Below are 72,089 nucleotides of genomic sequence, written 5' to 3'. Positions count from 1 at the left end.
ACAGGTTTCATTTAACCTCCTTTTTTAGACAACTTTATAGTAGCTTGCCAATGGTTTGTGACTTTTAGATTGCTTTGAGCTACACATTGACTATTGTATTCAGGTATTGATTCATAACTAATTAGATTTTTCGAATTTGTAACTTTGCTAATCCGTTAATGCACCTTAATGGTTTGAAATGTAACCTCTCTGTCTTCAGGGTACAGTACAGTGTGCTTCATGCTATTGAAATATATTGAATTTTGATGTTACTCCTCAGTTGGAACTAAAGATTCATCAGAAAGGGCTTCAGGGGCTCTGAATTTGCATCAGAATTTGCACTCGAAAGCGCTCCAACATGTGTAACCATGCCATGGCCTGCCCTTGAAGACGCTTCTTCATGAGTGGACCCCCACTAGTGGGAACTGGAGCGAAAAAGGTGACACCTGCCATGTGTCAGCTTGCTAATGGGGTCCTGGCAAACACCTCCCTCTTTGTGCACTGGAGCTCCTTGAGTGTCCGAGCACCGCACTGACCCAAAATGCTGAAGGATCCTGGGCTGACTCAATATGTGTCTTGAAACAAATAGAGTTGGGACAATGACCTTAGTGAACAAAGAGACAAGTCAATTGTCATCTGTGCCCAGTAGGTGGCCTAGGTTCTTGTTATGCATGCAGCCAGCATTATAGTCTAATACAAGACATATTTTTGTATAACACACTTACCTGTACTCACATATTTCAAGACACTCTCTTCTGTAAGTAAAGGAAAAAAGGCATGGCGAAATAAAATATTTGCCTAATATCACACAATTTGTTCCAGAATGGGAGATGCGATAAATCCCCGGTTCTCTGGCCACCAGATGGGTATCTCCCATTGCCTTGTGTCTTACATCAATGGTTAATGTTTGCACATAAATCTTGGCAATTGATGCAAGTGCGTGCGTTGTAGGCATAAGCCAGCTCAGCTGAAAGATCAGCTCATTTTGGGCTTGAAGGACTAAGAGGACCTCGAGCTGGGCCAGAGAAAGGCACCTAGCTTGAGCCTTCACTGGCTCGCCTTTCTCTTGGTAATTGTTTACATGTACTGCATCAAGTGCCTCCTCATTCTCTCCTGGTATAGCACCAAGATCTAATAATATGAGGTTAATGTGACTCCAAATATTCCTGTGTATGCACAGTAGTTCAGTCACAGTGATTTTAGAAAGTACATCATCATTGTTCCTATTTTGTAAGCATTCATCAATCACTCATTTGTCCTATTTTGTAAGCACACATCATTGGTCCTATTTTGTAAGCACTCATCATACATTTGTCCTATTTTGTAAGCACTTATCATTGGTCCTATTTTGTAACCACACATCATTGGTCCTATTTTGTAAGCCTGCATCATCGGTCCGATTTTGTAAGCACAAATCATTGGTCCTAATTCGTACCCACACATCATTGCTCCTATTTTGTAAGCATACATCATTCATTTGTCCTATTTTGTAAGCATACATCATTGGTCCTATTTTGTAAGCACAATTCATTGGTCCTATTTTGTAAGCACAAATCATTGGTCCGATTTTGTAAGTACTCATCTCTGGTCCTATTTTGTAAGCACTCATCATTGCTCCTATTTTGTAAGCCTGCATCATTGGTCCTATTTTGTAAGCACACATCATTGGTCCTATTTTGTAAGCACTCATCTCTAGTCCTATTTTGTAAGCACAAATCATTAGGTCTGTTTTATAAGTACTCATCATTGGTCCTATTTTGTAAGCACTCATCATTGGTTCTATTTTGTAAGCAAGCATCCTTGGTCCTATTTTCTAAGCACGCATCATTGGTCCTATTTTGTAAGCCTGCATCATTGGTCCTGTTTTGTAAGCACTCATCATTGGTCCTATTTGGAAGCGTACATCATTGGTCCTATTTTGTAAACACACATCATTGGTCCTATTTTGTAAGCACTCATCTCTGGTCCTATTTTGTAAGCACACATCATTAGGTCTGTTTTGTAAGTACTCATCATTGGTCCTATTTTGTAAGCACTCATCATTGCTTCTATTTTGTAAGCAAGCATCCTTGGTCCTATTTTGTAAGCACACATCATTGGTCCTATTTTGTAAGCCTGCATCATTGGTCCTGTTTTGTAAGCACTCATCATTGGTCCTATTTGGAAGCGTACATCATTGGTCCTATTTTGTAAGCACACATCATTGGTCCTATTTTGTAAGCACACATCATTGGTCCTATTTTGTAAGCACTCATCAATGGTCCTATTTTGTAAGCACTCATTTGTCCTATTTTGTAAGCACTTATCATTGGTCCTATTTTGTAAAGCCTGCATCATTGGTCCTATTTTGTAAGCACACATCATTGGTCCTATTTTGTAAACACTCGTCATTGGTCCTATTTTGTAAGCACACATCATTGGTTCTATTTTGTAAGCACTCATCATTGGTCCTATTTTGTAAGCACTCATCATTGGTCCTATTTTGTAAGCACACATATTTGGTCCTATTTTGTAAGCACTCGTCATTGGTCCTATTTTGTAAGCACACATCATTGGTTCTATTTTGTAAGCACTAATCATTGGTCCTATTTTGTAAAGCCTGCATCATTGATCCTATTTTGTAAGCACGCATCATTGGTCCTATTTTGTAAGCAATTATCATTGGTCCTATTTTGTAAAGCCTACATCATTGGTCCTATTTTGTAAGCACTCATCATTGGTCCTATTTTGTAAAACCTGCATCATTGGTCCTATTTTGTAAGCACGCATCATTGGTCCTACTTTGTAAGCAATTAGCATTGGTCCTATTTTGTAAAGCCTGCATCATTGGTCCTATTTTGTAAGCACACATCATTGGTCGTATTTTGTAAGCACTCGTCATTGGTCCTATTTTGTAAGCACACATCATTGGTTCTATTTTGTAAGCACTCCTCATTGGTCCTATTTTGTAAGCACTCATCATTGGTCCTATTTTGTAAGCACACATCATTGGTCCTATTTTGTAAGCACTCATCATTGGTCCTATTTTGTAAGCACACATCATTGGTTCTATTTTGTAAGCACTCATCATTGGTCCTATTTTGTAAACACTCATTTGTCTTATTTTGTAAGCACACATCATTGCTCCTATTTTGTAAGCACTCATCATTGGTCCTATTTGGAAGCATGCATCATTGGTCCTGCTTTATAGGCACATTGTCATATTAACATGAGATTTTGGCCAGGTTGTTTATTTACCATGAGAAGCACTGTAAAAAAAAAGAGATACAATTTTACAACGCATTAGTGCTCAAGTTCTAACTTCTGAAGGATGGATGGCTGAGGTGGCCTTGCAAGCAGGACGAGGCTGTTAAGGCAATATGGCTCGTAAGCGGGAGGAGAAGAATGCTTACAATAACTCAAATCTTTACACACAAAGGCTTAAAATAACGTGTTACCAAATACTCACTTCCTAGTTATGTTCTTATGAAGAGGCGGGGTGAACTGCGTGGGCCCGAGCAGTTCTAGATCTGGGTGTGGTAGCTCGAATCTATTAAAAGTTCTCACAGAGAAGAAAGAGAGGTGACTAGTGAATGGAGATGTATGTGTCATTATCACCTAAGGCATCATTAGTCTGTATTTAAAGTGCGTATTGTAAGGAGCAGGGGAGAGTCTTTAAAGGCTTATTTACAAGCCCTTCCGCCTGAAGTATGTCACATTTTCCCATATTAACAGTGACTCACCGGGCTTGTAAATTGGCCCCTTGGTCTTTGAGATAGGCTTAGCAGGGCCTGATCCTTGCCTGTGGAGTCATTAGGATATTATAGATCAATGAACCTGTAAAAATTTGGAAATCCAAAGTCACTGCAAGGAATGAGATTTATGGCCCTTTTTTCATGGCTTTCTTTATACTAACACAGTTTTGTAAGACCATTATTTTAATTTTGTATGTATGTGGGCTAATTTATGAGGCTTTGACGTAAAGCAGCGCCGCAAGAAATCATGCGGCACTGCACTACATCGAAAGAAAAGGAAAGGAATGCACCGTATTTATGTGATACGCTGCATTCCTGTCCTTTTCTCCAGCACCGGCGCACAATGGGCTGCATGTGTCAACGCAGGCACCCTTGCACAATGGTGCAAGGGTGCCTGCGTTGAGGGGCTGATTGATTTTGAGCAGGAAGGGACACCTTCCTGCACAAATCAATCACAAGAGTCAATGTCCCTTTTCTATGTGTGCTGCAGAAAAAGGAAAAAGGAAAGCAGGAGAACTGAAAACATTTTATCCTCGTTGCGCCTCCCAAATGCCACCCCCCCTGGGGTGGCGTAGGTTCTGATACTTTCCCAAGTTTACAATTTCTCATACATCTGGGAATTTGTCAGGTTCCATGGGTGTTGCGTGGGAACACCCACAGCAACGCCCATGGAACGCCCCTTTCAAGCAGTTTTCTGCGTGAAAGGGGCACATATGTATAAGGCTATGAAAAGCCCCATAAAGTGGCTTTACATGGCCTTATGAATGTGCTGTGGCACATTGAGCCACTAGAACGTCAAAAAAGTGATGTTCCGGCGCGGCAAAAGTGCTTGTGTGAGAGAGCAAGAACGAGAAAGAGAAATACAAAAGAGGTGAGAAACTGACAGACAAGCAAGATGGAATGTTGCCCAGAGAAAGCGAATAAGAGAACGAACATTAGAGAGAGGCAGATGATATATATAGAAAGAGGTAATAGAGGAAGATACCTTGGAGAGTGAGGGAGATAGGTGTTGAAGTTATAGAAATACGAGTAAGAAGCAGCATGGACACAGGTAGAGAGATTGATGAAGCAGAGAAGGAAGAGAAGAAAGATGACCAGAGGTATGATACAGACAGAGGAGAGAAAGTTGCAATAGAGGAAATAGATATTACCTGGACTTTAAAAGTCTGCCCTTGTGAGTGTAGTCACCAGTATTCATCAGCTAGTCATGCTTTTAATAGGTAGATATGCATACAGTACTGGAAGAAAGTCACATTGGTTTTGAAGTGAAAAGACATACTCAGTTCAGGGTGAGTCATCAACTGTTCATGAAGTCTGAATGTGAGTTCTGCATCTGTAACTTGGGATTCACCTGTGTCGTAGCCCTATAGTACAGTACTCTAAATCCAAAACCTAAAGCTCAAAAGCCCACATGCATCAAGCATTTTTGGAGTCGCAAAAGGTGCGATTCCTTAAAATCGGCCGTTTGCGATTCCAAAAGTGCTGTTTGGGATGCATCATGCTATTTTAGAAATCGCAACTTTTTTGCGATTTCTAAAATTGCGATAGCATATAAGAATCGCAATTTTGCGATTTCTTAAATGCTATGCATCATTTCCAAAAAATGTGCAACTTTTCAAATTGGAAGTGCAAATTACCACGAAGTTCAACCTTGTGGTAATTTGCGAAATTGTTTAAAAATGCACAAAAATGCATTTTTTAAACTGTTAAGTTACAGACACACATGTCCTTAGGACATGTGTGTATGTAACTTCTACTGAAAAGTACATTTCATGGGTGCAGGGGGGGGCCATTTGGACCCCCCTCTCCACCCTTGAAATGGATTGATGAATTGCGATTTCAAATTGCGAATTCGCAATTCCCATTCATTCCTATGGGCATTTTGGCCCATAGGAATGAATGGGAATTGCGAATTCGCAATTTGAAAATCGCATTTTTTATGCGATTCGGTAAAAGTAGCGATTTTTACCGAATTGCATAATAAATGAAAAAATAATCATGCATAGGCTTTTGCGATTTCTAAATTGCGAATCGCTATTTTTCGCAATTTAGACATCGCAAAAGCCGATATTGATGCATGTGGGCCTATGTGACTTGTGGGATAGCCTGGCTTTCTGAGGCCTTCTGAAGGTAGGGAGTAAGGGACAAGAAAAATTGGATATGGTGGGGGCCACCCTCATCGTGCCTTGCAGGGCTCTGAGGTTTTGCTACACCACTGCTTGATGTCACATGCCCTGGGTGTGTGAATGTGTGCATGTGTGTGTTCATGTACGTGTGAGTGTGTGTGGAGAGGTGGCAGATTACTCTGAGCAGTTAGTACCTATAATAAATTACTTGCCTTTGATGATAAAATGTCAGGCAACATAGTGTAGACGATGTAGTGCTTTTGTGTTGTAGTGGAGGCGATGTTGAGGGAATGCCAGCTGAGAAGCTATTTGATGAGAAATGAGAGTGTGTACTGCAATAATGGCTGGACTGGGGGTTAGGTGAGGCTGATGAAGATGAGTAAGTGAGTTTATGACCAGTGACACCAGTGAGCAGAATGTTTTTTTTTTTTAATACGGGATTGTTGGGAAAGACAGGGTACAGTCTTTCCCAAGTGGCGATTGTGAGACAATTGTTTGCTGTCAGCGTTCTTTTGTAGGATGTGATTGTGTGTCCGTCCCTGGATTTCCCTGTATATTTGATAGAGCAGGAGGTTTATATGTCAATCTTCGAGTGTAGTCTAACCCCAGACATTGGTCGATTTTTTGTTTGTATACGAAGAGAGTTTCAAAAGAGTGATCATTTAAATCAACCTCTTCTGATCCAGCAATTCATTTGACATTTGTAAAGAGAATAAAGAGAATTTTTGAAAGAGGGTTTTAATAATTTAGTAACTCCAATCTATTTTATTTAAAAATTATTATTCTTCAGTCATTGTTATTACAAATTCAGATAATACATTAGTTGATTTTTCAAAACAAGATAAAATACAATATTAGTGGAAATTTTAGTCAAAATAGTAATAATGCAACAAGAGTGTTCCTTAAAGGAATATCCCTAATCTAAATAAAATTGAGAATGGAATAAGGTGTCAGTTCAGAAACCCATAAAGAGTTCTGATGAGAGAAGAAACGCATAATCATAAAGCCACAGCACTTCAAGTGATAAGGAAATTATTAAGCTGGTAAGTATTCACAGATATAAATCAGCAGACATTTTCTGCAAAGGAATATAGTTCAAAGGAAAGTCTTTCATGAAGAGAGATATGGTCACAAGAAACCCAGGGAAGTATCTCCAGAATGCGACCACCTACTCTAGGAACCCACACTAATATAAACACAGTGAATTATTAATTGAAATAAGTATCACATTCTCTGTCCACACCATCCAATAGGATTTCAGTAAACTCCTAGGAGTAGGTGAACTCCCCAGTTTCTCATGTCTTCACAATAGGCCACAGATACAAGTCCTTGAAAAGATACTTCGTCCATTTTGTAGTTCAAACAGTTCTTCTCATGAATCATCCTTCCTGTTGCCTCTCCTCCCAGTGAGAATCTTACTATTGGTTGTCTAATACAGAACAAATGCCTATTTGCAAACTAACCAAGGCTTCTGGAAAGTTACAGCATCTATAGTGGAAAGCAAAACATATTGTGCAAAACAACATCTCAACATGAAAAATTGGCCTTTCACTGTTAGCATATAAATCTCTGTTAACATGACATAGACAGTTAGGCTAACTTAAGTCAGAACATTACACTACTTCACTTATATGCTTGCAACATGCAACATCTAGGTATGACTTCCCACTACAAAATTGGCATCTATTATATGCATTTTATTCAGCATCAGCTTTTTCACTTTTTAGTTAAATGCATTTTTGCGTGCAAAATCAATACATTTTCTTAGTGATATTTAATGTCTTTCTGAAAGATAGGTGGTCTGAAAGAGAGGGAGAGGGTTCCATAGGTCATCAATAAAGACAAGGAACCCTTGCCGTTCTGTTTTTACTTGAAACTGATATGGCCGGGTTTCTCTCTACAAATTTACCATGGAACCCTTGGTCGATGGACCTTTATTACTTGCTGAGAAGTGTAGAGGGGAGAAATAACTCATTAGGGCAAACTAACAATTTTCAAGAACCATGACTCAAAAAATCACAGACCCCGAATTCTAAGTCAGTGGGTTTATTACAAGGCCAAAAATAACTGAATGTACAAGCACCTCAAGATAAGTTTGTAGAAATACATGGGAACTAATACAAATCCATAGCTACAGGCGAGATTTAGAAGCTGGAGCATAAACAGAATGACAACTCCAGAAACAGAACACAGGCAATGATTGCCCCTACGTCAAGATCAGTCTTCATCTGGGATTGATGAGTAAAAAGCATTAGTCTGTCCCTACACTACCACTACCGTGACATTCCTACTTAACATTCCCTAGGCGAGTTCAGGAAAAGGTGTCAGTGCATAAAGACTTCCTAAGAAGTGCACTCACGCTGTGTGGGCCAAGTAGCCAAAGCTACAGTGCTCGTTCTAAGATGCTCCCTCCCTCTCCTCCGATATTCTCTCCTCTTCTTCCGACTCGGGGCACTGTCCCTAATTCAAAAGAGAAAAAGGTAGAATATGCCCACAGATCACCTCATCTCGCTGTGCACTTCTCATAGGTAATTTTCCATTTAGTTTCGATACTCCCAGCTCCTGGATCGATGACCTTGATTCCCAGGCGTCCTTCAGTGAGAAAGAACACTGTGTCCCAATTATCAACATTCTCTGCAGAAAAGTATCCTCTCCTCTTTGAGCCTAACTCCTAAAACAAAAGGCATTATGCAAACTAACAAAGACGACGTTCTCCACCTGCAACAGAAATGTGAGAACAGAACAAATCCAACATGCACATGAAATTCACTAACAAGCCTAATGCGAGAGCCTCCAGGGAAATTACAATTCAGGCCTAGAGAAATCGGCCAACATAAGAGTGAAGCACATAGGTCCTTCGATTAGACACATAAGATTTCATTTGGGCCTTTCTAATCCATCATATTACATAAACAAATCAAGTACAGATTTCATTCCAAGCAATCTATGAAATCCTACACATTAAGCGCAATTAGTCACATCTACGTGCAGACTTTAATATAGTGCATGCTTGAATCGAATGCATTACATTATAAATGAGTAAACTTCACTATGCAATTGCAAACAACTACTAAAGGTTACATAATTTCAAAACATAAATGCCACATTGTTTCTTTTCATGGTATGAAAAATGTCTCTGTCACGTGTTATTACTGATTACATTCTAATAACCAAATGTTAACACAACAAAGGACTATATGCGGGTGTAGACTACCCATGATTATGATGTAACCCTACAAATGAAAGAGCACCATCACGTTCTATCATATGAGTTTCTTCACAACAAGTGCGGTTTCTTGATGAAGTGTGTACTCTTGTGCATGGGGAGCTAATATTCGAGCACTCAATCAATCAATCATTTATTTGTATCAGGTAATTTACACCATTAAAAGGAGATAAACGCTTTAAAAACAGCAAGCTAACAATTCCCAATGTGTAGACACAGTTTGTCCCGAAGTGAGCTTTCCGCATGAAACCACTTTAACAAATACATATACAATTTAATTTGACAGTAATAAATTGTGTGGATTATAATTGCCTTTCAAACCAGAGTACGGGCAGTATAAAGTGCTAGTGCAGCACAGCACAGCAGCGAACTTCGCAGTGCCTAGGTACAAACGGGCTAGAATGGGCGGGAGATCCTTCTCATATCTGGGTCCAACTCTCTGGAACACACTGCCCGTCCATATACGCAAGGAAGAAAACCATATGAGATTCAGGAAAAGCGTAAAAACTTGGTTGTTCGACAAATAATTGCCTGCTGATTGCTTTCTCTCTAGTTGTGTCATGTGCTTTGCTATTCCGGCACCGGGAAACCCTTTGTGGGTAGCTGCGCGCCTTATAAGTGCTATAAAATAAATAAATCAACAAAAAAAAAGTGCGAAAAATGTAAATAATGATTTCAGGAACCTTTTTTGAGGTTTTTTTGGGGGGACAATAGGTCTTAGAAATTAGTTTAAGATGCGTTGAAAGTAACTACATTTTTGAGATCTTAAAATTGATGATAGTTGCTATGCTTAAAAGATAGGTCAGTATGCCTAAGAAGGGCCTACCGTTAGATTAACAGGAAGTGCAGCCAACAAGTTTGTACATGGGCATGACTGGTGTTCTTGACTGGTTTGATCCTTTTCCTGAAGTAGCGGGCACAATGAGCGAGGATGTTTAGTTCCCGTTTTCTTTGTGTAGTAATCTGCTATAAATAACTTGACTTTGTGCTTGCATTGCACGGGTACAGGACAGGAGTGTATGGTGTCTCTAAGTCTTTTTACAAATCTCCAGCAACGTGCCAGAATGGTAATGACAGATTGTGAAAAACATACTACTGATGCCTCTATGCAGGTGCAAACTCCCTGTCTCAGAAATATTGGCCTGAGTAGAGCTCTCCTTTCTTCGATCATGACAGGACAACAGCACAAGAGTTGTAACCATGATTCTTGTTTATAGTTGCATAACCTGCAGGCACCTCCATTGTCCTGGTTGGCCCATCCCGAATTGAAATCTTTTATTGGTAAGCCAGGCAGACACATGTACATAATATCTCTGAGTGTTCTGCGATTAAGGGCAACTAATAAGGAAGGCTGGGCTCTTGAAGCCAAGTACAAAGAGTTTAAAAAGAGCAATGACTCTGAGGATTTTAGAGAGGCTTGATCTTGCTTAAATTAGGTCAGTCATACTTGTCTATTGATGGTCTTTTTCCATGTTGTGTAGGAAATGGACTCCAGTGCGAGTGCTGTTCGGTTTATTGCGGAGGTTGCTACTGCTCTCTGTAGTTGTTTGTTCCAAGGTGATCCTGGGTTCTCAAAAATAGCTCTGAGACAGGCCTTAGGGAGCTCTCTGGTGCTTTTTTTTCGTATATGAATATAGAATTTCAGGAAGTCTGCCTCACTGATTAAAGATTGTTTCACCAAGTCGAGTTCCAGTCTAAGTCTTGATCTCCAGAGAGATTTCAGCAGTTGGAAGATTTTTTTGTCTCCAACGCACTGGGCATATTCCAGGCATTCCGAACTGTCTCCAGGGAATGCTTGGTGTCTGCAGAATGCTATTTAATTTATTGTTAAACCCGTCTAGACCATACATGATTGCTAATGATTTCTTTTTTAGTGTGTTTTTATGGGCGAATGGTTGAATGGATTCAGTAAAACACCCCTCTAGATAGTTGTATTTGGATGCTGAGGTGATGGTATGAGGTCCCAAAGCACATGACAATGAATTCTTGTTCTTGTAGCAGCCAAATACTAATATTTTGGACTTATCTGGGTTATGGTGAGAGATCATTTTTTTCATTGTACGCATGGATGCTGGTCCGTGCTCGCTGGAGACCCACTTTTGTGTTGTCCATAATAACAATATCGGCCACATACTAAAGAATGTGGAGCGGTCTATGGCCCAAGCGGCGGTGAGCAAGGCTCCTATTTGCTAAAGCCTTTCCCAAATCTGCAGTGCATAAATTGAAAAGTTGGGGCGCTAGCACACAGCCTTGCTTCAAACCCCCAAAAGTGGTAATTTTGGGGGTGAGTGTGTTTGGGCCAGTTCTCACCTGAACCCACGTTGCATAATACAGAGAGGATATGGCCCTTAGGAGGGTAGGTGGAATACCCCAGTGCTAGATTCCTTCACAGAGTAGGTCTAACAACTTTATTGAAGGCCACAGCATAACCTATGAAGCAGTAGAAGAGTGGAAGTTGTTTATGTTGAGCAGCTTGCTGACTGTTGATAGCTAGTGCAATTGTGTTGTCAGTGGTGGCTGCTCCACCATGAAATCCTGTTTGGAAGAAAGCAAGCAGCTCATTTTCTGTTACCGAGGTTTCCAGCTTTTTTTGTAAAATTTGAGCGAATGCTTTTGCCTCTAGGTTTAGAAAAGTTATTAAACGATAATAAGATGGCTTTGATGGATCACCTTTCTTGAACATCAAGCGAAGAGTAGAGCCTCTCCAAGCTTTTGGGATTTGGCCAGAACTAAAGGCTGAGTTGTAAAGCTGAGTTAAAAGAGAAGCCGCTGGAGCCTGGCACTCCGTCACCTTTGTTACCCTTGATGAGTTTTACGATTTGAGATGGTGAGGTTAACTCCTGTTTGCCCCATTAGTGCCTGCCCAGTGGTCCCTTGTTTGTCCAATAGGGTATAGTTTTGTGATGAGTAAAGAATAGGCTAGATACATGCCTCTCCCATCTGGTTTCAGAAACTCCGTTCTCCCTCGTTGAATAAGGTGCTTTAAGTTTGTTCACATAGCTCCACAAACGGGCAAGTGATCTGTCCTTGAGCAGCCCGTGTATCATTAGCCATTCCTTTTCTTGCAGAGCTGACTTGGCTTCCCATACAGTTTTTTTTTGCATGCGTAACGCGAATCTTTAACTGATGTTACGTTTTTACTTGTGGGTTTGATTTCATATAGGTGGAGGCTTCTCCTTAAGTTCTTCCATTGTGAGTTGATACCTTGGTTATATAATGGTTCATAGCAAGTGGATCAGGTTCGCTTTGGTGGGTGCTGACAGCTCCTGGTGCCCACGATGGTATCTAATAGTTAATTGTTTATTGTGTTCCAGTGATTTAAAATTGCCTCCCGAGTTAAATTGTTGATTAGGCTGCTTTGCCATTTGAGCACCTGTGCGGAGTGGGACTGGCGCCATTTGATTCTCCTGACTAGAGTCTTTGATTCTGCTCAATTCTACGTGAAATTTGTTTGCAGGAGAGTTCCTAGATCCAATGTTAAGGCTAGGGACTTGTGATCACTTTTGTCTCTATTTGTTATTTCAAAATTGTGCAGGTGGTCTGCCAGGGGTGAGGTCATGAAAATATAATTGATTGTTGAAATACCTTTAAATGTGGGACAGGACATGATTTCAACGTCAGGCGTGAAATAACTTGATCCGCCGACATTAAGTTGAAAGAGACAAGTAGACCATTGAGTTGTTCCTTGCTAATTTGTACCTTCTTGGGATCTTTGCTGAGGGATTTTGTGTTAAAATCCCCTGCTTTCACTACTTCGTGGAAGGGATGGATACAGGAATTTCTTCTAAGCTAGTGCAAAGAAGATCGATTGTGCAAGGTTTCAGTGTTTTTGGGTCTAAAATAGCAATTAATAAGAAGCAGTGTAAGGGCCTTCTGCCCGAACGTTAGCCCTATTATTGATACTACTTGCAGCCCCGGGTAATTTTGATTGAATGGAATTGCTTCAATTTAGGCTGATTGCTTTATGAAAATTTAGAGGCCACTTGATGGCGGGCATAAAGATTAGTGCCCAAATTTCCTGTAAGCAGATGATGTCACTGTTTTGGAGGCATGCTCATCGAGATTTCGATCAGGGTAGATTTCAGGCCTGCTACATTTCATGAGGTGATTATGATCTCTTTCTTCTTTAGGTAATGTATGGGCCTGGAGACAAGGTAATCGGAGGTAGAGCACTTCAGTGACGCTAGGAGTAGGTTTGTCGGGGGCCACTCAGAAAGTTGGGCAGCTGGTTCCAACCTTCGAGGTTCTGAGCTCTTGACTGGCATCTAACATTTCTTTGGCTATTGACATAGGATATAACCTGTGAATTTGACACTTTTTAAGTAATTGGTCGCCAGTCGTGAGTTGCGCCCCATCCACCCTTACTACGCTTCTGCGTTCGACGGTTGGTTCCTCTAAGAGTAATACTTGCGGATACTTTGGCGGCTGTAGTTTTTGCAGCTCAATGCCCCATTCCTCAAAAATATTAGAGAAATCTGGCCCCTTTTTATCCTTAAAATGATAAATAGGGTTTGAAATGGGACTCTTTCAGTAGGTGAAAGCAAGGGTCGAGACCTTTGGATAGGGGAGATGTTTTTGCAGAGGTTTATTGGTCTATAGTTTAATAGCATGGATGGTGTATTTTGGACCATATGGAGTCTTCCTGTGAGATGTGTGAGAAGGTCCAATTGTGTATTTCTAGGAGGTCCTGTAAATCTTGGAGGAAGGATACCTAAGCATAATACATGAGGGCTTTGAGAGTATGCCAGTAAGGAGAATATGCAGCAGAGGGTGTGGATTTGGACTACTTTTTGGACCTGGAGCTCTAGAGAGAGTTCTGAGAGTATGATTACCACTAAGTGTTTCATTGTCTTGAAGGGAGTGGGAGAAAGCACTATTCTGGGTGTCCAGAGCAAGGGGATGAGGCTCTGGCTGGCTTTTTGCAGACTATTTTTCATAGCTTACATTGGTAACCGTTTTTTCAAAATGAATCTATTATCATGATGACAAGTCAGGAGGCACCAATTTAAGATAAAAATAAGTATTATGCAAAATGTATTGCTCAAGTTCTCAAGAAAACCTTGGCAAAGCCTTTCCATTACTAAGTACTTGTTAGAGTCTCATTTACATATATTATATAATCGTAATTGCATATGTTGAATTAGAGCCAAATTGTGACTCATACAATATTGGCTTTTTCTTACAGTTTCAGTGACTCATTGCTGTTCCCAGTAAAACAAGGAAGGTGAATGAGTATCACTCTTCTCTGCACGTTTGAATATAAACCGCATCACCTTATACCCTAATCACGCAATGCCATACATTTCCAACCCTGATCTCTTACAAACTTGACTTTTAGACTTACATTACATCTGATATCAAATAAAACAGTGTACTAAACCTCATTCTTTGACACTGAGTAGCGCTGGCCTTTGAATTGCTTCTAGCCTTAAGCTTGGATTGTGTCTTCCTTGTGGACACTGTGGTCTCTTTATGAAGTTGCTGGTAATTCTGATGTGCCGAGTAATGGGAGTTACTGGAAATATGAGATCCAAGTTAACTCTGCAGATCCACTGCATTTCAGCCAGTGATTTCAAGCTTCTGGAATCACTTGGTGAAACTCTGGGGGGAATGAAGAATAACCAGGGGAACTGGACACATAGTTTCTATTCCCCCAAGTAATTCCCCATTAATGTCGGTGAAAGTAATTTAAATATGCTTTCTTGTCCTTTCTGTGACAAGTTGGCTTGGTATATGCTGACCACTAATTATAGTGGGCACCTTGTACCATTCCAAACAACCCTTTTTGATTATTAGGTTAAAGACAACCTTTATTGAAAGCTATCCTAGTGGTAGCTATGGAGAGCAGGCTTCTGCATAAGTCTCCAAGGAATATAAAGCAACTTGTTTTACCAGATCTGAATCTCCAGAATGACCAAATAAAAAGTGAACCACCCAAGGAATATATAAAATATATTTATTTATTACTAAACACTTTCTACTAACCTCTTTATGAGATTAGAGAACAAAGCACACAATAGTAAACCACTAGAACGACAGTAAATAGCACAATACACAGTGGGCTCCAGGGGGAGACCAAACCATATACTAAGAAATGGGTATTACAACCACGACTTGACTAGACACAGTGCCTAGAGCACGTAGAATCAATAGGACCCCAAGGAACCACAAAAGGTAGTGACACAGGGAACCAATGGAGGATGGGTGCAGTGTGAGAACACAGGCGCGAGCTCTGTACAACTCTATGGGAGAGTAGCGGTTGGAATTTTAAGGATTAAGGACACTTCAGAGAGGACTTTGATCAAACCCTTTTAAACATAGAAGGTTCTAAGGCCAGCACCCCTGTGAGCACCGGAGTACTCATGTTACCTAACCCAGGGAAGCCGGGTGCATCGGTGTCAAGTGATGTCAGGAATCTTCATCGTTTTCAATGGCGTGATGCTGAAAAGTGCTGCTGCCGTGAAGAGGAAAAGTGTCAGGTGTGATCCAAGACTGGATCGGAGATGAGAAGAACCTGAAAGCAGAGGGGACAGAGTCTGGGTCACTTCAGGGTGACCAGGGCCAGTGGCAGTTTCTTTTCAAGGGCTACGGGGCTCCGCCCCTTTACTTTCATGGTCAAAATTAAAGCAATGCTAAACACAAGCTATTTTGCTGGGGGGCTGCTGCTGCTTGCTGCCACTCACAGTGATTGTTGCTGGGGAGGGCCCAAAGTCTAAAGTATTTTTTCCAGGCTGACGATCTCACAGATCTGAGGACTGTGAGGTCATTAGCTCTACAAATACATAGCCTTGTAGATCAGTCTCCACCCCCTGATGACGTTGTGGTAAAATTCACCCCAGGAGTTTTAAACTGAAGCCCTATAGTCCGGGGGCTTCACGTCAGTCAGGGAGTGAAGAGTATGGTCTCCCCACCCTTTCCCAACTCATCACAGGGTGGTGGGTGGGTCCCATCCTATTACGAGTTGGGAAAGGGGTGGGTTGAGACAGCAGGCAGGAAGCCAAGATATAGATTCTGCGCAGTTTGTCATCAGGAATTTTGAATACACACTGCCCAGACTCGAGGTGTCTGCTTCCCGCGTTGCCGTTAATGTAGGACATCATTTGCGCTCAGGTGTGTGTTAAGTTACAGTGCCAGCCAGAAGACTCATGGCAATGGTGTTGCACACTGCAGGTTCGTGTATCTCATTGAAGTTATTATCTTTTTTTATGCTGCCTGAAGGCTTTGAAAAATGTCGGCTCATCTATATATTCTTTAAATACTTTTCAGGCACTCTGCACCACTCTTTATCGGGCCTAGTTCTCTTTCACTGTGCTTCGTGTATTTGCTATGCACCCTCTCCCAGATGTAGCAATGTTCCCTCTCTCTATATTGTTAACGTATGCTTTTCTTCAGAATTTGTATCATTTTTTAAACATTGAATTAACTTAATGTATGTTTTAAAAAAGTCGAAAGAAATTAATTTATCTTAACATGATTTTATATGGGCCTCTATTTTAATCTGTGTTGCCTTTATTTTCCATGGGAGTGTAAAGGAGGACCAATGGTTACCCTGGTGTGGTCCTGGACTTACTCCAGGTTTGAGCTGGAGTAAATTTACTACCGTTTGGGTTCCTTTTTGGCTATAGTAACTTTAGAAGTGCTGTGTGTGAAAATTGTTGGATTTACTCTTTTGTGAGTGTTTATCTATCACTTGCTAAACGCATCCTTATTCCTTAATTCCTTCCAAAACCCCTTCTTAACCTTGCCTAAACCCCTCTCATTTGTGCAGGAAGATGTCAATTCCCAGGGCCGTTTCTAGGTGTTTTACCGCCTAGGCGAGAATTGAAAAATGCCGCCCCCTCCCTTGCTCTCATTAGTTGCACCTTACTCTCCCCACTGCCCAAACCTGCCCCCTGTTTATCCACCTTTTTACACTTCACTGCTTTCTCGCCTCTTCTCCCTCCGGCTTTCTGCTTTCTGTCAGTTTGGATATTTTCACACATCTCTTACCGCAGGTAACTGGTTTACTTTAGTTCTTAAGTCCTGGCACTTCAAATTCTGCTGTTCTGTAAGAGCACGGACACCTTAGCTGGATTAAGTTGTGCTATAAATGTGAAATAAATGCCATTTCAGTCACAGCTGCCTCCACCAGGCCTCAGATCAGGTTTTTCTCACTTCATGTGCTCCTTGCTGGCACCTTTTATCATTCAAAGTCCCAGCTTTACTATTCTAGATGATTTCAATTCTCACCTGGAAAACTCCCAGGACCCAGAAGCAACTAATCTTGTAGACTCCAACAAGCTTCCCACAACTTTTTAAAGATGCCACAGATCAGCTGCACACACTCTCAAACCCATCGCTACCAAGCATAATTTGATTAGTGTCGAAATGCCTTTTCCTCTTGTTTGGTCACATCACACAGTTATCTCTGTCATTTAACATCCTTATCACTCAAAATACATTTAAAAATTGTCAAATTAAAAAATATATATATATACTATTCCTCCCTCTCTAACCTGCTCATGGGCTAAAGTGAATCAAGAGAGCTTTACTGGGGTGTCGGACCTAGGTATCTTGTTTCCCTCTGTTAATGTTATCGTTAAAAACAAAGGAATTTAATAATTGGATATCGAATACCCATGACATCATAGCTCCCTCTCTGCACTCTTGTTTACTGAAAAACTCAGAATCACCAAAAAAATCTTTTGGTGGTTCTGATTTTTTCAGTAAACAACATTAATGTAGCGCCTCTGAGGTGATTATGAGTTGATGCACTGGATTCTGAGTAGCAGAGAGCGCCTCCTGAAGCAATAAAACGAGCTTTGCTGAATATCACATTAAAATATACATTAAGCACGAAGAAGCAGCTCAATGTAGTATGGGCGATACAAAAGGGGTAAGTAATATTAAAGGGAACACTGACTAGAACCTGTGTTTAAATAACATGATTTTGTAAAAAATCTAGAATTTCTAATATAGCGAGAAATCATTCCGGACTTGTCACGGACATCCGACGGAACTGTTTCCAAAATCTCGACAACTTTTTGGTCATATCTCAAAATTACTTTATTCTTTATAAAACTATCTTTTGAAATCTTTCAGTTAGGAATGATTGATTCCAAAACGATATTGTTATTTCATGGCTCCAATCCCCAGTGCATATCAGGCCTAAAAAAAAGCCCTTTGTCAGGGTGTATTTTATCTCTTTTACATGGATATCATTATCTCCCTCTTTGGTTCCTGACTCCACACAAATGCGGGGACACAGGCGAGACTCATGGAAGTGGGCAAGATTGAATACTCTAATAAACAGTCATGGAAGGATGAGGGTGAATTACCTCTACGTCCCTCGTCCTCGACCCAGTCATCACTCATGAGGTATTCCACAGACAGGAAACAAAACAGGAAATGCTTTTAGGCTCCACCCCCCTCCTGCCAGGTGCTATATTACACACAGCCACTAGAAGCACATCCTGTTGTGTTTCCTGTCGGTGGATTACTTGATGGGAGACGCTGGGGTGCCGGGCACTTACCTGCATCTTTGTCCTGTGGATCCTCCTCTGCTGGGCTCTGGGGGGCTCCCATGGACCGTTGTGGGATACCTTGGAGTGGGGCTGCTGGGCTTCCCTGTCTTCTCCTGGGCTCAGGAGACCTGGGCTGCTTGGCTTCTCGGGTCTTCCTGGTTTGCTGCTGCCCTGATGTTCCTGCTGCTGTTGCCCTGCAGTTCTCCTGCTGTGCAAGGAGTTCCTTGATGGGGTTGGCCTGCTTCTTGCTGTCGGCATGCAGGTAGGGGCTGTGTGCTCTGGTTACTGTGGCGCCCTACTCCCTGTTTGGTGCCCCGTCTCGCGCCTGGCCCCCTCTGTGAGTGGGGGCCCGGGTGTCTCCTCCGGTGTTCCTCTCTCGTTGAGGGAGGGGCAAGGGGGTTTGCAGTGCTCCTGCCCCCTCTCCGGGGGTCCCGGGTCGATTCTGGTCCTGTAGCCGGGCTTCCTCTACTGCTCCGTGGGACGCCCGGCTGCTCTCTGTGTCCGCGCATGCGCGAGGATGTTCGCGCATGCGCGGGTCTTCTCTTCCTTGCCGTGCGATTGTCAGGCCGGACGCCCGGGTGGGCTCCGGGTGCTCCGGTCCTGGGTGGCCGCTTCTGTTGGTCCGGGACGACTGAGGGGTTGGACGGCCTACGCATAAATTGCCGGCAGCCTGGGTGAGTGCCTCTCTTCCTATGGTGGATTTACCTTCTGTCTGCCGCGCCGGTTGTTTGTCCACGGTTTCGTTTGCCCGCCCCCCCCCCTTTCTCCTCGGGCCTGTTTGTGGTTGGCTGAGGGGTCGGGGGGCTTGCCTCCCTGGTTGTTTTTCGCCAGTACTGGTTCATTCTGGCCGTTTCTGGCCTATACCTGTCCTCCCTAGGGGGGGTTAATTGGGGTGTGCCCTACTTGTATATATGTGACTTTTAGGAGGTTGTGTTTCTCTTTGTAGTGCTCATTCCTTGCTACTACTTTGTGTGTTGGGTGTGTTACTATGGGCAAGCACCATCATAAAAGGAAGCATTCATCCCCTGTGCCTCCCTCTTCCCCTGATTCCAGTGGGGTCTCCTCCTCCCCTCCTGTGAAGCACGCAAGGAAGGTTGATGATGAACGGATAAAGCGCCTTATCTTGGAGACTCTCTCCGATTTGAAGGCGGACAAGAAGAGTGCTGCTGGTCATTCTGGTTCTGCTGCTCTTTATTCTGACATTTTGTCCTCTGCTGATTCTGATGACTCCTCTCTGTCTGCTGTTGAGCTTCAGGGGAAGTACATTTCCAGGAATCTCTTGCCTGTCGTCCTTTCCCATGTGCGGGCTAACATGGGATTTCCTGATGTTTCTGTACCGAGTTCCTCTCGGGATTCACTCTTGCCTCAGTTTCGGAAGCCTGTTGCCTCTTCCTTGCCGGTCCATCCCTTTGTCTCTGATGTCCTGCTGAAGGAGTGGAAGGACCCTGATCATATTTCCATGCCCAGGTTTATGTCCAAGCTTTGCCCCTTGCAGGATATGGCGGAGAATTTGCCTGATTCCGTTCCTGTGGACTCTTGTTGTGGCTAGTCTTGTGGGTCGTCCTTCTATGGCGGATGATAACATTCTGAAGGACGGCATGGACAAAAAGGTGGATTCTGCCCTGAAGAAATCTTATACCGCCTCGCACCTGGCATTCGTTCTGGCGTTTATGGGGCGTATGTTGCCCAGTCACTGCTGACCGATTTCAAGTCCCTGTTTTCATCAATGCAGGAGGGGGCCAGTTGTCCGGAGATGCTGGAGTCTATGGAGCACCAGGCGGAATTCGCCTTTGACTCTGTGAGGGCTTCTGCTATGTCCAGTGGTTCCTCTGTGGCTGCCTGTCGTAACCTGTTGCTGCAAGATTGGAAGACGGACGCAGCCCAACGTTCTATGGCTTTGAGGCTGCCTTTCACTGGTGCCTGTCTGTTTGGTGACTCGCTGGAGGAGAAACTGCACAAGGACTTAAAGGAGCGCAAGCATTCTTTGTCCTTTCGTGATCTTCCGCCCCTTAGGGGTTCCTCCTTCTCTGGTGCCAGGTCTTTCCGCCAGCCTTCCAGATTTCAGCAGTCCTCGTTTCGGAGTCAGCATGGCGTTGGCCGGTCTTTTCCCCGGAAGTTTCAGAAGAAGTCCCAGAGGGGTGCCGGGTCTGGTCCGCAGCGTTCCTGACTATGCCAGCCTAGGGGACGTTCTTGCTGGTGGTCCGCCTCTGGTTGGTGGGAGGCTTCGCCAGTTCCTTCCTGCTTGGCGCCTGACGACCTCCGACAGATGGGTGCTGGATGTCTTGTCGAGGGGCTACCGGATCGAGTTCCTGTCCCCCCTCCCCCCTCCGGGGTGGTGGTGACCCTTTCTCCTCGAGATGCCTCCCGCCGTCTGGCCTTGTCGGACGGGGTTTGTTCTTTGGTCAGCAAGCTTGCGGTTGTCCCTGTTCCGTTGGTGGAGAGGGGGTTACGCGTCTACTCCCTCATCTTTGTGGTGCCGAAAATCACTGGGGGCTTCCGGGTGGTCATCAACCTTCGGGGTCTGAACTTGTTCGTGAGGAAGATCCCGTTCACAATGGAGACTCTCCAGAAGATTATTCCGCTGATCCAGTCTGGTTGGGTATTCTCCACTCTGGCCCTCCAGGATGCGTTTCTACGTGTCCCAGTGGCTGTGAGGGATCAGAGTTTCCTGCGCTTCTGCCTGGAGGGCCAGCACTGGCAGTTCTGCGTCCTTCCCTTTGGTCTTCGTTCCGCCCCCAGGGTGTTCACCAAGGTGGTGGCTCCCTTGGTGGCCCATCTCCATCTCCTGGGGGTGTCGGTGTTCCCGTATCTCGAAGACTGGATGGTTCAGGGTCCGTCCCTGGAGGTCATGTCTCGCCACCTTCTCTTGACCATGACTACCCTCAGGGAACACGGGTTCTTGATCAACTTGCCAAAGTGCCACCTGGAGCCTGCCACTCGGAGGACCTTCATCGGAGCTGTGTTCGATTCTGTGTTGGGCAGGGTGTTCCTGCCGGAGGCACGGATTCGTCGCCTTCAGTCTTTGCTGAGGAAGTTGTTGTCGCAAGCCTCGGCTCCCCTCCTTCAGTGGCTGGAGGTTCAGGGCCACATGGCTGCTTCTGCCTTCGCCGTGCCCTGGGCCAGGGTTCATCTGCGCCCTCTGCTGTGGCATGTGCAGTGGTGGGTCCCCTTTCCTGTCCTGGATTATGCAGTTCCTGTGCCCGTGTCTCTGGACATTGTGTCTGCTCTTCAATGGTGTCTGGATCCTTTCCACCTTTCCGTGGGGATGTTGTTCCGTCTGCCTCCTCCTCTGGTTGTGACCACGGATGCCAGCGCTTCCGGCTGGGGGGCGACTCTGGACCATTGGGCTGTGCAGGCTCGTTGGCTTCCGTTGGAGTCCCGCAGGTCGTCCAACTGGAGGGAGTTGTCTGCGGTGGAGAGGGCGCTCCGCTTTTTCCATCTTCATCTGCGGGGTTGCCATGTCCTGGTGAGATCGGACAACACCGTGTTTGTGGCCTATATCAATCACCAGGGGGGGACCCGCAGTTCTTCCCTGAATCTGGTGGCCTCCTCCATTTCAGACTGGGCGCAGGAAAATCTTCTGGCCCTGTCTGCTCAGTACATTCAAGGTGTGGACAACGTGGTGGCGGATTCGTTGAGCCGGAGGTTTCCTTCTTCTCTGTCCCTGTGCCTGGCTCCCCATACTTTTCGCTTGCTTTGCCTGAGGTTCGGGACTCCGGGTCTGGACCTGTTCGCCTCCCGGTCCAATGCCCTGGTTCCCCTGTTCTGCTCCGGGTCTCGGGAGGTGGGCGCCTGGGGAGTGGATGCCTTGTCTTTCCGGTGGCCTCCTTGGCTTCTTTATGCCTTTTCTGCCTTTCCTCTGATTCCTGCCTTCTTGCTGAAGGTTTAGCGGGAGGAGGCTCAGGTGGTGGCTGTTCTTCCACACTGGCCGCGGAGTTCCTTGTTTCCCCTGCTGCTGGGCCTAGCGGTGGGCCCTCCTTGGCTTCTTCCCCGCTACCCCTCTCTTCTGAGGTCCCCGTCCCCTCTTCTGGTTCCTCTCTCCTTGGCGGTCTGGAGGTTGAACGGTTGTCTCTTGGGGTCCGTGGTCTGCCCGACCACATCATTTCTGTGATGCAGGCCTCTCGTAGGCCGTCTACTTTGTCTTCCTACTCGAGGCACTGGTGTTCTTCCTCGAGGTGGTGTTCCTCTTCTGGTTTGTCTCCTACCTCTTGCCCTGTGTCTTCTGTCCTTCAGTTTTTTCTGGATGGCTTTCAGAAGCGCTTTGCTGTGTCTACCTTGAGGGGCCAGTGGGCTGCTATCCGGGCCTTCCGGGACCCGGATTCTTTTCTTTCTTCAGATGGCCTGTTGGTTTCTCGTCTGTTTCGTAGTTTTTCTCTTTCTTCCCCTTCTGTTCGTTCTCTGGTGCCCCCTTGGGATCTCGCCTTGGTGTTGGGTGTTTTACAGTCTTCCCCCTTTGAACCCTTGGAGTCTGTGGACCTTAAGTTTCTGTCATACAAGGTGGCTTTTCTGGTGGCCATTACTTCTGCGAGGCGGTTGGGGGAGCTTACGGCCTTGCGTTGTTCCCCCCCGTTTTTGCGTTTTCTGGATGACGCTGTTGTGCTCTCTTTGGATCCTGGTTTTGTCCCCAAGGTCCGCTCCCGTTTCCGTTCCTCTCAGGAGCTGGTTCTTCCTTCTTTGTGTCCATCTCCTTCTTCTCCTTCTGAGCTGTTGCTTCATTCTTTGGACCTGAAGCGTGCCTTGTCCATTTATGTGGCTCGTTCTGGGGTGTTTCGCTCTTCAGACTCTCTCTTTGTCACCTTTGGTTTGGCTGGTAAGGGTAAGGCTGCGTCCAGGCTCACCTTGGGTTGCTGGATTAAGGCTGTCATCACTCTTGCCTATCGTGGTGCTGGTTTGCCTTGTTCGGCGGGTGTTCAGGCGCGTTCCACTAGGGGCGTGTCTGCCTCCTGGGCTGCTTACCATGGTGTGTCTCTTGATGAGATTTGTCGTGCTGGGACCTGGGCCTCCGAGTCCACATTCGTGAGGCACTACAGGTTGAATTGTGCCCTGTCTGACCGGACCAATTTTGGTTGTGGGGTGTTGCAAGCTGTGGGGGTTCCCCCTCCGCTCTGAGTTCTGTTTGTGTATTAAACTTTGTTCACTTGCTGCCCCCCTTTGTGTCTGGTCTGTGTTTTGCTGTATTTGGGTTGCCAAAGGCCTGTTTGTGCGTTGCTTTGGTATGCCTCATGAGTGATGACTGGGTCGAGGACGAGGGACGTAGAGGTAATGCTATGATTACGTACGGTAATCCCCATTACTCTTAGTCCTACTCGTCCTCAACCCAGTCATATTTCCCGCCCTCCCTCCCTGTCCAGGCCTTTGCTGCTTGGTGTGTCAGGATGTGCTTCTAGTGGTTCTGTGTAATATAGCACCTGGCAGGAGGGGGGGTGGAGCCTAAAAGCGTTTCCTGTTTTGTTTCCTGTCTGTGGAATACCTCATGAGTGATGACTGGGTCGAGGACGAGTAGGACTAAGAGTAATGGGGATTACCGTACGTAATCATAGCATTATGCAGCATAACATGGCAGTTTTTGATATTATTACTTCATTATTTTGTCGTTTTTACGCATAGTAATACTGAATACCTAATTAGTACCAGTTTAACAACCAAATACATTAAAAAGCAACCGACAAATTGCCAGGTAACCTTTGCAAAGGACCTTTCACTGCACACACATCCACGTGGTCACATGTTTTGTAACTTTTGATCCGTTTCAGCTAGAAACAATTTTTTTGATAAAATCTGCAGAATATGCAACAGATAATCGATTATGTGGCAAATACGGCAAATCCATAATTATGCCCCAAAAAAAGCCACAGAATTGCATAATTCTAGTGGCCCTGATGGAGGGTGGGGACGAATGCCTGTGATGAATTTCAGGTGAGGGTGTGAAGGAGAGGCAAGAGGTAGAGCTGCGATGAATGGAGGGCCATAGTAACATTTAAAAGTGCGTATGCTACCGCGTAGAGATGCCATATGGAAAAAATGTATTTATGTTAGCAGGACAGACACGCTAAGTAGTGCCGTACAATTGGCATCCCATTCTCTAGCTCCCCGGATGCAGCATTTAAAATCGGATTCCATTCCCAAAATGCAAACTCAGGAGGTTTGAACCTGATTCCTATAGCTTTTTTGAATGAGTAGGTGTAGCTTACACCTGAGCATGAAAAAAAACCTGCAGGAGACCTACCCTTCACTGCCTGTGATGTAACTGCAAAAAGACTCGTTATAGTTCTTTCACAGTCTCATCATTTCAGAACTGAAGCATTTTCAATGTTCTATAAAATAAAGCAATAGCTGTTGTTTAGTTATCTGCTGCAGTTACCTTTTTTATTCATCCTGAGAGTGAAGGCAAAAAGGGAGAGCCTGATAGGGACCCCTCCCAGCACCTGACTTTTAGAACTGCCAGTGCTGAGAACCGGGAGGACCCGGCCCACTTAAAGCCCTAAGGACCTACGGCCCTGCAAATGTCTGTTTGACCCGAGGAAGCCTGTCTGAGGAAATACTTTTCTCCTTGGTTATTTTTATCCTCAAACACCCTGGGATTCGTGAGTAAGTCTGAAGAAAGTGTATGTGGTTCTTTAAATATGTGAGTGAATAATATAAACGTATGAATAATTCATAACCTGCTCTTTGGGACCAAATGTCATGGCCGCTCTATATTTTAATTGTAAATATTTTATGCATTCAATGGGAAGCCCTTCTGCGTGATGGGAAGAAAACACGTAAACAAACCGCATGAAAGTAATGTAAATCTATTGCAGCCTTTTAACCAATTCAAGCGTCCTAACGCAGCCCCCACAGAAACGCGTGCGAAAGAACAGCGGTTACGTAGAAACGTTACGTGTGGCGTGTTTACTAATTCATTAGTGGAAATTCCTCTCAAGGTGTTTTTTCCCTGACAACATAGCCCCAGTGATTTCGAATGAAATGCACAGTTACCTGGCCCTAAAAACAACGCCTTCAGACATCAACATGCATTTTTTGATGGGACGAGCGTTTCTCTTATGACAAGTTTAATTTGTGGAAGAAAAGCAAGCAGAAACACAGAACCTTCTGACCTACTCTACGCTGATATTTCCCCCAGCAGCCATTTTGCCACGCCGATGGAGATAATCCGATTAGAGCAGGCCTGATTTGTCTAATGACTGTGGAGCTGGATGCTGACGTGGCTTTCGGTTGTTGGACCTCGGGCACACCTGGCAATTAACATCTGGCACCCCAGTGGGCCTAGAGTTTCTCCACTGTTTGCAGATAGTACGGTTTCTGCTTAATTGCTTGATTATGTAATAGGCATTGTTTGCAACAGAAATTATAATTGAATAGCAATATGAGAAATAATCAGCACTTATGAGCTAAATTACTAAAACAAGCATTGGCAAAGCCGATAGATCTGGTTTTGAGTCCAGGCTAAAACAATGAAAAAAGCCATGCTGCAGTGAACACACAAACCAAGATTGCTATCTGTATACTATACATCTGAGCTGATTAATAAAATGTGCGATGTTTCAGTGCATTTTTGAGCTATAAAATAGTCCCTCATCCATTGCTATGCAAACACTCCATAGTATAATCAGTCATTGACCAAGTAGCCAATAGTATGACGTGAGAAAGAATCTGAACACAGCCTGTTGGACTTGGCCCTTAAGGCAGGTTCACCCCTAATCTTTTTGCTTTAGATCTGTGATCTGTATGGATGATTTTCTGGTCTGTGCGCACTTTTTCCCTGTATCCCAGAGTAAAGTGCGTGCATGTAGTTAGGCTGGCCTGCTCTCCCATAGGGATGCATGGGGAATGTCTGTGTCCCTAGTAGTTCCTGATGCGTGGGGAGTGCATGCTCGAATTTGGTATGTGCGAGCTTGTGGGAATGAATGCTTTGCAATGGTGTATGTGGCATGTGTGTGTCATGTGTAGAAATGCCATTTCTAGGACTTGGCATATTAATGTAAAATATGCCTGCAGTGTGATTGGCTGGAGCTGGCTGGTGAGCCTGGCTCCAGGAAGGCTGGATGGGTCTGCCCGGTGGTGAGTGTGAGATTAGCATGTTGATGGCTGGGGAGGAGTGCACTTGGTCCCTGATGGGCCTGGACTTTCCCCACACAATGCTGGCTCCACCCCCTGTAGTGCGACTGATGTCCCTAGCCCTGCCAGTGAATAGAGAGGGTGGTTGAGGTAAACAGAGTACTTCAAAACCATCTGCGACTGGTTTTTCCCCCACCCTGCTCCCTGAGACAAAGGGATTTGACTGTATAAGAAGGGGCTGTGTCCCCATACAATTTGTTTTTGGTTCTCTTCCAGGATCCTGCCAGAGGGGGCTGTTGCTGCTGCTGGGGCCAAGAGGACCGCCACTTGGCTGTCTCCCTGCCTGGAGACCCAGTGTGCTAGCTCTGGCCCTGCCTTGCCCCCCTGCATGCCTCCAGACCCTGCTGGAGCTTGACTTTGTGCTTGGGGAGCGCTCTCCCTTGTCCCCAGCGCTGGGAGCGCTTTGTGTCTGCCTCTTAGCGCTGTGAGCGCTTTTCCCTGCCTGAGAGCGCTTTATTTTGGTTATAGCGCTAGGAGCGCTTTATTTTAGCCCAGCTCTGTCTTCTGGCGCCTCAGAGCGCCGAAATTGACTTAGCGCTTGAGAGCGCTTTATTTTCATTGCCAAGCGGCTGCCACGCCGCACTTGCCCATTTTATTTAATTATCTTGAAGGCCGGTGCCCACCCGGCATTGCCCCGTTTTTGTTGGATATTGTAAGTATCACGAGGGAGCCCACTCCTCGGATACTGTGAGCCCGCCTGCCTGTCTAAAACGGGCCGCCCCGCTGCCCGCGACGACCCGGAAGCGCTAGGACCGTCAGCCAATCGCTGCACGGCCCGGGAGAGGCAAACCGGAAGTCCCGCCCCCGGAGCCGAGCAGCGAGGAGAAGAGCAGCCGGCCATGTCCCGAGGCGCCTGGAGAGGGAGAGGAGCCCCGCCGCGGCACCGGAGCAACCCGCAGGAGAGCCGGTGAGTGCAGGAGGGCTGGGGGCCTCCCACTTGAGAGCAGAGCGGCCCAGGTTGACAGCGGGCCGCTCCACCGAGTGAGGCAGAAGGGAGGGGCGCCGGGACACATTGTCGGTGTCCGCCCCCCCCCCGTACCACGAGCTGAGGCTCCGTGTCATTGTGAAGCCCGAGGGCTTCAGGGGGCATAATTGAGTTAGAGCCTGCGAGGCTCTTGGCGGCCATTGTTCCTTAAGTCCCATGAGAGGGACTCCACCGATCTACAGCGCCTTAGGGGTGGTAGAGCGGCCCCACTTGGCAGCGGGTTGCTCCCCCTGGTGTTGGCGCAGTTCCTAGAGTCCGGCGAGGCTCCAACGACGGCCGCATTTGTTGACGAGCCCCGAGGCTCGAGGGGGCAGCTGTTCTACGAGCCCTGAGAGGCTCCTTGGCCACATCGATTCAGAGCCCTTAGAGAGGCTCTAGGGGCATTTCATTTGTGTAGAGCGCTGAAGCTCTTAGGTGCCAGTCACCTGTGTTCTTGAGCCCACCTGGCTCCAACGTTTGCCCAGTTCTGATTTACAACTGTCCAGCACTTAGTGGACAGTTGCTACGTTTAGGCTTGGTGTTTGTGCTGCCTGCACAGACCCCCTGACATTGAGACTCAGGGCATTCCGCCCCTTTCGAGGCCAGTTGGCCTGAGGGACAAGTTCGAGTGTTGTGCTATGTGCACCCTGCGCATTGTGATTTCTTTGCTATGTGATTCTTGCGCAAAAGTTCTAACCTGCACCTCTGAATGTGTTTAATACCTCATGTGCAATTGTTGATGTCCCACTTTATGTTTATCCCCTTTGCTAGAGGTGTCCTGCTTAGAGGATTGTTGATGTCCCATTTTATGTTTAGGTTTCCTTCCCTTTGCTAAGAGTGACATGCTTAGGTGATGGTATTCCTTCCTTAGGTCCTGCTGATAAGGTCCTAGTTCCCTGCGTGATTTTCCTACAGTGTTTTAGGGTTGCGTAGGAGGTATTTACTCTTTTCCAGTGATTACTGGTTGTGTGCTACATGTACTATTTTGGTGCTAATCATTATATGTTTATGTGCTAAGTGTATACCTACAAGTATTATTTCTAACAAGTGCTTACCCCTGACAGTGGTCCATGTGGCCCTGTCCTGTACATAATCCCTTGTAAATTCTGCCCATGCATCTGGCACATTGTAAAGTTTGTGTGTTATCTAATGTGTTTTTACTATAATACAAAGGCTATTTTTTATATAACCTTGTGTGGAGTTTCCTTTGTGGTGGGCCTTGGGTGTTGTTGCTGGAGTGCGTGCGCAAATACTTAACTCATACCGCCTCCAAGTTTAGCCTTGCTGCTCGCGCCACGTTACCTAGAGGGTGAGCAGGGGTTATCTTGGCGTGTAACTCCCTTGCCCTGACCTTAGGAATGGTGATCCCTGACTGACTTTGGCCAGCCAGGGTCCCGTTTCTAACATTGGTGGCAGCGGTGGGATAAGGATTTGTGTTTGCGCTGTACCACAGTGGCGACATGCCACACTTCAAAGCTCTACATTTTTAGATAACCACATTTTGGGGATTATTGTTTTTTAGGTGAAGATCAGTATTGCTTCTCCTGAAAGGTGTCATTTTGTATTTTGTCCAGTACCTTGTTCCCCGCCCTGCTCCCAGAGTTTGGTACCTGTGTCGCTTGTGGTCAGGTTGAGAAAATCAGGGGTGGTAGAAACTGCCTTACCAGTCCGAGGGGAGGGTTGTGTGTGAATGAGTGTGTGTTACGCTGGACAGTGGAGTGCAAGTTCTCTGATAGGAATCTTGCTGAATTTTGTTGATTGTATTCTCCTGTTTAGCTCAGACCCCCAGGTTCCCTGTGTCAAACTTTTCTTGAGAACGTCCGCCAAAATGGAGTCAGTTTTTGATCTCTGTAGTCTTTTTAGATACAGTAGGTTAGAGCTGGTCAGATTCTGTGAAAAGGGAGGCATAGAGGTGAGTGAGTTGGATACTCAGTCCCAGCTTAGGGACAGCCTGATCCTGTGGCAAAAGGGTCAGTGGGATCTTGAGCACAGTGAGAGAGATAGGGCCCGGGCCGCACGCCATGAGGGTGGTGAGTCTGTGGGGAGCCCTGAAGATTCTGATGAAGAATGTGAGTTGGATGGTGATGACAGTGGATGGATGTCAGCAGAGAGTGAGGACCCCATAGATAGGGAGTCCCTTGCTGGGTCCAGTGTCAGTACCAGCGCCCCATCCCTTTCGCTGTCCCCAGAGGAGTGGTTGGATAGGAAGGAAGAGAGGGAGTATCAGCTAGCGATGGAACAGCTCAGGTTGGAGCATGCCAAGCTAGAGGCTGAGAGGGCCTTGTTCAGGGAGAAGGTAGCCCAAGAGAGTAGGTTACCCCCTGAGTGCATTTGTAATTGTCTGGATTCCCCAGGGAGGGTGGAGTCCAGTGGTGGCAGCTTTTTAAATGTCAGTGTAGACAGTCCCACTCCCAGTTCCCCGAGTATGGTTCCTGTTTCTCCAGAGGAGGAGAATAGGTTGAGGTTTAGGAACCTTAGGAAACTGTCTCACCAGTCCTGGGAGGACTTTGTGGATGAATGTCAAGGTGCACTGTCTGATTGGTTAGAGGTTCACATGGGAACTGAGTTTGCCAAACTTTTTGATCTGGTTTTAAGGGAGCAGGTGCTCCATAGTTGTTTGCCAGAGTTGCGCCAACACCTGTTGGAATTTGGGTTGACTGATCCAGACACCCTGGCAGAGGAAGCAGACCGATGGGAAGGTGCAAGAGGTTCCTTAGAGCCGCTAGTGAGTGATTCCAACAATAGTGGGTCAGGTTTTCTCCAACCCAGCGTGGTGGAGGAGGGTGAGAGTAGCCCAGCTAGGTCCCAGTATAGTGAGGAGGGTGTAGGGGCTTACTGCCTGTCTCAGTGGAGCGGGGGTGAGTGTGAGACTGAGAGTCCCCAGATGCCCAAAGCCCTGCCTCAGAGCCTGGATGGTTTCTTTAAGGAACACCAGGGTGGGGACCTAAGCTTACCTGTTAGTCCACTTGAGGGAGATCTCCTAGTGTGTGGAGGACCTGGAGCATCTGTAAGCGGAGCTTCTATGGTTGTAGAGTCTGGCAGTACTGCTCCAGTAGGGAGAGTACAGAAGTCCAGTGAAAGGAGTGATTGGGGGATAGGATGTGAGTCCCCAGAAGTCCTGGAGTGCAAGGCAGTGATTCCACCAAAGGTTTTAGACCGGAGGTTGGAGGTCCAGGTTCAGGGTTTGCCTGACCTGAAGGGTGGGAATACTGTAATCAGTGTCCTGACCAGTTCTTTCTCGAGAGGTACCGCCCCGGTTGGGAGGGAGCCGGACTCTGGAAGGGGGTGCAGAGTGTGGGAGAGCCCACCTCTGACCCTGGTACCACCTGAGGGGTTAAACCCTAGGTTGGAAGAATGGTGTTTAGAGGGTACCCCTCGCAGGAGGAGGAGGAACCCTAGGAGAAGAGGTAAGGGGAGGAGAGCCTTCCCTGAGACTCCTGGTCCACCTAAGGTTGTAGACCCTAGGCTGGAGAACCAGTGGCAGTAGAGCCCTGTCTTGCAGACAGGAAGAGTGGAGCATGGCTATTATGTGCCAGGGGTTACTACCCCCCACTTTGTGAGTAGGCAGGAACCAGTGGCACCTGGGTGGCCTAGGGCCTGGTCCTGGCCGAGGGCAGCTGGGGAGTACCAGTGGGGTAGCCCAGTTAGTCCCTACCATAGTTTTAGAAAGAACCCCAGGGGTTCACCGTGGCGTAAAACAGGAGGGTGTCCCTGCAGTTGCGGGCCCGCGTCCGTGTTTTATCGCCCCAAGCAGGGAAGCCCATCACGGTGGTGATTGGTCTGCCCTGCGTTTTGGCTGGAAGGGGGTTGTGTTGGACTTGGCCCTTAAGGCAGGTTCACCCCTAATCTTTTTGCTTTAGATCTGTGATCTGTATGGATGATTTTCTGGTCTGTGCGCACTTTTTCCCTGTGTCCCAGAGTAAAGTGCGTGCATGTAGTTAGGCTGGCCTGCTCTCCCATTGGGATGCATGGGGAATGTCTGTGTGCCTAGTAGTTCCTGATGCGTGGGGAGTGCATGCTCGAATTTGGTATGTGCGAGCTCGTGGGAATGAATGATTCGCAATGGTGTATGTGGCATGTGTGTGTCATGTGTAGAAATGCCATTTCTAGGACTTGGCATATTAATGTAAAATATGCCTGCAGTGTGATTGGCTGGAGCTGGCTGGTGAGCCTGGCTCCAGGAAGGCTGGATGGGTCTGCCCGGTGGTGAGTGTGAGATTAGCATGTTGATGGCTGGGGAGGAGTGCACTTGGTCCCTGATGGGCCTGGACTTTCCCCACACAATGCTGGCTCCACCCCCTGTAGTGCGACTGATGTCCCTAGCCCTGCCAGTGAATAGAGAGGGTGGTTGAGGTAAACAGAGTACTTCAAAACCAGCTGTGACTGGTTTTTCCCCCACCCTGCTCCCTGAGACAAAGGGATTTTACTGTATAAGAAGGGGCTGTGTCCCTATACAATTTGTTTTTGGTACTCTTCCAGGATCCTGCCAGAGGGAGCTGTTGCGGCTGCTGGGGCCAAGAGGACCGCCACTTGGCTGTCTCCCTGCCTGGAGACCCAGTGTGCTGGCTCTGGCCCTGCCTTGGCCCCCTGCCTGCCTCCAGACCCTGCTGGAGCTTCACTTTGTGCGTGGGGAGCGCTCTCCCTTGTCCCCAGCGCTGGGAGCGCTTTGTGTCTGCCTCTTAGCGCTGTGAGCGCTTTTCCCTGCCTGAGAGCGCTTTATTTTGGTTATAGCGCTAGGAGCGCTTTATTTTAGCCCAGCTCTGTCTTCTGGCGCCTCAGAGCGCCGAAATTGACTTAGCGCTTGAGAGCACTTTATTTTCATTGCCAAGCGGCTGCCACGCCGCACTTGCCCATTTTATTTAATTATCTTGAAGGCCGGTGCCCACCCGGCATTGCCCCGTTTTTGTAGGATATTGTAAGTATCACGAGGGAGCCCACTCCTCGGATACTGTGAGCCCGCCTGCCTGTCTAAAACGGGCCGCCCCGCTGCCCGCGACGACCCGGAAGCGCTAGGACCGTCAGCCAATCGCTGCACGGCCCGGGAGAGGCAAACCGGAAGTCCCGCCCCCGGAGCCGAGCAGCGAGGAGAAGAGCAGCCGGCCGTGTCCCGAGGCGCCTGGAGAGGGAGAGGAGCCCCGCCGCGGCACCGGAGCAACCCGCAGGAGAGCCGGTGAGTGCAGGAGGGCTGGGGGCCTCCCACTTGAGAGCAGAGCGGCCCAGGTTGACAGCGGGCCGCTCCACCGAGTGAGGCAGAAGGGAGGGGCGCCGGGACACATTGTCGGTGTCCGCCCACCCCCGTACCACGAGCTGAGGCTCCGTGTCATTGTGAAGCCCGAGGGCTTCAGGGGGCATAATTGAGTTAGAGCCTGCGAGGCTCTTGGCGGCCATTGTTCCTTAAGTCCCATGAGAGGGACTCCACCGATCTACAGCGCCTTAGGGGTGGTAGAGCGGCCCCACTTGGCAGCGGGTTGCTCCCCCTGGTGTTGGCGCAGTTCCTAGAGTCCGGCGAGGCTCCAACGACGGCCGCATTTGTTGACGAGCCCCGAGGCTCGAGGGGGCAGCTGTTCTACGAGCCCTGAGAGGCTCCTTGGCAACATCGATTCAGAGCCCTTAGAGAGGCTCTAGGGGCATTTCATTTGTGTAGAGCGCTGAAGCTCTTAGGTGCCAGTCACCTGTGTTCTTGAGCCCACCTGGCTCCAACGTTTGCCCAGTTCTGATTTACAACTGTCCAGCACTTAGTGGACAGTTGCTACGTTTAGGCTTGGTGTTTGTGCTGCCTGCACAGACCCCCTGACATTGAGACTCAGGGCATTCCGCCCCTTTCGAGGCCAGTTGGCCTGAGGGACAAGTTCGAGTGTTGTGCTATGTGCACCCTGCGCATTGTGATTTCTTTGCTATGTGATTCTTGCGCAAAAGTTCTAACCTGCACCTCTGAATGTGTTTAATACCTCATGTGCAATTGTTGATGTCCTACTTTATGTTTATCCCCTTTGCTAGAGGTGTCCTGCTTAGAGGATTGTTGATGTCCCATTTTATGTTTAGGTTTCCTTCCCTTTGCTAAGAGTGACATGCTTAGGTGATGGTATTCCTTCCTTAGGTCCTGCTGATAAGGTCCTAGTTCCCTGCGTGATTTTCCTACAGTGTTTTAGGGTTGTGTAGGAGGTATTTACTCTTTTCCAGTGATTACTGGTTGTGTGCTACATGTACTATTTTGGTGCTAATCATTATATGTTTATGTGCGAAGTGTATACCTACAAGTATTATTTCTAACAAGTGCTTACCCCTGACAGTGGTCCATGTGGCCCTGTCCTGTACATAATCCCTTGTAAATTCTGCCCATGCATCTGGCACATTGTAAAGTTTGTGTGTTATCTAATGTGTTTTTACTATAATACAAAGGCTATTTTTTATATAACCTTGTGTGGAGTTTCCTTTGTGGTGGGCCTTGGGTGTTGTTGCTGGTGTGCGTTCGCAAATACTTAACTCATACCGCCTCCAAGTTTAGCCTTGCTGCTCGCGCCACGTTACCTAGAGGGTGAGCAGGGGTTATCTTGGCGTGTAACTCCCTTGCCCTGACCTTAGGAATGGTGATCCCTGACTGACTTTGGCCAGCCAGGGTCCTGTTTCTAACATTGGTGGCAGCGGTGGGATAAGGATTTGTGTTTGCGCTGTACCACAGTGGCGACATGCCACACTTCAAAGCTCTACATTTTTAGATAACCACATTTTGGGGATTATTGTTTTTTAGGTGAAGATCAGTATTGCTTCTCCTGAAAGGTGTCATTTTGTATTTTGTCCAGTACCTTGTTCCCCGCCCTGCTCCCAGAGTTTGGTACCTGTGTCGCTTGTGGTCAGGTTGAGAAAATCAGGGGTGGTAGAAACTGCCTTACCAGTCTGAGGGGAGGGTTGTGTGTGAATGAGTGTGTGTTACGCTGGACAGTGGAGTGCAAGTTCTCTGATAGGAATCTTGCTGAATTTTGTTGATTGTATTCTCCTGTTTAGCTCAGACCCCCAGGTTCCCTGTGTCAAACTTTTCTTGAGAACGTCCGCCAAAATGGAGTCAGTTTTTGATCTCTGTAGTCTTTTTAGATACAGTAGGTTAGAGCTGGTCAGATTCTGTGAAAAGGGAGGCATAGAGGTGAGTGAGTTGGATACTCAGTCCCAGCTTAGGGACAGCCTGATCCTGTGGCAAAAGGGTCAGTGGGATCTTGAGCACAGTGAGAGAGATAGGGCCCGGGCCGCACGCCATGAGGGTGGTGAGTCTGTGGGGAGCCCTGAAGATTCTGATGAAGAATGTGAGTTGGATGGTGATGACAGTGGATGGATGTCAGCAGAGAGTGAGGACCCCATAGATAGGGAGTCCCTTGCTGGGTCCAGTGTCAGTACCAGCGCCCCATCCCTTTCGCTGTCCCCAGAGGAGTGGTTGGATAGGAAGGAAGAGAGGGAGCATCAGCTAGCGATGGAACAGCTCCGGTTGGAGCATGCCAAGCTAGAGGCTGAGAGGGCCTTGTTCAGGGAGAAGGTAGCCCAAGTGAGTAGGTTACCCCCTGAGTGCATTTGTAATTGTCTGGATTCCCCAGGGAGGGTGGAGTCCAGTGGTGGCAGCTTTTTAAATGTCAGTGTAGACAGTCCCACTCCCAGTTCCCCGAGTATGGTTCCTGTTTCTCCAGAGGAGGAGAATAGGTTGAGGTTTAGGAACCTTAGGAAACTGTCTCACCAGTCCTGGGAGGACTTTGTGGATGAATGTCAAGGTGCACTGTCTGATTGGTTAGAGGTTCACATGGGAACTGAGTTTGCCAAACTTTTTGATCTGGTTCTAAGGGAGCAGGTGCTCCATAGTTGTTTGCCAGAGTTGCGCCAACACCTGTTGGAATTTGGGTTGACTGATCCAGACACCCTGGCAGAGGAAGCAGACCGATGGGAAGGTGCAAGAGGTTCCTTAGCGCCGCTAGTGAGTGATTCCAACAATAGTGGGTCAGGTTTTCTCCAACCCAGCGTGGTGGAGGAGGGTGAGAGTAGCCCAGCTAGGTCCCAGTATAGTGAGGAGGGTGTAGGGGCTTACTGCCTGTCTCAGTGGAGCGGGGGTGAGTGTGAGACTGAGAGTCCCCAGATGCCCAAAGCCCTGCCTCAGAGCCTGGATGGTTTCTTTAAGGAACACCAGGGTGGGGACCTAAGCTTACCTGTTAGTCCACTTGAGGGAGATCTCCTAGTGTGTGGAGGACCTGGAGCATCTGTAAGCGGAGCTTCTATGGTTGTAGAGTCTGGCAGTACTGCTCCAGTAGGGAGAGTACAGAAGTCCAGTGAAAGGAGTGATTGGGGGATAGGATGTGAGTCCCCAGAAGTCCTGGAGTGCCAGGCAGTGATTCCACCAAAGGTTTTAGACCGGAGGTTGGAGGTCCAGGTTCAGGGTTTGCCTGACCTGAAGGGTGGGAATACTGTAATCAGTGTCCTGACCAGTTCTTTCTCGAGAGGTACCGCCCCGGTTGGGAGGGAGCCGGACTCTGGAAGGGGGTGCAGAGTGTGGGAGAGCCCACCTCTGACCCTGGTACCACCTGAGGGGTTAAACCCTAGGTTGGAAGAATGGTGTTTAGAGGGTACCCCTCGCAGGAGGAGGAGGAACCCTAGGAGAAGAGGTAAGGGGAGGAGAGCCTTCCCTGAGACTCCTGGTCCACCTAAGGTTGTAGACCCTAGGCTGGAGAACCAGTGGCAGTATAGCCCTGTCTTGCAGACAGGAAGAGTGGAGCATGGCTATTATGTGCCAGGGGTTACTACCCCCCACTTTGTGAGTAGGCAGGAACCAGTGGCACCTGGGTGGCCTAGGGCCTGGTCCTGGCCGAGGGCAGCTGGGGAGTACCAGTGGGGTAGCCCAGTTAGTCCCTACCATAGTTTTAGAAAGAACCCCAGGGGTTCACCGTGGCGTAAAACAGGAGGGTGTCCCTGCAGTTGCGGGCCCGCGTCCGTGTTTTATCGCCCCAAGCAGGGAAGCCCATCACGGTGGTGATTGGTCTGCCCTGCGTTTTGGCTGGAAGGGGGTTGTGTTGGACTTGGCCCTTAAGGCAGGTTCACCCCTAATCTTTTTGCTTTAGATCTGTGATCTGTATGGATGATTTTCTGGTCTGTGCGCACTTTTTCCCTGTGTCCCAGAGTAAAGTGCGTGCATGTAGTTAGGCTGGCCTGCTCTCCCATAGGGATGCATGGGGAATGTCTGTGTGCCTAGTAGTTCCTGATGCGTGGGGAGTGCATGCTCGAATTTGGTATGTGCGAGCTCGTGGGAATGAATGATTCGCAATGGTGTATGTGGCATGTGTGTGTCATGTGTAGAAATGCCATTTCTAGGACTTGGCATATTAATGTAAAATATGCCTGCAGTGTGATTGGCTGGAGCTGGCTGGTGAGCCTGGCTCCAGGAAGGCTGAATGGGTCTGCCCGGTGGTGAGTGTGAGATTAGCATGTTGATGGCTGGGGAGGAGTGCACTTGGTCCCTGATGGGCCTGGACTTTCCCCACACAATGCTGGCTCCACCCCCTGTAGTGCGACTGATGTCCCTAGCCCTGCCAGTGAATAGAGAGGGTGGTTGAGGTAAACAGAGTACTTCAAAACCAGCTGCGACTGGTTTTTCCCCCACCCTGCTCCCTGAGACAAAGGGATTTTACTGTATAAGAAGGGGCTGTGTCCCTATACAATTTGTTTTTGGTTCTCTTCCAGGATCCTGCCAGAGGGAGCTGTTGCGGCTGCTGGGGCCAAGAGGACCGCCACTTGGCTGTCTCCCTGCCTGGAGACCCAGTGTGCTGGCTCTGGCCCTGCCTTGGCCCCCTGCCTGCCTCCAGACCCTGCTGGAGCTTGACTTTGTGCTTGGGGAGCGCTCTCCCTTGTCCCCAGCTCTGGGAGCGCTTTGTGTCTGCCTCTTAGCGCTGTGAGCGCTTTTCCCTGCCTGAGAGCGCTTTATTTTGGTTATAGCGCTAGGAGCGCTTTATTTTTGCCCAGCTCTGTCTTCTGACGCCTCGGAGCGCCGAAATTGACTTAGCGCTTGAGAGCGCTTTATTTTCATTGCCAAGCGGCTGCCAGGCCGCACTTGCCCATTTTATTTAATTATCTTGAAGGCCGGTGCCCACCCGGCATTGCCCCGTTTTTGTTGGATATTGTAAGTATCACGAGGGAGCCCACTCCTCGGATACTGTGAGCCCGCCTGCCTGTCTAAAACCGGCCGCCGCGCTGCCCGCGACGACCCGGAAGCGCTAGGACCCTCAGCCAATCGCTGCACGGCCCGGGAGAGGCAAACCGGAAGTCCCGCCCCCCGGAGCCGAGCAGCGAGGAGAAGAGCAGCCGGCTGTGTCCCGAGGCGCCTGGAGAGGGAGAGGAGCCCCGCCCGCGGCACCGGAGCAACCCGCAGGAGAGCCGGTGAGTGCAGGAGGGCTGGGGCCTCCCAATTGAGAGCAGAGCGGCCCGGTTGACAGCGGGCCGCTCCACCGAGTGAGGCAGAAGGGAGGGGCGCCGGGACACATTGTCGGTGTCCGCCCCCCCCCCCCCCCCCCCCCGTACCATGAGCTGAGGCTCCGTGTCATTGTGAAGCCCGAGGGCTTCAGGGGGCATAATTGGCGGCCATTTTTCCTCGAGTCCCCTGAGAGGGACTCCACCGATCTACAGCGCCTTAGGGGTGGTAGAGCGGCCCCACTTGGCAGCGGGTTGCTCCCCCTGGTGTTGGTGCAGTTCCTAGAGTCCGGCGAGGCTCCAACGACGGCCGCATTTGTTGACGAGCCCCGAGGCTCGAGGGGGCAGCTGTTCTACGAGCCCTGAGAGGCTCCTTGGCCACATCGATTCAGAGCCCTTAAAGAGGCTCTAGGGGCATTTCATTTGTGTAGAGCGTGAAGCTCTTAGGTGCCAGTCACCTGTGTTCTTGAGCCCACCTGGCTCCAACGTTTGCCCAGTTCTGATTTACAACTGTCCAGCACTTAGTGGACAGTTGCTACGTTTAGGCTTGGTGTTTGTGCTGCCTGCACAGACCCCCTGACATTGAGACTCAGGGCATTCCGCCCTTTCGAGGGCAGTTGGCCTGAGGGACAAGTTCGAGTGTTGTGCTATGTGCACCCTGCGCATTGTGATTTCTTTGCTATGTGATTCTTGCGCAAAAGTTCTAACCTGCACCTCTGAATGTGTTTAATACCTCATGTGCAATTGTTGATGTCCCACTTTATGTTTATCCCCTTTGCTAGAGGTGTCCTGCTTAGAGGATTGTTGATGTCCCATTTTATGTTTAGGTTTCCTTCCCTTTGCTAAGAGTGACATGCTTAGGTGATGGTATTCCTTCCTTAGGTCCTGCTGATAAGGTCCTAGTTCCCTGCGTGATTTTCCTACAGTGTTTTAGGGTTGCGTAGGAGGTATTTACTCTTTTCCAGTGATTACTGGTTGTGTGCTACATGTACTATTTTGGTGCTAATCATTATATGTTTATGTGCTAAGTGTATACCTACAAGTATTATTTCTAACAAGTGCCTACCCCTGACAGTGGTCCATGTGGCCCTGTCCTGTACATAATCCCTTGTAAATTCTGCCCGTTCCTCTGGCACATTGTAAAGTTTGTGTGTTATCTAATGTGTTTTTACTATAATACAAAGGCTATTTTTTATATAACCTTGTGTGGAGTTTCCTTTGTGGTGGGCCTTGGGTGTTGTTGCTGGGGTACGTGCGCAAATACTTAACTCATACCGCCTCCAAGTTTAGCCTTGCTGCTCGCGCCACGTTACCTAGAGGGTGAGCAGGGGTTATCTTGGCATGTTACTCCCTTGCCCTGACCTTAGGAATGGTGATCCCTGACTGACTTTGGCCAGCCAGGGTCCCGTTTCTAACACAGCCAAAGGCCGATTTGTGTTTATTTTACGAAATTGATGATAATTGGCAATGCAGATCGCCGCAGTGTCAAGCCAGACCTAAAAAGGATGCAGTATTGTATGTGCCGCACACCACTTACAGCCTGATTCATCAAGGTGAGTATTTGCTATTCCTTAATAGCTATTATTAAGGAATCGCTATTAAGGAATAGCAAAATGCTGTTCACCAAGAAATCGCTAAATAAATTGCGATTTCTAATTATTCCTTAATTGCGATTAGCAAATTGCTAATCGCAATTAAGGAATATCTCCCCATTCATTCCTATGGGCCCAAAGGCCCATAGGAATGAATGGGAAGACATTTCAATGTGCGAATCGCAATTAGCGATTTGCATATTGAAATTGCGATTTCAAGTGTGCAGGGGTGTCCAAAGGACACCCTGTAGCACCCCTGAAATGTATGCTACATTGGTGTTGCGTACACACATGTCCCAAGGACATGTGTGTGTGTAACATGAAACTTAGAAAAATGCATTTAAATGCATTTTTCTAAGTTTCCGCTATTTACCACGAGGTTTGACCTCGCGGTAAATAGCGGGAAATTTTTGCGAATTCGCAATTTAAAAATGTTTCAAGAATAGCATTTAAGGAATCTCTAATAGAGATTCCTTAAATGCTATTCCTCGCAAATATGCGAATTCTTAAATAGCGATTTTTGTATTTGGGATGATGAATCCCAAATGCAAAAATACCGCTCGCAAAGGGCCAGATTCTCAGAATCTGGCCCTTTGTGACCGGATTTACCAATGATGAATCAGGCTGTTAGTCTCTGTTTACAAATTGCACATTGACAGGGTTACGGAATTACTCGGGCTGCAATCACTGACCAGTAATTCCACCATTATGGGTATATTATTGCAATGCCTTACACAAAAGTCAACACAACCTAAGATTCTTTGTTACCCCTGGCAGCACCTATTGCTTCAAACAAATTATGTCTAACCAGACATGTAAATTTCATATGTAAGAGATCAGCTGAAACTGGAATGAGAAAATATGTAAAAGGCTGAAATGAAAGAATCTAAGGCTGCCTTTGAGTGCCTCTAACCCTTAGTAATCACAAAAAAGGCAGTCACACATTTGGGATCCATACTGATTAAAGAGGTTTAAATGACCAGGTATGGGTGGGCAGCCACTAACTTTTGCACATAATGAGCTGATCGTCACTTTATTCAATGCTCTGATATTTTCCACTCTGAACTTCTCATTCACTTATTACCTGATTATTATAAACTAGCAGCCCGCCCCAGCGTTGCCTGGGGGCAATGAGGCTTCAGGGCCAACCGCCCGCCCAGGCCCCCGCCCGCCCCGACATTGTCCGTGCATGCCCATGCACAGACACAGACCAGGCCCCCCCTCCCACCCCGACTCACTCCCGCTTCGACATTCACCTCCCCCTGCACACGGACCAGGCCCCCCTCCCGCCCGACTCCCTCCCGCCCCGACTCACTCCCGCTCCGACATTCGCCTCCCCTGCATCACACAGTCTTGCACTGAGAGTTTAACTTTCGCTTTCCTTACCTGTGCCGCCGCTCCTCACTGCACAGCCGCTCGTCACTGCCCCGCCACTCCTCCTTCGTCGTCATCACGCACGTCGCGTCGCGGTCATCACTTACGTCGCGTCGCTGCCAGCGTTAGGTCCCGGCCGGCGCTACTTTCAGGGCACTACTTTGTTTACAAACGTAATTTTTTTAATTTACTTTTTTTTTTTAATTTATATAGCCTATGTCCATCTACACACCCTGACATTTTCATAGATGTATCGGGTGTGTAGATTGGCGCTGTGGTTCCCGAGTTTACCTGGCCAAAAGGTGCAAGTTCTCTCTTTATAATAGTAGTATAGATGATACTTGATGGGCCTGATTTACAGGTAGACTTACACTTTTGAGTAAGTTTACTATTTTTTTGGAATTCACAAACTACTACTTAATACTAAGGTTACGACTGTAGAGACTCCTCAATCGGCCGGAGAACTCCACACAAAGAAAATAGGCTTGTACTACTCACCATCAGCTTTAGAAATAAAAATTGTGAATGTGTAAAATCTGAAAAAAGAATGATTTATGAAGAAAAGAATGTGGCATTTCTGACCACACAACTAATTTGAATCACTCTATTGTTATGTGAACGCTAGCTTAATATGTAATGCTGCAGTTCTTTCTTTTTTGCAGTTCTTTTATAGCGCAAACCTATCTCAAAGGCGTTAGAGCACTTCACTACAGAATAAAACTGTTACACTCTTTTTGTTAGGCACAGGCAGCTTAAGTGAACTGTCTAGAATAACAGGATGTTGAGTTGAGGAAAGGACTGAACCAGGGTTCTCTATTTTCCAACATTGTCAGATCTAGCCAGTTGGCCTCATCTCCTCCATTATAATGTATGTATGTACCCATTTGGGGGCCACAGGGCCAAGAGGGGACAGTGGGCTACAACTATGGTTGTAGAGGTCTTTTACGACTGCTGTACAAAGGCTGACCTACTATGGCATTGCAAACTGAGGATCAAGTACACCGTTTCTCACTTGACCCCCAGAGAGCAGGCAAAGCAGCACAAGGCTTCCCAAAAAGGGATTGTGTGTGAGGTAGGGACTAAGAACTCAACCGTTTCTAAATAGCATGCAATAATGATTGTCCACATCTATTGTTTATCTTAGGGAAGTACTTTAGTACTAAAATGCAATACCATATAAACAGCAGCATAGCCAGAAAATCGAAATACCCCCAACTTTGAACTCAAGTTCTGATGGCACAAAGCAAGCCAAAAGTGTGAGCCTGAACCTCCTTAAAGGGGTACCACGTCTCTTCAATCTAAGAATTGATCTTTTCATCCTATTACCTTTCCATCCATCCGCTGGTGTCCACCATTTCACCTCTACTTTTTCTCATTCCTTCATCGATCAGTCAATCTTTCACCATTTCATCCATCCTTACAGACATCCATCATCTATGCTTGCATCCATCTATACATCCATTCACATACACATCCATCATTTGACTCTTCAATCCATCAATAAAGCTTTTCATATATCATTTGATCTTTTTGTCCATCCAGTCATCCATCCACCATCCATCCTATCCGATTTTCATTACCTTTGCTGTCCAACTTCTCAGACTTCCATTTACTATGCTATCCATTCATCCTCTCAAATTAGCAATTACTCTGCCATCCTTTCACCCACCCATCCATCCTCTCAGATCTATCTTTACTCTGTCATCCATCCATTAATCCTCTCAGATCCCCATTTACTCTTCTATCCTTTCAGTCCTCCCACTCATCCATCCTCAGATTTCACTTTACTGAAATGAAATGAAAAGAAATTTTATTAAGCGCAACTGGTGCCCTGAGGCGTCCAAGCGCTAAGAACCAGATTAGTGCCTCTCATTGTGGTCAGCCCAAGAGTTAGTCTGCTTTGTTAAATAGAAATGTCTTGAGCTGTTTGCGGAAGGTCATCAGGTTAGGATTGGATCTTAAATAAAGAGGGAGTGAGTTCCATAACCTGGCTTCGTTTTAAGAAAAGGACCGACCCCCAGCTCTAGATCTTCTGATCCGGGGGACTGTCGCCAGGAACGCATGGGCAGAGCGGAGCTGTTTGTTCAGGTGGTAGGGAGTGATCAAAGGGTGACTAATTTCTGGGCCAGCTTTCCAGTATGCTTGATGGGAGATGCACATGGACTTGAATTTAATTCTCTCCCTGACAGGGAGCCAGTGTAAGGTTCTTAAGCCAGGCTACACCGGGGTTCTGCGTGGGAGCCTAAGCAAAATCCGAGCCGCACAGTTCTGCACACGTTGAAGTCTTTGCAGGCAATATTCAGGCGCCCCTAAATAAAGGGCGTTACTGAAATCGAGACGGGATTGAATTAGTCCCTGCGTAACAGCCTGCTTAGCTTCGAAAGGTAGAAGTGGGAAAATTTTCTTCATCATCCTGATGAGTCCAAAGCAGGTCGCTTAGAGTTTAGTTACTTGGGTATTAAAGGTCAGAGTTTTATCCAACCACACTCCTAGACTTTTGATGTTATCTCTAGGCATAGGAGGCGCACCTGATGGGCCATGGAAGGATCATAGTGAGCGAGGCTGGTGAACCGAGGAGCATAAGCTCGGTTTTATCCCCATTCAGCTTGAGGTGCGACGTCATCATCCAGCTCTTCACCTGTTCCAGACAGGTTGTTAGACTGGTTTGTGACAGCTGGCAATTCTTTTGCATTAGAGAGACCACCAGCTGAGTATCGTCCGCGTATGTAACGATCTTAACACCATACGGTCGGACGATCTCAGCCAGAGGTCTCATATACGCATTGAAGAGCGTAGGGCTCAGTGATGAGCCCTGCAGCACCCCACAGCTCAGGGGCTTACTTGACGAGACACAGGCTCCCTCAAAGACCTGAAAAGTCCAACCACTCAAAAAGGACTTAAACCAAGCAAGAGCTTCACCTGACATTCCTACACTATAGAGACGGTGCAACAAGGTTTCATGGTTTACAGTGTCAAAAGCGGCGCTTAGATCAAGGAGGATAACTGCCACAGATCCTCCCTGATCCAATATCCGCCTGGCTTCTTCTGTGACCGCCAGCAAAGCGGTCTCAGTCCCATGCTTGGGGCGGAAGCCTGTTTGAGTGACATCCAGTAGCTGGTTGCTCTCGAGAAATCTAGTAAGGCAGATGTTAATGTGTTTCTCGAGGATTTTACACATCCAGGGAAGCAAGGAGATTGGACGGTAGTTGCTAAGGTTGCCAGGGTCGAAGGTAGGCTTCTTCAGGAGTGCTCGCACCATAGCCAGTTTCCAGTTGGACGGTACAGTGCAAATCAGTATGGAGGAGTTGAATAACTCCATAATCACTGGAAGAATGGTCTGACTGGCTAAAACTAGCGTGCATGGGGGCGCAGGGTCACATGGAGAGCCTGATTTTACTTGAAGTAACAAAGGGTCAAGAGTTTCCAAGTCTAGTAGGGGAAAGTAATCTAAGGTGTTTTGGTGATGCTACCCGGCTTCTATGAAAGGGGGAGATCCTTGCATAGAGGAATCTGATTCCGAGTCTGGGAATCGTAAATAAATCTTGTTTATATTTTGATGAAAAAAATCCATCCATCCATCCATCCCAGAATTCCATTAACTCTGCCATCTTTTCATCCACCCATCTATCCTCTCAGATTTCATTTCTTTTGCCATCTTTTCATCCGCACACCCATCTTCTCTGATTTCCATTTACTCTGCCATTCTTTAATCCACCCACCTACCCATCATTTTACCTAGTCATCCACCCATCCTTTCCCCCACTCATCTACCCATCCTTTCACCCACTCATCCATCCATCTTTTTACCCACCATCTGTCCATTCTTTCATCCATCCATCATTTCACCCACTCAACCTTCCATTCTGTAATCCACCCATCCTTTCACTAACTCATCCATATATCATTTCACCAAACCAGGAATCAACAGTTACAATGCACTACTTTTACAACGCGGGTGGTACAACGCGACAGCATTTACATCGCAGGCATCACAACGCATGTCACTACAATGCATGTCATTACAATGCATACCATTACAACGCACACCTTTACAATGCATTATAAGGTAAGTAATGGAGTTTTTTTTAGCTTTAGGGTGGGTATGGGTTTGGGGTACATGAGAATACTGATTTTTACCCCTACACTAATCAACACTTACCCTACTGTTTCACTCACTGGAGTGGGAATACTAATTTTTATCCCTACACCATCCAACACTTACCATACTGTTGCACTCACTGGAGTGGGAATAGTAATTTTACCTCTACGCTATCCAAAACTTACCCCACTGTTACCTCAAAAGTATTATGCGTTGTAATAGTATGCGTTGTAATGGAATGCGTTGTAAAGGTAGTTTCTAAAAATGCGTTGTAATGGCATGCGTTGTATAATCATGCATTGTAAAGGTAGCTGTGATGTAAAACCTGTGTTGTAAAGGCATGCGTTGTAATTGTTTGCGTTGTAACATTAAATATTCCACCCACCTATCCATCCCTTCTTTATTTATTTATTTATTTATCTATGCGACTTGTATAGCGCAAACAATTGCCCGAGGGCGTCTCATCCGCCCATCATTTCACCCATTCATCTATCCATCCATCCATCCATCCATCCAACGTTTAACCCACTCCTCCATCCTACCACTTACTCATGCATCCACATGACCATCCTCCTTTCCTGCTTCTACCAGCCTTTCCGTCTGCCTTGTAGCAATAATTATAGGCTTTTATCTGTCAAGTTGCCGATAAAAGAGGCCCATAAAGAACACTACCCCTGCTGTAGCTGGTAAAGTTGGGGATTCACAGCGCATCTGCATATAAAGGAATATATACTTGGCCACATTATAACATGTACTGCAGGGATAATAGGCAACAAACACATCGAGTTAGAATAATCTCACAGGTGCCTGCTACTGCGATTAGTGTAAGCAACTTTTGTGTGATTGATCCGTAGGAGAATCCTTCAATGCCCCAATTAATGGCAACCCTCACTGAGCTTTTCCTATAGCTAAAGAGTACCAATGTCTGGTGAGCACACGTTCAAGGGTGTTGGAGTAATCTGAGCATAATGGCAGCGAGGTCCTCAGCCCACAGGAGCTAAAAAATTAATCATATGTTTATAATATTAAGTTACATTTTTAAAGAGCCATATGCAGTTTCTTCCCTATTTAAAGATACACTAACAATGAAGAAAAATATTTCGTCAGAAAAAGGCATCCACTTGACCTCCCAAATTCTGGAGTGTGTGTAACAGCCCTGCCTTCCTCCGAGGTTCTTCGGGAACTCCATGCAGACTGTAACTGGTTAGTGTCAGTAGTGGCTGGTGTGTGGCAGAGTGGCGTGGCGGGGTTTGGGGGAGCGGATGACAGGGAGGTGGGGGTAAAGGTTTGAAAGGGACAACGAAGAAAACATTTTAAAAAATAGGAAAAAAAGAACTTACCTGCCGCCCACCACTCTTCTGCTCTGTGTCCTCCCTGCAGGACAGGCTCCCAGAATCCCCTGCGGCCAAACCTGACGCTGCTCTCATGCTTGAAAGCAGCATCAGAATTGGCCTGAGTGCCATGAATTTGCGCTCCCAGGAAGACTGGGAGCCTGTGCTTGCTGTCTCCAACACGGCAACACAGCTGGGTTGCCGGCCAAACCGTCATGCACACTGATAGCAGTGCCCAACACTCCCTTTCGTCACTGCCCTCATATTGGTCCTGCCTCAAGACTCGCTTCGCCTTTAGAACCTGAAAAATAAAATGATAATAAGCCCGTTTTATTTTTCAAGTTTTGAGGGTGGCAGGGGGGTGACGCTCCTCCGCCATAGGGGAAGAGCCACCACTGGTTAGTGAGTCTAGCTGCAGGCGTCAAGGAACTGGCCCAAAACAAAACCTCACTCCCAAACAAGTGAAGAGTCCATCCTCTTGTGTCAGTGATTCTTGGGTCCTACGCTCGCCAGCATAAAAAGCACAGGACATCAGAGGTCGGCATTAATTTTTTGGGCTGGGACACGACCATGTTTCCCTCCTTGGTTATGCTTCTCTCTATAAATATTTCTTCTTGGTTGGTGCACCGTGCCAGTTATGAGTTAAGCTGTATTCATAAGGCAGAAAGACCCACTGCAGTACTTGGGTGGGCTCCTGAATCATTTCCATGAAAGTCTAAATTGTTTGCTTGCCCCTCCTACTCAGGCACATCAGCTGGGATCGTCTGAGAATTCTCCTCCTGCGTGAGACATCTTCCACTCCATGCTCTGAGCAAGCCAGACAGGCTCGGGTACAGCTTCTCCAGCAGCCCTTTCCAGATTTCCAGGTGATGTCCCTTCACCTCTGGGAGAATGTCTGTCCATGACACGAGCTCTGGATCTCAGGAATTTCTCTTGTTCTCTGCCGAGTACCACCTCATCGGTCAGCGAGATATCTGAAACAAAGTGGGGAAGTTTCAGGCCATTTTTCCAGTCCTGAATGAGTCCTGATCCGTTGATTCCACTGCTAGGGTCCCAGAAATAGTCTGAATTAGTTCCCTCTCCTAAGTGTATCTCTCATAAGCAGAGCAGACATAGTCTTTGCTTCAGGTGATGACTAGGCCTGGGTGGTGAACTCTGCACTGTTTGCGGAGTTTGCAGAGTTTTACATCCTCCGTGAAGCATGCTGAGTTCCCAAAAACCCTGCTCCATGTAGCGCTAATGTTAAGTAGACGAGCACGAGAGAGGAAAATCCAACACTAGACCATCTCCCAGTGTTTAAGTTTAAATTTAATTAGACAATTGCGTGGTTACTTAAAACCATTGCAATAAATATACAAGATAATACATATTTACATGGTAAGTTAAAAGTCATTGATAAATTCTTTCAATTCAATTTTTTTAAATATGACAGATAAAAAGAAATCTGATAGTTGCAACTTTAAAATTAGGGATACTATTGCACAAGAACATTTCAATTTGTATATCTGCCAACGAACGACCAATCCACCCTTGACGACCTAAAAGTTAATCTCCCAGTTAGATTTTTCAACGCAGGCGGTCACGGATGGTGACCACCACCCATGTTGAGAAACCTTCCGTTCGCGCTGAGGAAACTGCCACTCGAGTAGAACTTCTACTCAAGCAGCAGAAAGAAGCAGCACCCTGTTGTGTGTTGCATGGTGCCATTCACGCTGAATTTACAGTGTGGGATGGACACTTGGTGCTAAAACTCTGCGTGAAAAGCGCACTGTGTTTTGCTTGAGGAACTCTGTGTAGCGCAGTGGAGATTTTTTGTGACTTCACGAACTATAGTATGCCAAAGCAAGTTCTCATCACAGGCAACATCTGGAGATACAGGGACAGCTTGTCATCTATCATAACTCTTAAGTTCTTAGCAGCAGAAGTAGACAACGGGGGAAGGGCAGAAATCCCCTGGCCCATTGTTATTTATCTAATGATCTCTGACCTTCCAAAGCAACAGAATCTCAGCTTTGTCTGCATTGCATTGCAGGTGACTCTCATGCATCCAATGCAGAACATCCTTCAAATATACAGATTCCTGTGGCACTCCAAAAAATAGCTTCTTGCTGGATGAAGAATGGTGTGCAAGCCAAATCTCCTTTTCTCTTTCTTCTAAAAAGGGTTTGAACCAACGTCAATCCCGACCCACTGGTAGCTCAGCCACAGGATTCAATAAGATAGAATGAGACACAATATCAAAGGCTATAGACAGATCAAGCAAAATGAGGGCATCACTTTTATCTTCATCAGCTCAAAAGTAATTGTTTTTTATCATCTCAAAAAGGGCAGTTTCTGTGCTGCGAGTTAAAGCCTGACTGAATACGATGAAGCAAATTAAACCTTTGCTGCAGACTTGCCTTTATTCAAGCAGATCATCAGTTTTCTCCAGACTCTGAACATGCTTGGCTGTCTCTTAAAGGATTACTTTTTGTACATTGCCATATTTGGACCCGTCAGACAGATCATAGAACTCTAGTATTACTTGCTGTTGACTGATATGTGAACTTAGTGAAAACTTGGATTAAATCTCCATCGGCTTCTGGGTAACGTATGCCATTTCTTCCCTCTGGGCTTCTATTATTTGCCAACTTCGGATTAAGAAATTACATGTTTGTTTACTTCCAGTCTTGTTACATACTGTCCAGTAATTATGTTTTTGGCAATCTATGCCCTTTTTAGGTTGAGCCTGCCAATGCGCTTGCGCATTGAGCTTGCGAGAGATGTTGGGGCTCAACCAGAGCTTAACCATCGGGCGATTCCATGCAGTGCCTGTGAAAAGCGCCTGCACATCAAAGCCACCAGCCTCCCTCCCACAGGCATCTGAAGCTTCCCCCCAGCTTGCGCTCTGCCTCAGGCATTTCTCCTCCCCTAATTATTCACTGCCCACGGCCTGCCAGCCGTACTTTCACTTTCACAGCATGAAGCAACTGGTCAGCTGAATTCGGTCATTGACTCTCTGGCACTATGAGTAACATATTTTTTTGTGATTGCATTAAAACAAAAAATGTTCTATATCAGATCTAAGTACACCTGCCTACAGGTAACCCATACTATGTTCTTTTATAGCAATAAGCCATGGTTCATTTTTAAAATTGCATTTTTTATTGCACACATTTGACTACCATGTTTAGTTGTCAGTTTGTGTTTTGTTTAACTTGTTATTTTGTGGCACCCTGGTATAATAAAAAAAATAATAACCTTCGCCCACGCTTGCAATTCATTTTCGTTTGAGGTAGCTCAACGGACAAAGTGCCTGCCCTACAAACTGTTTGTAAAATGATAGATTAAATTTTTTATCATTTTGCGGTCGTTAAAATTTGGACCCTCGATTATGCTAATAAAGTCTGCCAATAAAGCGCCACGACTGAACTGAAGTGTGGTGTGCGATAGAAAAAGGTTCAAATCACTGTAACTTTCTTTCTGAATCTGTTGGTACCCTCTCTTTTCTCAACATTTTCTGTCGTATCTAGTTCTCCCACCTTCCCAGTTTCTATCTTCTTTCTGAGCTCAGAACTATTTGAGTCTCAGCCCTTTCCATTTTTTTTTCTAGTAACTGTCATACGTGTGCTCCTTAGCACCATCTCCCGTTTTTTATTATTATAATTTTTTTTAACAAATTTCCCATCCTTACCCCTGCTTGGAGTTACCCCTTTTTCCCCCTGATTTCTGGCATACGTGAGCCCGGGCTCTCACACACTTACTGGTCTGCCTCTTTTCTCACCATCTCAAGCTTTTCTGTAATATCTGAGCAATTTGTACACCCTCCCTCTCCCGTTTCTTTCTCAGCTTCTGACCCACGTGCGTCTCCTCCCAGCCCCCAGCCCTCCCTCTCTTGCCCCCCCCCCCAATATGTCATCTGTGTGTGCTTTCCTATATCTGGCCAGGTCGCCCGTTTTAAGAGGTCCGCCGAGCAGGCTCAGAGCTCTTTTGAAGGTTTGTTTTCTCTGGAGGGGAGGTGGGGCTCGGATGAGAGGAGGCCGCTTTTAATCATCTTAACAGTTCAAACTTTTCCCTCCGCTTCATCCTGCCTCTCCTTGAATATTTATCCCTTTATCACTTCAAATGGCCCCTTCTGCCTCTTTGTATGTGCCCTGGGGGGCTCGGCATATCACACAGTACTTTGTGTTTACAAAGCTTTCTCTGAGAGGGGATAGAGATGGGGGCTTGCGGTACTGGGCACCCCCTGCCTCTCCTCTTGCATATGTGTCTCCCCCTGCTGTGCCTTTGTCACTGACACCGCCGAGAAAAGCGCGGCTGTGGGGTTGGTGTGACTGTTTACCTTTCCTCGGTATCCCGGGCTTCAATGTCATAAATATTATAAGGCTAAATGCTGAGTGGAATGTACGTAATGCCTACAATAGGATCTTAAATGGCAAGTACAGTGCTAGCCCCTCAAAACCAGTGGCCCCAAAACCTAATAAAAATCTGTACCACTGTTCTCAATCTTGATAATCTGAACCTTTTTCGACATTTGGCGTTGAAATTTAATTAAACAATACTGCCCTTTGTTGGCCCCCCAAAAATGATCACAACATATAGTTTATACCCCGGCGTCTCGTCTCACACCAAAATACAAACCAAAGAATGCGTAAGGTTTGTGACGAGATGTTAGTTGTGGAAACAAGTGACGCCAACATTCATTGGTGGTAAGAGCCTGGACAATAAATGAACAGGGATTATATAGCGCTGCAAATGTCCCGGGTTTGCCAGGAGAGCCCCGAGAATAGTCAACGACTGCCCTGGAAAATATTTGGCATTTTTGGTGAAAGTGAAACACACAAAAGGTGATACATATCCTTATGTAGCGGTGCAGGATTGGTATGGAATCCGGACCAGAAAGCAGTTTCAGTAACACAAATGATAATGTGTCAAAGCTGCATTTAATTTCCTCCTAGTGACACATTGCCATGTGTTTTATATGTTGGTGAGTCCTGTCAAGTCAATTCACGGTGTCCCACTGTCGCTACAAAATAATAGCCCTACTTCTATGTTCTTGGCATGTCCCAGTCTTGTCGCCCTGTTTTGAAACCCAGACAGGCATTCCGAAGAATCTAGAACCGAAGGCTGGCGACGCCAGGGGTCTTGGGTAGAGCTTGCTTAGATCCATATCCAGGACCCCCCTCGCCCTACTCATGAAGAAGACCCCACATTCTCACATTCATGGCCCTAAACAGTTAATCCTTCCATTCTTAGAACAGAGGGCCAGGTGACAGGCAGAGACTGTGATAATGACTCATAGATGAAAGTCAAAACCCATCCCCCTCACTTTTTAATCCCCTAACTGTCTGGCAGGATGAGAAACTCCCCCAAATGCACAAATTGACATAGAAGGTAAACATTGAGCACAGCTGCAATTTATGGTACTATTTATAATGACTTTCAATCTGAATTTACAATATGGCATATAGACTCAGGGGTTAACAGAAAAGTTTTCATTTGGCGATTTTAATATCTGTTATTTTTACTGGTAAATTGTGTGCAATCGGTTGAATACTAATAAACAAACACTAAAACTAAAAGTCAGAAGTCCTTTGTTTTTATTTATAAAGTTTTATATAGCGTGAACATCCCATAGGATATCCCTCACATTATCACTCAGCACCACCACATTATCACTCAGCACCACCACATTATCACTCAGCACCACCACAGCACCACTCTGCACCACCACAGCTTCATTCAGCACCACCACAGCACCACTCAGCACCACCACAGCACCACCACATTATCACTCAGCACCACCACATTATCACTCAGCACCACCACAGCACCAATCAGCACCACCACAGCACCACTCAGCACCACTCAGCACCATCACAGCACCACCACAGCACCACTCCGCACCTCCACAGCACCACTCAGCACCACCAATGCATCACTCAGCGCAACCACAGCATCACTCAGAACAACCACTGCATCACTCAGCGCAACCACAGCATCACTCAGCAGAACCACAGCATCACTCAGCGTAACCACAGCATCATTCAGCGCAACCTCAGCATCACTCAGCGCAACCACAGCATCACTCAGTGCAACCACAGCATCACTCAGCGCAACCACAGCATCACTCAGCACCACCACAGCATCACTGGTTCAAATATGTTCTCTCAATGTGTCAAGCTTTATTACAAATGTCACAAAAAGATGTTAATATTTCACTTCTGTTCTTGGATTTTCGTCACAATAAAATAAACTGAACATAATCTTCCCAAAAGTTATTTACAAAAGTTTAAGCTATTCCCATTATAGATTACTATCACTTTTATTTAAGTATTAATTATTTAAAAAAATTAAAAGCCATTGTTATTTGTAATATCAATACATCTAAGTCACGTAAATACATGTCGCATTACAAATACTATAGGTGTCACATTTGCGAAAGTTATAACTATTGGCATTGTAAATGACAAAGCTATTAATTTAGCTATTTTCAAAAACCACACATAAATTCAAAAATTGTCATTTACAAGACCAATAGCTCAAACTTTCCTAATGCGAGACCTATTGCATTGCAAATGCTTGTTGCTCCTTTTTGCTAGAATAATGACCAGTCGTCTGTGTCTGACTTCACTATCTTTAGGCTGTAAGTGCGACTTTTTTTCCAAGGTGAATCAATCCTTACAGCATAGAGTGGATAGGGCTTGCCACAATAGATCAGGACACATACCACCAAGTTGCTCGTTAATTGTAAAGAATATTGTAGTACTGCTAAGATAACCCGATCTCAGCATTCACGGAGCCTCAAAAGGCCCTCTTAGTAACAGAAGACTGGAGAGGTGATCTGTGATAGTGGTGGACGAAAAGGGCACAAAGGAGATGGAAGACCGTAGAATGGGAAAAGAGCCTGCATTGGCAAATGGAGAAACAAGATACTCTGGAGTCCAAATGAGAGGAAACAAACACAAGAAAGGGGAAAAGTGAAATGTGGACGAGGAGAGAGTAGAAAGGCATACGAAAAGAAGACAGAGGAACTGCAGATGGAAAAGTAAAAACAAAAAAGGAGGGGCTGAAGAAAATATAAAAAGATTCACATGCAGTAGATTTTGATTTCAATAATTTTTATTGAAAGTTTAAGAGAATACAACCAAAGGAAATAAAGAGACGATAAACTCAATTGACAAAAGAAATAAACATCAGGTGAATGTTAGTTCCCAAATCTGTCATTTTATACCATATGTTAGCAGACCCATTGGCAATAAATATCATAGAGTAACTGTTCGCGTATAACCAGGTACAGTGGTATAAGTGCCAATTTAGGAGTAAATAAGACATTTGGTTTAAAGCTAGATCTTTCTATACCACCTTAAAATATATTGCCGTAAATAATAATAACAACAATAAAAAAAATAAGACCAATGGCTCGTGTTATTGATGACAAGATACTATTGGGAGAAGTCTGGGATGTGGATTCGAGGAATTGTAGTATAATGTCCGGAAAGGGTACAGTAGTCCTCATATGTGTCCCTTGATGGAATAATTTTAAAGGTTGTCATGGGGGTTTGTAGACGAAGGAGGAAGAGTCCATAGCGTTTTTCTTTTTCAAACTATTATTTTGTAATTCACTCAAGATTGATCTAAATACATTCAGTGTTACAGCATTGCATGCATATAACCCAGTGGTCGAAGTGGGAAAAAAGTAGGGCAACTGTGGGTGGAGAATCAGGGGGTGGGAATAACCGAAGATTGAATCAGTGGGCGTAGTCAGGGGTGTGGCTAGAAATAGCAAAACATACCAATTTTTAGTATGTTTAGCATTTCACTGACCAGTTACAGCTTATTTAATTAAAACAATGGTTAAACATGCTTATTTGAGGTTTAATTCAGGAAAAAGCAAACACTCATAGGGAATACAGGTTTATGTAAAGCGAGTGAAATATAAGCAGGAACAACATGTTACCTTAATGCTTTAACTCTCATTGTTCAGAAATCCATGATTATTTTTTGTCTCAAACATTGAGGTCATGAATACAGGGCTCCTCCTGTACACATGTGTTAAGCAGGGCGCAGAAGAGAAAGGGACTCTTCAGGAGAATCTAGACTCACGGAAACCCACAAAGGCTCCTTAATATTCATGTCAGCCAGCTAGCTGCTCAATCATAATATAACAAAAAGAACAACTGGTGGACAGAATGCAGAACAATATCATACATTCACCCCAGTACGGAGATCTGGACCTAAATCCATTGTTTCTTTGCTCACCATGCCATTCCAGTTTGGACCCAGCCATATGCAAATCAGTCTTGATCCTGCGCCCAATGAAAACAGTCCAGCCCGAACTGCCAGGCCAGGTCCTCCCTGGACTGGAAACAAGCATTGAAGGACCGGTTTCGGGCTTTCAGGCCTCATCAGACAGGATAGCTTGATCCCAGTGGCATGGGCTCCGTTGTGAGTCCTCTCTTGTTCAATCTGTACGTCAGACCCTTGGCAGAGGAGGCTAAGAGCAGGGGGTTGTCCCTGGTGTCTTACGCCGACGATACCCAATCGGTGTTTGCTTTCTCGAAGAAGTGCGACAACAATTTGGGTAAGTTTAAGGACGACCTCTTAGCCATCTCGGACTGGATGGCGGCTAACTGTTTACAGTTGAATGCCAGTAAGTCAGAGATTCTCATCTTTGGCAGGGATCGTGAGCTGTGGTCTGACCAGTGTTGTAATGTAATGTAATGTAATATAATGTAATGTCACATTTTTATAGCGCGGCTATCACTCCAAGGAGCATCTTGGCGCTGTGTATCATAGCCAGATGGATCAGGCCGCTGACAGATGGAGTTCAGAAGCCCTACACGCTTATACTAAGACTTTGCAAGCTGTATCAGTGAGTGCATAGATCCATGTTTTCAGCCCTTTCCTCAATTGGCTCTCAGTGGTGAATTGTCGCAATTTTGGAGGAAGCTTGTTCCAAGCCCTGGATCCCATGACTACAAGGGATTTTCCTCCCTTGGTGGAGAGCTTATATCTGGGCACTACCAGTAGGCTCAGGTTTGATGACCTAAGGACCCGTGAAAGTACAGAGCGCCTGAAACCATTCGCAAGATATTTAGGCTCTTGCGAGTGGAAGGCTCTGAAGGTGATTACCAGCAGTTTAACCACATGCGTGCGAGCGGAATTCCGCTCGCACGCTCAGATTTAGTAAATCCCATTATTCATGACGAGCTGGGCTCGTCATCAGCGTGCGAGGAGGCTACGCCATGACGAGCCCAGCTCGTCATCAGCCCCGAAGGGGTTAAACAAGATGTGCTTATGTATTGGCAACCAATGGAGGGCTTTGAGCGCGGCCGAGGCGGACGACTTCCTTGGCCAGCCAAGGACATGGCATGCAGCTGCGTACTGGACCATCTGCAGTCTGTGGAGCACGGATTGATTAGCTCCCACATACAGACTATTGCAGTAGTCCAGCCTAGATGTTATCAGTGCAACCGCCACAGTTTTCCTGGCATCCAGTGGCAGGAGGTCAAAGAATTTTCTGAGACCTCTAATGATGTTAAAACAGGTGCCAGCCACGGTTCACTGACATAATATCGACAGTCAAAATATCGAGTTGCAGAAATATCGAGGTAAAAATATCGAATGACAGAATATCGACTTCCTATCTACAAACAGGTAAGTACAAAAATATTTAATAGGAAAAAATATAGACAGTAAAAATATCAAATTTTTTAAATATCTTAAAAGTAATGTAAAAGTAATATAATAATAAATATAATTAATTTAAACATACTTAAAATACTTAAATAAACTTAAAATTAATAAATAGTTAATGTAACTTAAAAAAATTAATTAATTTGAAAAAAAATAAAATATATATATATATATATATATATATACACACATATGGCGACAGCACTGAAATAAATCCGGCATCTACTATCTTGTGGCCCGTGTCTGTTCTTGCCTCACGTCTGGGGAGGCTGCAGCGTGAGGGGAATGGAGTTCGTGTATATATATATATATATATATATATATATATATATATATATATATATATATATATATATATATATATATATATATATATATATATATATATATATATATATATATATTCATATTACTAACAAAACATATACAATATTTTTTAGGTTAGCAAGAGAGTTAAATTTACTATTTCCACTCCAGTGACAGTAGGGAAAGCGTTGGATAGCGTAGGGGTAAAAATTACTATTCCAACTCCAAAGAGCGCAACAGTAGGGAAAGCATTGGATATCGTAAGGGTAAAAATAACTATTAACACTCCAAAGAGTGCCACAGTATGGAAAGCGTTGGATAGCGTAGAGGTAAAAATTACTATTCCCACTCCAGTGAGTGCAAAAATAGGGAAAGCGTTGGATAGCGTAGGGGTAAAAATTACTATTCCTACTCCAGAGAGTGCAACAGTAGGGAAAGCGTTGGATAGCGTAGGGGTAAAAATTACTATTCCAACTCCAGAGAGTGCAACAGTAGGGAAAGCGTTGGATAGCGTAGGGGTAAAAATTCCTATTCCCACTCCAGTAAGTGCAACAGTAGGGAACGAATTGGATAGCGTAGGGGTAAAAATTAACGAATTATTTACAAATTACCAATAAATTAATTTACAATATAAAATATATAATAATTAGACCCCAAAAAATATTAAAAAATATTAATTACTTACAATTAAATTACTTCCCAAGCTATTCACCTATAAGCACACAGCCCACTACAGAAAGTAATGTAATAAAATTAACATATTTATCATTTAATCAATTACAATAAATTAACTATTATATTTTAATTAATTAACAATTAATAATAAATTAACAATTAATTCTAAATATTTACCTATAATTATTTTGACATATTTAATTAATTATAATTAAATTACTTCCCACCCTATTCCCCTATAAACCCACAACCCGCTACACAAAAAAATACTAAAATTAACATATTTATCAATTATTCAATTAAAATTAATTACCAATTATATTTTAATTAATTGCCATTTAATCCTTAATTTACAATTAATTTTAAATAAATTCCAATAAATAAATTAACATATTTAATTATTTATAATTAAATTACTTCCCACCCTATTCCCCTATAAACCCACAACCTGCTACAGAAAATAAATTACTAAAATTTAAATATTTATTAATTAATCAATTAAAATTAATTACCAATTATATTTTAATTAATTACCAATTAATTAACAATTAATTCTAAATAAATACCAATAAATAAATTAACATATTTAATTAATTATAATTAAATTACTTCCCACCCAATTCCCCTATAAACCCACAACCCGCTACAGAATTATATTACACAAAAATTAAAAAATAATATTAACTTATCTTAAATTCAATATTGTTGTCTATATTATGTCTAGTCGATATTATGTCCATTCTATATTTTTGATTCGATATTATGTCCATTCCATTCGATATTACATTTTTCTAGTCGATATTTTGGTAGTTTATATTATGTCCAGTCGATATTATGTCCATTCTATATTTTTTACTCAATATTATGTCCAATCGATATTTAAAAACTCAATATTTTCACTCTACACCCCAGCCACGGTCACGGCCTGTTGCTTAAATGAGAGGGAGTCGTCAAACTTGATGCCTAGGTTGTGGGCGGCAGCAATGGTATTTGGGGGGGCTTCTGCATCTTCCGGCCACCACAGTTTGGGTGAAAACAAGTTGTTTATTTATGAATGCTTCAGTGAGTTTAAATAACACTGGAATTAAGGAGATGGGGCGAAGGTTAGAAAGATTTGCTGGGTCCGCTGAGGGTTTTTTCTGTAGAGGTTTAACGGCAGCTAATTTCCAGTCACTAGGTATCTTGGCGGTAGCCATTGATGTGTTAATGATACCATTGATGATAGTATTCACCGAGTCTATTATTGCTTGTAGAAACCACAGAGGGCAGGGATCAAAGGGTGAGCCCGATTTGCTAGAAAGGATGGCTAGACGGGATTCCTCTAGCCCCACAGGGCGAAACTTTTTGGCCAGATCACCTTAAGCCCGCCCTAAAGAGGCAGTGAAAAACCTGGGCGTATGGTTCGACAGTAACCTGACCTTTGGTAAACAGTCGAAGGCCGTCGCGGGGACTTGCTTTGGACTTTTACGTGGTCTCAGGCCACTGCTCGGTTTCTTTCCCCCTAAGGTGCGACAGACCATCATCCAGGCATCTATCGTGTCCAGATTGGACTACGCCAACTGTCTTTACCTGGGCGCCAATAAAGCAAGCATTAAACGCCTTCTGAGGGCTCTGCTTTGGTTGCTCTACCTAGATCTCACTAAGTTGCCCATGTGCTTCCTAGATTCCATTGGCTGCCAGTTGATCAGTGTATTGAGTTTAAGGCACTTTGTTACTCTCACAAGATTTTGTCACGACAGGCCCCTCCAGGGCTATTCCACCTGCTGGAGTACTACGAGCGAGGGCCGGTGGTCATTCCTTTGGTTTTCTGGCCGCGAAACTCTGGAATACACTCCCTTTCTCCATGAGAGTAATGTCGAATCATTTGGTATTTCGTATTGCCTTAAAGACCTGGCTCTTTCCCTGTAAGTAGTCTACTCTGTTGTCGTTTACTGATCGGCCGGGTCTCTTGGGGTTTCTGATAGCGCTGAGACGCCTCGTTGCTGTGGCAGCTACGCTCTTTACAAATCCAAAAAATAAATAAAATAAATAAATGGAGAGCACGGGGCTCATGTCTGAGCATACCCGTCCCACTCGGGGTGACAAATGCAAAAAGAACAATTGATGGACAGAATGCAGAACAATGTCATACATTCACCCCAGTTCAGAGATCTGGGCTTAAATCCATCGTTCAATGTGAACAGTCCAGCCCGAACTCCCAGGCTATATGTATTCAAGTGTCCTTTCATTCGGGAAGTGAACACAAAGCAGTACCCACTGAACTATACACATAACATATTGCTCTTTGATATGCATGGTACATGTTCTTTGCAGCAGGCATATTACCCCTCTGCACTACCTTAGATGAGTAAAACAGCCACTAGCAAAACATGCTCCCATCTCTCTCCAGCAGGTACATTGATCACCAAAGTTATCTTGGCACTTGTATTGTTGACCGAAACCTGCTGAATATACAAAGAACTTTGCAGAAAACTCCTGCACTTGTACAAAACCGGTCACCCAAACTAAACTGGCCCCCTACCCTTCCAGTCGTCCTGGGAAACGCCTGCTCCTGCCCTTTCACTGCTCCTGTCCAGTCAGTACTCCTACTCATGCTCGATCAACACTTCTGCTTCGTCAATTCCCCTGCCCCCTCCCTTCTCCTGGCCGTCACTTCTCCTGGCCCGTCACTTGTCCTGCCAGTCACTTCTCCTGCCCTATTCACTTCTCCTGCCCTGTTCACTGCTCCTGCCCTGTGTTCACTGCTCCTGCCCTGTTCACTGCTTCGGCCCCCTCACCTCTCCTGCCCCGTCACCTCCCCTGCCCCATCACTTCTCCTGCCCCGTCATCTCTTCTGCCCCATCACCTCTCCTGCCCCGTCACATCTCCTGCCCGGTCACCTAGCCTGCCCAGTTACCTCTCCTGCCCAGTCATCTCTCCTTTCCTGTTGCCTCTCATGGCCCGTCAGTGCTCCTGGCCCGTCACTTTTCCAGCCTCGTCACATTTCCTACCCCGTCACTTTTCCTGCCCCATCACCGCTCCTGTCCGTTCACTGCTCCTGCCTGTTCACTGCTCCTGTCCGGTCAGCACTCCTGCCCGATCACCGCTTCAGCCCCATCACTTCTCCTGTCCCATCACTACTCCTGCTCTTATCAGTTCACTGCTCCTATCCGTTCACTGCTCCTGCCGGTTACCGCTCCTGCCCATGCATAATCACCGCTCCTGCCCCTTCACTTCTCCTGTCCCGTCACCTTTCCTTTCCTGTCACCTCTCCTGCCCCGTCACTTCTCCTGCCCATCACTTCTCCTGCCCTGTCAATTCTCCTGCCCTGTCACTTCTTCTGCCCGTTACGTCTCCTGCCTGGTCACCTCTCCTACCCTAGTACCTCTCCTTTCCTGCCCGTCACTTCTCCTGCCCATCACTTCTCCTGCCTGGTCATCTCTCCTTCCCTGACGCCTCTCCTGCCCTGTCGCCTCTCCTGCCCTGTCCCTTTATTGTCCTGTCACTACTCATGTCCTTTCACTTCTCCTGCCCCGTCACTTCTGCCCCGTTCACTGCTCCTGCCCCGTTCACTGCTCCTGCCCCGCCACTTCAGCCCCGTTCACTGCTAATGCCCCGTTCACTACTCCTGCCCCATTCACTACTCCTGCCCCGTTCACTACTCCTGCGCCGTTCACTACTCCTGCCCTGTTCACTACTCCTGCCTGTTCACTGCTCCTGCCCCGTTCACTGCTCCTGCCCTGTTCACTACTCCTGCCTGTTCACTGCTCCTGCCCCGTTCACTGCTCCTGCCCCGTTCACTGCTCCTGCCCCGTTCTCTGCTCCTGTCCATTCACCGCTTCTGCCCGGCTACTGCTCTTGCTCATGCCTAATCACCGCTCCTGCCCCATCACTTCTCCTGCTTCGTCATTTCTCCTGCCCCATCACCTCTCCTGCCACATCCCCTCTCCTGCCCCATCACCTCTCCTGCCCCATCACCTCTCCTGCCCCATCATGTCACCTGCCCGTCACTTCTCCTGCCCGGTCACTTCTCCTGCCCAGTCACCTCTCCTCTCCTGCCCTGTCACATCACCTGCCCGTCATGCCACCTGCCAGTCACCTCACCTGCCCGTCACTTCTTCTGCCCGGCCACTTCTCCTGCCCGTCACTTCTCCTGCCCGTCACTTCTCCTGCCCGGTCACTTCTCCTGCCTGGTCACCTCTCCTTTCCTGTTGCCTCTCCTTCCACGTCACCTCTCCTGCCCTGTCGCCTCTCCTGCCCCATGACTGCTCCTGCCCCGTCACTGCTCCTGCCCCATTCACTGCTCCTTCCCCGTTCACTGCTCCTTCCCCGTTCACTGCTCCTGCCCTGTTCGCTGCTCCTGCTCTGCTCACTGCTTCGGCCCCCTCACCTCTCCTGCCCCGTCACCTCTCCTGCCCCGTCACCTCCCCTGCCCCATCACCTCTCCTGCCCCGTCATCTCTTCTGCCCCATCACCTCTCCTGCCCCGTCACATATCCTGCCCGGTCACCTAGCCTGCCCAGTTACCTCTCCTGCCCAGTCACCTCTCTTTTCCTGTTGCCTCTCCTGGCCCGTCACTGCTCCTGGCCCGTCACTTTTCCAGCCTCTTCACATTTCCTACCCCATCACTTTTCCTGCCCCATCACCGCTCCTGTCCGTTCACTGCTCCTGCCTGTTCACTGCTCCTGTCCGGTCAGCACTCCTGCCCGATCACCGCTTCAGCCCCATCACTTCTCCTGTCCCATCACTACTCCTGCTCTTATCAGTTCACTGCTCCTATCCGTTCACTGCTCCTGCCGGTTACCGCTCCTGCCCATACATAATCACTGCTCCTGCCCCTTCACTTCTCCTGTCCCGTCACCTCTCCTTTCCTGTCACCTCTCCTGCCCCGTCACTTCTCCTGCCCATCACTTCTCCTGCCCTGTCAATTCTCCTGCCCTGTCACTTCTTCTGCCCGTTACTTCTCTTGCCCGGTCACCTCTCCTACCCTAGAACCTCTCCTTTCCTGTTGTCTCTTCTGTCCAGTCACTGCTCCTGCGCAGTTCACTCCTTGTACAACATTGATAAATTACACAAGGTGTCAAGTTCCCCACAGTACTCTGTCTGGGGAAAGCTCCTCTGTAATCACCAACTCCGATCTCACTGGCACTTGATATGCTAAAGGCAGAGGGTGGGTGCATTGTCATTCCAAAGGACATAATCTGCCTCAATCGGAATGACTATGGGCCTGCCCACAGTCTGTGGAGCTCAAGGAGGGGCTGCTGCAGCCTCTGGAGTTCAACAGAGAAGTGCGAGCAGCCCCTGGAATCTGAATGAAAAAAAAGGTATCGTTTTTAAGTAGGATTATTCTTGCCGTCCTGGGGTGCTTTTTTTAAAGTAAGAAGTAGGGGAACGGACTGGAATAAATTTTAGAAGTAGGGGCACGTTGTGCCCTTCGGTTCCCGCCCACTTCTACCACTGATATAACCTTGAAGGCATTATACCTGTCAAACATGGAAATTCCTGTGCTTGTTTTCTGCCACGTGTTGTATCGTCCTTACCTCTATCTTGCTTGCTACTGAGTAAGCCACAGCACCCAAGAAATCTGCTTAAAATCCAGGGACGGACTGGGACAAAATAGGCCTGGGCACCAAACTAAAAGTGGCCCCCATTAGGAAACAAGATAGCTAAAAAAGTCTCCTGCCTTTGCAAACCAGGCCTTTTTTGAATTTGTAAAGTTATGCTGTATGGGTATTTTGCAAGGAATGGGAAACTGCATGCATTCGTACTTGCTGCATTGGTGGCAATTTTCATTGAAATCAACAGTAAAAACCGGCCAACTAGTTCGTAAAACAGGCCCTCAAACTGCTAAAAAAACGGCTCCCACACTGATCTGTCAGACCAGCCCATTGGGAACTGCCCGATTGCCCTATAGGCCAGTCCCAACCTGTGTAGATCTGCTTTTTAGGTCGAGCAATTTATTGCTCTGAACCTATTACATGTGACCAAACTCTCTTGAACAAGCGGATTTCTCACAATGCATGTTGTGTACTGGAGCGTGAAGCTTCTCCAGGCGCGTGCTTGGCCTCACTCACACCCTATATGCCTGCTCCCCCTCTCCTGCCCCCCACGCCTCGCACCAGACTCCCCCGCCGCTCGCCATATGCTCGTTCCCTCTCACTGGCAGCCTGTTTGTAAATCATGCTTTATCTCCTTTCATTTACTGTGCATTTAAAGATCGAGCCCAAATGTTACCAGCAGTTTTGGAGTGGCCTCTTCCCTAGTACAGTTCTGGGTCTTTAAAGCGCACTGCTGTCCGAGTAAACTTCCTGCAAGGAAAGAACACTGCCTCAGCTGTGGGAGCGCGTGAACGTCAACGCTCACTTATTATTTACCGGAGCACTTCACAGAAGTTCCTGCGCTGCTATTAAGTCCTGGCTGAAAGCTCTGGTTGTGTAAGCGCACACACGGCTGCTAGCATGGCATGGGCAATGTACCTTATATATGATTGCATTTTCCCAGGCCGTCCGATCTAGCACAACCTCCCTCCCCACCCCCACCCCCTCCGCTGGGTATTTACTTGAGTCACCACCAGCCCCTCCCCTCCTCCTCTCACACCTCTGCTTTTAACTCCCGCCCGGTCTCCTGTGTGTTGCTGCTCATTAACGCCCCCCTCCGCTACTACCCCGCCCTTGTTACTTTATTCCGAGCAGGTCATTGCATGTGAACGTTAACAGATGCATGTATCTTCTGTAAAATAAACAGCTTTTCGACATGCCATTACGTTCATCTTAAGAGCATCTTTTCTGCTTGTTTTACGTGGATCATCTAGAGAGATCGTACCACGCCCACTGTGGAGTTTGTACTGAGGCTTTTAGCAGGAGAAGATTCTCTGAGATTTTCCCCAAAAGAATTGCATGCTAAGAAACCCCGCAGTGTTCATGCAGGGGCATGCGAGCATGAAAACCAGGGTTTGTAAAAATGTATTTATTTGGATGTAGGTTGTAACCAAAATGTGCCACGGGCCTACAAATCACAGTTAGGAAGCAGCAGTATTCATACATGTGGATATGTCAGGGCCCGGAGTTAATGAGAGGGTTCAATAACAAGGACATTCCAGGGCTTCTCCATGTTAGTTACAGCTCCTGTGTGGCTCCATTCCCCAGCGATGAATGGTGCCACCAAGGAAATCAAACACAGTACTCCTTAATACTTAATATTGGATAAATTCCCATCCATCCCCCCACTCCATCCCCCCATCCATCCATCCCCCATCCAACCATCCCCATCCATCCATCCCCCCACTCCATCCATCCCCCCATACATCCATCCCCCACTCCATCTCCCCATCCATCCATCCATCCCCCCATCCATCCACCCCCCCAGTCCATCCTCCCCACTCCATCCATCCCATTCCATCCATCCATCCATCCATCCATCCATCCATCCCAATCCATCCATCCATCCCCCCACTCCATCCATCCCCCCACTCCATCCATCCATCCCCCACTCCATCCATCCATCCATCCATCCCACTCTATCCATCCATCCATCCATCCATCCATCCATCCCACTCCATCCATCCATCCATTCCCCCACTCATCTATCCATCCCCCCACTCCATCCATCCATCCATCCCCCCCACTCCATCCATCCCCCCCACTCCATCCATCCATCTATCCCCCCACTCCATCCATCCCCCCGACTCCATCCATCCATCCCTCCCCGCCCCTCACTCCATCCCTCCCCCGCCCCAAACTCCATCCCTCCCCCGCCCCACACTCCATCCCTCCCTGAGGTGCCGGGTTTTTAGGAACCCGGTGGTGCCACGGGATAACACCCGAAGACCTCTGAGTTCTCCCTGTTCCGGACCAAAGAAACACAGAGTCTTCTAGGTGAAGTCAAGGATCGAGTTTTATTGGCTGCAACCAAGTAACAAGCGTCCTAGAAGTACAACAGCACGGGATGTAAGTTCTCAGGAGACTGTTCGTTTTTACAGAACCAGCCTTCTCCTTTTATACACAATATTACACTTCAGGCAAGAATTCCTTGTTTTATGATGCAACCATATACATATTTGTACAACAAAGAAAAAGCAAAGTCACGATGGCCAGCCTACAAATTTGTGTGTCCAGTTCGTGATAGATTACCCAGCTAGGCCCAGAACTACCATCAGATATCGATGAGACCCCAATAAAATCGGGCACCTCCTCATCGTAAAATCGGCCATAAACAAGAAACATGGACAGGTGTATGTGTGTGGATAACATGGTTTGTATGTAGTGAATGGTTTATGGCATGTTGTGCCTTGATGCTATCTTACTCGGCCACTGGGCGAGGGACTGTCCGAACAGGTTTAGCTGGAGGCAGTGGATTCAGCTCGGCCAGGTCATGGGGAAGTCAGCTAAGGTGGACGTGTCCTTTTGGATCAAACTCGGCCTCAATCAATTGACTATATGAGGGCAAGCCACAAGATGGATGCCGTTTACAAAATGGAACCAGAGGGTTCGAAATGGAAACCACGATTTGAGGGTGTTAGCATCACTCAATCATGACGCAAATGCATAGGGATAATGTCCTAATCATTACCGGTCTGTCGACACCAAATTCGTCATGATGCGATGATATTTTGTGACACGAGTGTTGAGCCTCGGTACCATACTATAGCAGGGTCCGGAATTTTCAGAACCACTGTCCCTCCTTTTGCCCTTATATAGGAAATAACTCATGCTAATCTGAGTCCAAATCTGTATTCATGAAGTCATGGAGATGCTGCTGTAGCATCATCCTGTTGCTCAGTTCGTCCCTTGACACAGGCTTCCTTACACATGATGTAGCACAGAGGCCACATATTGCAGGAGCGCACTGCACAAACAGGCAGAACATAAATGGCTAAGATCATCCCAATGAATATCAGTGTTTTCCATCCCCAGGCAGAGATCAGTTCCCAGAATCATCCTAGCAAGGACCAATCCCCTTTGTCCATATGAATGGAATCAGAGATCCTGTGCAGTTTGGAGATGGCTTGGTACACTGTCGGAGCATTATCAGGGATGAAAATGCAGCAACTGGATTGGATCACTCTACATACCCCGCCACGGTCTGCAAGTATGACATCTAGGGCAACCCTATTTTGAAGAGTCATAAGTCGGTCCGACTGGAGCTCAGCAGTCAAGTTAGTAAGGGCACCGGCCATTTTGGTCACGGCGGATTCAACTACCCTCGTCAATTGGCGAATGTTCCTGCTGTTCACCATAGGCCCCCAAAACGGCAGAAAACCCTTTGCGAAGTCTCCAAACTCTTGACCCGCAGTGTCGTCTTTACTCACGACACCCCTAACTGTCCTTGTCCAATGGTAATCTGCCTCGGCCGTATAGGTGGGTGGCAGCAGAAACAAGATAAAACATGTGCCCGAGAAGTCAGGGGGCAACCATGTATACACTCTGTCGTGGCAGACGAAGTAGGTACCCTTAGCTGCTAGGAATGAAGGGGAGGTCTGAGATGAGAAAACATAAGTCTCAGTACAGACACTCTTCCCTAACTGGGCTCTAGGGTTGTTGCCATTTCCCTGCAGACATAGGTGACCTTGGTGGGGTACTATCCAGACTGGGGAGGATTTCTTTGCTTTCAGACTCTCAACCAAGGAAATTCCATATTGTGTTATATTCCATCTGCTGTAAGGCGTCAATTCATCTCTGGGAATTGTTTTGTACGTGTCGACATCTCTGCTCATATTTCTAATTCCCGCCACTAGTGCCATGTTGCTTGAGTTGTTCCCCGGAACATATGGTTCGAGGGCAAACAGGAACATTGCTCAAAATGCCCACAGAGAACCATGGTAGCCAAATGGCAGGACAAAATACGGTATACCCTTATCTGTCGTGTGTGGCATGAGTCCACATACCCAACAATTCGTGGTGTTCGATACAGACTGGTGCTGGTGTAGGAGTTGGACAAATGAGTTATTTACAAATTCTAATCTTCTGGCGGACTCATGTTCGGGTAGAGGGTGAAAAGAATGCGGGGAGACAGTAGGAGGAGGTGTGGGCTGAGTGTTATGTACAAAGGTAACTCGAAAGATGAACAGAGCATAGCCCACCAAAAACATAATTATGCTGCACAACATTAAAATGCATATTACTATAAATCGTTTTCTTGCCATCACAGCGCATACTCTCTTTTCAAAGTTCGTAGATCTAACAGGTCTCTCTACCCTTGGAAACTCCATCCTCTAGTTGCTGCCCGCGGTGGGAGATTGATTCTGCTCAGGGGTGCTTCTGTTCAGTCCAGGGTAATTCCCTTAGACCAACCAGAACCGTTGACCTAAACGTCTCCAGCTGCACTCCCCAAGACTATCAACCGCCACCCTAGCAGCAGAACCGGATGGGGGTTCGAAAATCAAAAATGAGCAAGTTCCCAGGGCGAGAGAGCTGCAAAGTCAAAAATAGTTCTTGGGGATAAGAAAAATCTTATTAGTTTACTTTTATTAGTTCGTTTTTCTTGGCCTCAGATTATACCGTTGTTTCCCAGGTATGGTGTTGTCTTCAAACAAGGTTTCAGGTTCTGTAGTGTCCAACTGCATTGACGGTGGCACAAATCCTTGCAGAATACGATCACTCTCCTTGTCTGTACCAGTTCCTTTCAAACGTGCATCACTGAAGGGCACAAAGCGTGGCACGGACTCAGTCTCTGAGTCGGCGACGCCGTCCTGGACCCACCGGTCATAGGGAAGGGGCAGCGGGACCCGTTTGCAGTGGGCGCCGTGCACCCAGTTCTTCTTTCCTTCCACCCGAACTGCTGATCTCGTGGAAAGAAGGACGAGGTATGGGCCGGTCCACCTGGGCTGTTCGTTCTTCCTGCGCTGAAAATTTTGCACCAATACCCAGGTGCCAGGTTCGATCGCGTGACCTGGATCATCAGACGCTGGTGGAGAGGAACTGTGAACCTGTTGGTGTAAAACACGCAATTTAGTTGTCAATTCGTGCAAATAGTCAAGCAGTACAGGGTGCTCTATCTCACTGAGTTTCTTGGGCCTTGGCACGCCCCAGATGTTGGCTGGGCGACCAAACACAATCTCGTGAGGGCTAAGTCCTGGCCTAGAATGGACAGTCATTCTGGTAGATAGGAGTGCTAAAGGCAGGGCGTCAGGCCACTTAAGACCTGTGCTGGCTTGGACCATGGCCAATTTTAGTTTTAACGTGCCGTTGTAGCACTCTACTAATCCGGCTGATTGGGGGTGATTTGCGGCGTGGAACTTCTGGTGTATGCCTAGACACTCACACACTCTCTTCATCACTCGTCCCACGAATTCACTTCCATTATCACTCCAGACAATTCTAGGCATACCATACCTAGGGAAGAATTCCTTGACCAGGGCTTTGGCAGTAGACAAGGCAGTATTGTCCTTAAGGGGATACGCTTCCACCCACCTGGAGAAGGCGCAAACAACAACAAGCATGTATTTCAGATTGTTGCACCTCTCCATGTGGATGAAATCGAGCTGCAAAACCTCGAACGGATACGTTGGAGGCGCAAAATGACCAGCTGGAGTTGGAGTTCCCCTACCGGGATTGTACTTCAGACACACCATACAGTTCTTGACCACATTCTCTGCGCATTTTGGGATGCCACTATTCTGCCATACTGGGGCCAACAACTTACAGATTCCTTTCACACTGATGTGAGCCATCCCATGAGCCATTGTCACCACTGCAAGCACATATGCGTCGGGTAACAGCCATCTTTGATGTTCAGACAATTCGACCCAACAACCATTCGCATCCAATCTACCCTTGCTTTCTCTCCATTCATTCACCTCTTTCTCAGTGGCCTCAGACTGTATAGACTTCACACTTTCAATTGTGTCCTCACACATACCCACATCAGCAATCCATCTCGCAGGACCTACAACATACATTCGACTCATTGTGTTCCTTGCAGTCTCTTTCGCAACTTCATCTGCAAATGCATTCCCGCGACCAACATCATCTTGAATCTTTCTGTGTGCACTGCATTTCACAATCGCAACTTGTAGTGGCAAGGTCAGTGACTCGAGAAGCTCGTTAACTAGCTGACCGTGCTGTATCTTTGCACCATGCGATGTCAGGAACCCACGTTCACGCCACAATCGTCCAAAACTATGAGCCACGCCAAAGGCGTAATGGCTGTCTGTATACACATTCACTTGTTTTCCTTTTGCCAATACACACGCTCTTGTAAGTGCAATTAACTCTGCTGCTTGCGCAGAATTGTGCGGGATATGTGCAGTTTCCACAATCGTGTGCAATGTTGTCACCGCATATGCTGCAGTCGTATCACCATTTGGCAACTTGAAGCATGAACCATCAACCCATAAAGCATTATTACATTCAGGAAGGGGAGTGTCCTGTAAGTCTACTCTTCCTTTTGTCTCTTCTTCTGTCCTAAAACAGCAATCATGTTTTTCGACCTTATCTGTCTCTGCTGGAATGGGCAATAACGTGGCTGGGTTGAGTGTATCACACCTCTTTATGTGAATGTGACTTGCTAATAGTGTCAGCTCATAACTTGACAGTCGAGCACTAGTTAAATGCTGTGTCTTCGTTCTGTTTAGCAAAATGTCTACTGCATGTGGGACCATAACAATCAGAGTGTTATTCATTACTAATCCAGCAGACTGTCGAATACAGACAGCTGCTGCAGCAGTAGCCCTCAAGCAACTTGGTAATGCCTTAGCTACAGGATCTAGAGTCACGGAAAAGTACGCGCATGGACGCTGTTTGTCCCCAAAGGATTGTGTCAGGACTGATAATGCGCAACCTTCCTTCTCATGGACATATAATGTGAAAGGCTTGTGTCAGGACTGATAATGCGCAACCTTCCTTCTCATGGACATATAATGTGAAAGGCTTACTGTAGTCGGGGTTGCCCAACACAGGAGCCGAACACAATGCATCACGCAACTCATGAAAACTCTTCTGACAATCTTCAGACCAAGGCACAGGATTGGGTGTATCTTTACAGATTAGTGCCAGCAAAGGTTTAGCCAACAATCAGAAGTTCGGTATCCATTGTCTGCAATATGATGTAATGCCCAAGAAAGCACGCACTTCTCTCTGTGCCCTTGGGACATTCAATCTTGCAATTGCCTGTATTCTCTCTGGGGTCAGCTTCCTTCCCTCCTTCGATAAGATGTGACCTAAGTAGGTCACTTCTTGTCGACAAAATTGCAATTTCGAAAGAGAGACTTTGTGCTTCATGTCACATAAATGACGCAACAACGACAGTGTGGCTTCCTTGCAAATCTCTTCAGTATCTGCAGCGATCAGCAAATCGTCTACGTACTGAATGAGAGTCGCACCATCAGGTAGAACAATCGTGTCAAGTTGTGATTTCAGAGCCTGACTGAATATCGATGGACTTTCACAGTAGCCCTGAGGAGCGCGTTTGAAGCGGAAGCTTCGACCTCCTAAATTGAAGCCAAAAATATCTCTGCTCTCCTCAGCAATCAGGATGCTGAAGAAAGCGTTCTTCAAATCAATCACCGAGAACCAAGTGGCTGAAGTTGGCACCATAGTCAATAGGGCAGTAATGTCGGGAACAACTGGAAACTGTGGCACAACAATCTTGTTCACTTCTCTGAGATCAATCACAAATCTGTACACAGGTGGCTGTGAAGGATCAGTACGCTTTAAAACAGGCAAAATAGGACTGTTGCAAATGTTGCCTGTTGTCTCTTCAATGACATCTTTCTCAATCAGATCGTAAACGATCGCTAACAACGCCCTTTCACATTCGTTAGAGATTTTGTATTGGGGAATACGTGGCAACCTAACATTGGTTCGCAATGTAATGACATATGGCGCTATCTCCAAGAGACCCACATCATTAGAACCAGTAGCCCAAAGTATATCTGGAAGAGATGACAATTCAGTTGGAATATTCTCCTTTGACAAATACATTGGGGAAATCACTTTCTTACCTAGGGTAAGTTGTACTCCCGAAGGAGAACAGTACAAAGTCGCATATAATCTCTTTAATAAATCCAGACCTAACAAATTTTCACCACAACCTGTTGTAAGAATGAGGGGTGATTCCAATTCACATGGTCCAACAGAAAGGGGCATAGGACTAGAAATTGGGTTTCTAACCGGGGCGCCAGAAAAACCTACTGAAACATTCATTTCGCCAGACAAAGGTGCGCCAGGAAGTTTTGAGTGCATAATTGAACTTTTTGTAGCACCAGTATCCAGCAGAAAAGGTTCTGACACTCCTGATGTAATCACCTCAACTGATCTACTGGAACTGAAACAACTCCCTCTCTTTGTCCATGGTTGTCTTAGCAATCATTACCCTCATTCCCGTTTTCTGCGTAATAGTCATCAGCATAGTACTGAGCTGACCTAGAGGACGCATTATTCTGTTGGTCAAAACTGTTCATGGAATTCTGGGGCGGAAAAGAAGTAGTATTCTGGGGAAATTTCCACGGCCCCTACCACTAGGAGCCTGTTGAACACCTCTACCTCTTGCACCAGAAACACCATTTAAACGTCGCAATAAAGCTGGACAACTATTCTTGAAATTACCCTCTTCCTTGCAATATGCACACTGATTCGGACCATACGGTAAACGCTGTTGAGAAGACTCATTTCTTTGTGAGTTTCTCGAATACTGCTGTTGTTGCTGATAATCAGGCTGACTAGCGGTGCGAGGCGGATAGGCTTGCTGGAGAAGGACTTTAGTTTTCAAATCTTTAGTCTTTTTGTCTGCCTTATCTAACTCGTCTTTGCGCCTATTTTCGTAGTACTGGGCTGTGGCTAGAATCTGCGCTGACGTGGAAACAGCCCAAGCACTCTCTGAATCTTTCAACTTATTACACAGTTCAGGAAGCAGATTATGCACAAATTTGTCTACAAACAATCTTTGGCCACCCTCGGTAGCCATATCCTGGCCATTATGATCGACGAAAGTCTCTTCAAACCTCGTGAAAAAGTCAGACACATTCTCATCTTTCTTCTGCT

At 46.4% G+C, this 72,089-nt stretch overlaps 1 protein-coding gene across 1 annotated transcript; it reads left to right on the top strand.

Moving 5' to 3' along the window:
• Positions 1–21,122: 21,122 nt before the first annotated feature.
• LOC147722653 (uncharacterized) lies at positions 21,123–31,425 on the top strand. Its single transcript, XM_086967341.1, is given in 4 exon segments — positions 21,123–21,167; positions 22,802–23,584; positions 29,280–29,380; positions 29,382–31,425. Coding segments are annotated over 4 exon segments (2,973 nt in total).
• Positions 31,426–72,089: the final 40,664 nt, after the last annotated feature.

Source organism: Lissotriton vulgaris, chromosome 4_1 (genome assembly GCF_964263255.1).
Source record: "Lissotriton vulgaris chromosome 4_1, aLisVul1.2, whole genome shotgun sequence".
NCBI classification, from domain to species: Eukaryota; Metazoa; Chordata; class Amphibia; order Caudata; family Salamandridae; genus Lissotriton; species Lissotriton vulgaris.
Note: the sequence above shows the minus strand (reverse complement) of the source record. Positions and strands in the feature narration are given on the sequence as shown.